This window comes from Drosophila nasuta, chromosome 3, assembly GCF_023558535.2.
Source record: "Drosophila nasuta strain 15112-1781.00 chromosome 3, ASM2355853v1, whole genome shotgun sequence".
Lineage (NCBI taxonomy): Eukaryota > Metazoa > Arthropoda > Insecta > Diptera > Drosophilidae > Drosophila > Drosophila nasuta.
Window position 1 is genome coordinate 45,846,262 of NC_083457.1, and position 63,856 is coordinate 45,910,117.

At 38.3% G+C, this 63,856-nt stretch overlaps 1 protein-coding gene across 2 annotated transcripts; it reads left to right on the plus strand.

Moving 5' to 3' along the window:
* The first annotated feature begins 4,274 nt into the window (after nucleotides 1-4,274).
* Nucleotides 4,275-27,314, plus strand: LOC132792096 (G-protein coupled receptor dmsr-1). 2 transcript variants are annotated; one of them, XM_060801324.1, is made up of 4 exons: nucleotides 4,275-4,764; nucleotides 21,537-21,791; nucleotides 25,868-26,952; nucleotides 27,017-27,314. In XM_060801324.1, exons 2-4 carry the CDS (start codon nucleotides 21,724-21,726, stop codon nucleotides 27,304-27,306), a joined length of 1,443 nt encoding a protein of 480 aa, XP_060657307.1. In that variant the 5' UTR covers nucleotides 4,275-4,764; nucleotides 21,537-21,723; the 3' UTR covers nucleotides 27,307-27,314. The 2 variants fall into 2 exon arrangements, with proteins under 2 accessions (XP_060657307.1, XP_060657308.1); XM_060801325.1 differs by lacking the exon at nucleotides 4,275-4,764 and adding an exon at nucleotides 21,257-21,330.
* Nucleotides 27,315-63,856: the final 36,542 nt, after the last annotated feature.

Consider the following 63,856-nt stretch of genomic DNA (forward strand, 5'->3'; position numbering starts at 1 on the left):
CGATGAATAGGCCATAAAGCGACATTTGGTTTCTCCTCCTTCCCCTCTTCAGCCTCGAGGGGTGCTTAAGACGTTGTTAAATTTACATTTCGTCATGACTATTGACCGAGTGTGTTGTGTATTGTTTGGGAATTGGGTCAGCCAACCGCCAGGCATATGCCTGACATATCCACATTTGCCACGCCCACATATGCACGCCTACACCAACACGTGCTCGGAGAGCTAAGGCGAAGAAGTAGCTGAATAAATATATAGCATGTAAGAAAGCTACAGTCAAGTGGATACGACTGTGAGATACCCGCTATAAATATACTACATAAATACTAAAGTATACCAAAATATTTATTTTTTTAAAAAGGTACAGCAAAGCCAAAGCCAAAATATATATATGATCTAATTTCATACTTCTGCATTAAAAATATAAAGTTAGAACATTAAAATAAAAAAATACTAAATTATACAAAAAGTTACATATGTATATGATATAACAACATACTAATTCGTTTAAAATAAAAAGGTAAAACATTAAAATAAACTGAAATAAATAAATATTCCAAAATTATACTAAAATATACCAAAAGATATATATGGTATAAGTACATACTACTGCATTTAAATATAACATAGATAACAAAATTTTCTTGTCGATATTTTGGTTAATATAAACCGAACTAACATACAAAATAATATTAAAATGAACCTGAATATTTTCATATTTGGTATTACTCCATTCTACTGCATTTAAAATATGCCATAGAGAACAAAATATACTAGATTGTAAACCGAAGCAATAAAAACCCTACAAAATTATAATACACTTCTAAGCAATTTGTTGCCAGGGTATAATAAAAATTCGCATGTGATGTTTGCTTTTATTTACCATCAAGCGAATCTATATGTTTCGCAATATCTCTGAGAAAGCCGCAGAACGTTTAGTGGCACATTGAACTGAAATTCGAATGTGAGCACGAGTTCGGTTCTTGGTCTGGGTCTGGGTGCCTGTACTATATATGTATAGTATATATATTTGAATATTATTTATTTGTTTTCACATGCTCGTTCAGCACGTTGCCTCTTCTTGTTTTCATTTGATTCTCCGAACTTTTGGGTATTTGGTTTATGCATTCTTTTTGCCCATGTGCATGTCACATTTTTATCACTTTTTAGCATTTATTATTTATTGTTATCGTTGCGAATATTCTCCAAAAATATTCAACCGTAAATTGTTGCATTTAATTGAAAATATTTTTCGTTGAAAACTTTTGATTTGCCCGCAATTTGTTGATAAATCCAAACCAATGAAAGTGTTTTAATTGGTTAGTTAAAATAACCTGCAATAAATTCAACGCAAGAGCAGCAAATTGCTTAAATTTTTATACCCGCTACCCATAGGGTAGAAGGGTATTATAACTTTGTGCCGGCAGGAAATGTATGTAACAGGTAGAAGGAGGCATCTCCGACCCTATAAAGTATATATATTCTTGATCAGCGTCAACAGCCGAGACGATATAGCCATGTCCGTCTGTCCGTCTGTCCGTCTGTGTGTCTGTCCGTCCGTCCGTATGAACACCTAGATCTCAGAGACTATAAGAGATAGAGCTATAATTTTTTTTCGACAACATTTGTTATGTTTGCACGCAGATCAAGTTTGTTTCAAATTTTTGCCACGCCCACTTCCGCCCCCGCAAAACAAAAAAATCGAATAACAAGCGTAATTTTAAAGCTAGAGTTCCGAATTTTGGTATATATAATAACTACTATAGTAGTTATGATTTCTGAAAATTTGGTTGCGATCAGATAAAAATTGTCGAAGTTATAAAAGAAATATTTTTGTATGGGCAAAAACGCCTACTTACTAGGGGTCTTAGTTGCTTTGGCTGACAATCTGGTATATTGTGCCGTCTATGGTATATTTTGAATGCGGTACTATGTCGATATACCAAATATACCATTTGGTATATTTTTAGTATTTTTGCAGTATATTCGGTATATTTTGAGAAAATACCGCAAATTATATTTATTTTATTCAAAATGGGTAGCGGGTATCTCACAGTCGAGTACACTCGACTGTAGCTTTCTTACTTGTTTAATAAATATTTTTCTGTTGTAAAACATTTAAGATTTGCACAACAATTTTTGTGGTTATTTGCTGTAAACTAATTATATTAGATATTTGCAATAATATTGGGCACACAATTAATATTATGTTGTAATAAAAATGATTTGAGAGTACATGAAAGCACCTAATTGGAATTCTAATGACTTTGACCTAAACTTTATGCTGGAATCGGTTGCATATCTTTTATTTATAGATATAGATTGCATTAATTGCTTCCTCTGTGCCAGCACTGAGCACTCGCTTGCCAGGCATGCTCGTAAATATCCATTTAAATATCAGAACTCAACTCATTTGCATTTGCCCTGCCAAAAACTGCAATTGCAGTAATTATGCATGTTTCGCGTCCATGTGCTCTTTCAACTCCTCTCCTCTCATGCCCATCATCACAAGCTGATGAGCGCAAAACTTTTGCATTTTTGCCTCGTGGCCTGTATGACACCACGCTTCCTGTATTATGCACCTCCCTCCCTTCATAAGCAGGCCAAAGAAAATATGCAAACAGCGCGCCACATTATGAGTTATTTTGTGAAAAGTGTGAGGAGAGAGGCGAGCTCTGTTGCTGAGCCGGAAACACTAACGAGAAAAGTCTGCAACATTTTTGGTGGCAATATTTTTGGCAGTGACGTTGGCCCCGGGCACATTTCTGGTTGCATTGCCAATGCGACTGCGATTAAGCCGCATTTAGTGGCCACGACGACCTCGGTGCAAGTTTTTCTCCCATTCCTCCTACTCATCTTTATCCCTTGTGATTCGCTGCCAACAACATTTAGGCTGATTAATCCTCATTTAAGTCGCATGGAGAATGCTTTAAGCTAGCCGAATTGTATTCAATTTCAATTTTGCCCACTCGAGCAGCGGACTACGTGTTGGGCGAAAGGATTAGCGGATTAACAGAGAACAACAACGAGTTCTTTGTTTTATTTTGATAGACGCATCTGTCGTGGCAACATGACAGCCAGACAACTGAACACCAAGGACCAAGGACCAGTTTCAGCTACAGCTTTATCGCTTGGTGTTGCTCTGACAGTTTCACGCTTCATTTGCATAAAGTCGCGCCATAAATTTCGTCCGCAGACGGTCCAGATACATATATCCTGTCTGTCTGTCGGTCTGTGCAAGGACAACAGCGACAATGGCAACACTTTGGTCTTTTTGGCTGACAAATCTATACGATTTGAATACAACTATGCCAAGGCGACATACACAGACACACAACAGTTGGAAAAGGGTGCATGATTGCGAAGCAGAAACCAAGCAGTAATTGCTTATAGAGAAGAAAGATGAGAAATTCAACATATGTTTCGATTATTGCCCAGTTCAGAGTTCAAGTTGTGGGTGAACGTTTGATTGATGTCCTTTGAATTTAAATTTATATTTAGCACAAAGCGAAAAGTCATTGCAATGTTTACAATATTTGACTCGCTGCCATTCTACTTCACCTAATATATTTCCCGCTACATAAATAATGACTAATTTGATGGCCTAAAACATAAGTAGAGTCTTAGTAAAATTATGTCAACTGTTTAAGGCATTATTTATGTTGTCTAGCAACAGCTTGGGGAAAACATGGACAGCTCGACACTCGCATACATATGTGGTTGTTGGATTAAGCAAATCTCTCAACCACATTGCACATACGACGTGTTGGCTGCATAAATTAGCTTAGGCCATTACCATTACCACAACTGCCTTTCATTCACAACAACTGAATGTGGCATGTTGCGTGTCGTGTGCTTAAAGCGCCATCTGTTGTCGCCTTTTGTACTGACCTTAACCTCCCCATACTCATCCTTCTACTCCTACTATTGCTGGCAGAAAACAGAAATGGAAAGAAAACAAAACTCGAGTTGAACACAGCCAGCGAAACAAAGTAATACCGAAAAAACATAAACACACTCGCAAGGAGCAACAGCTCAAAACAGCTGATAAATCAGCTGTTCGTCCTAGGCGCCTGCGCGTCAAAGAGAAAGCTAAGAGAAAGTTGTGACAACTTAAGAGAAGCCCTTTGCAGACGCTGTTTGACTTTGACTGTATTTGCAATTGACTTTGCAGGATTGTGTTTGCGTTTTGTGGATGCTAACAACGTTGTCCATCGCGTGTGGCAGCTGCGAGTGTGTGGCAAGTCACTGGCAGCAACAGTAGCCGCCAAAAGCTGCTGCGAAACGCAGCACAGTTTTGATTGCCTCTCGGCGCGTTTAGCTCGCCTCGCATCGCATCGCATCGCATCGCATCGCGCATTGTGTCGTCGTGGTCGTCGCTCGACAGTCGCAAATTCGCAAGTCGTCAGTCGCCAGTTGCCGTTCGCCATTCGTTGTTCAGTCGTCAGAGTCCGGATCCTTGTTTTGCCAATATGCTGTGCACTTTTCGCATACTTGTGTCAGTTGTATTTTGTATTTCGTGCACTGCGAATCGGCTCATTCGCTCGATCAGTTAAACCCAAAAGAAACAGTTTATCAAATTAAAAAAAGGAAACTGTGAAACAATGTTTTCGTTCGGATTGAAATTCTTTTAAAAATATTTGAATAAATTCTGCAAATACTAAAAAAAATGTGTGTGTCGCTTGAAGCAGTGTAAAACAAAAAAATAAATAACAATTTGCGCTTGGAATTTACACCGAGAAACGTAGCGCGCAATCCCCAGTTGCAGTAAGTGTCACATATGAATTATTATGGTCATTTATTTTGTGTTCAGTGCTGCAGTGCTATATAAGGGTAGATATAACGCAATTCTAGGAATACGCAACAAGGACAGTAAAAAACGGGACAGAATAAATGCGAAATGGATTTGCAAAATGAGACGATTAAATAACGTTGTGTAAACATCAATTGTTTTATTTGCAACGTTATTCCTCAGAATTGCAGACTTTATGCACAATTTCTAGGAAATTTCTCTCAGTCATTTAAATATTTATTCTTTGCTTTAAGTTTTCCTTTAAAGTTTCAGCACAATTTGATTTTAAATTTATTTTATCACTCGCACAATTCATTAAATTATTCTTTACAATATTTTATCTGATTGCTTTTAAGGTCTTTGCAGCCAAGTTTATTTCAATTTTAATCTGTTATTGTCTGTTTGTTCAATTGAACATTTCGACTGATTTGCCTTCGTTTTACGTTTCACGGTTTTATTTACATTTGCCACTTCCACAAAAGTTAATGAAGTGTTATAAATGTTGACGCATTTTATTGACAAAGATGCCTATTTATGGTAGCAAAAATGGATAAACGCATCAATGCTGCTATTAATATTAAGTGGGAAAAGTGGATTGGAGGAAACAAACAAACAAATACGAGTACTTGAGTAAAGTAAATGTTTTTGAATGTTACTTAGATAGAAATCTCGTCTTTTTGATATTTCATTTTCTCAACCCTTTTGTGTGCGCAACCAAAGTGATTGCTATCGTAAGGAATGAAGAGAATACCCAACTGAAAATGACAATTCGTTGAATAAAACAATAAAACGAACAAAAAACAAAATACAAACAATCACAAAATGGCACTAGGAAATATAAAAGAGCACGTTGTTGGCACGTGACGAAACAAAACACGAGCAAAGAGAATGGAAGATGGCGATAGATAAGAAAGTAAGAAAATGAAAATGAATTGAAAAGATGAGTGCTGAGCTGCATTGTTAGAACGGGTTATGAAAGAAACTCAAGTGTGCAAAATGAAAACAACTGGAAAAATCTTCTTCCATCTTCATTGTTGCCAACAGCCAAGTACAAATGTCTAACTCTCGAGCGCGCTGCCAGTGCAGGTAATAAAAGTTGTTGACTGCATTTCCCAATAACCGTGTGAGCTAGAATGTGTGGAGCAATGCATTGGACTGTTGACTTGTCCGTTCCGTTGCGGTGGTCGTCCTCGTTGACAATGTGTTCTGCTGTTGTGTTAATTAAAATTCGCTCTGCTGTTTAGCGAGCGAGCGCACGACTGCGACCTGGCATCAATCAAATGCCGACGAAGCTGATAGCCACGAGGAACTTAATTAAAATCTAAGCCCCCAATGGCAGCGGACGCTACGCGACAGTCGCCATTTAATGACTAGAAATCTATCAGTTTGAGCGCCGATCATCATTATTTCTCTCGTTTAGTTTCCGTTAGGTTTTTCCTTTCCAAAGTTTTACAGCCGTGTAACTTTAACTTTAACGCTCTGTCATGACACGAAGAACGGATTACATTTGCCTTGCAGCACCAGTTTACGACTATGGCAGCATCAACTTTTAATCAAAAATCAGTTGAAAGTTTTCAATTTTGGGGTAAACAGCGCCTCGCTATCCCAAACTTGGCAAAAACTTTTCTTGAGAAGCAGATGAAAAATGCTGGGAATCGAAAATTACTACGAAACTAATTTTAATCATAAATTATAAATTTATGCCTGGCTCAAATGATAGCAAAAAGTGCTGAGTGATTTGAGCAACTCATCGGCTGCTGATGCTTCTGCTATGAGTTAAGTTTAAGTAAACAAGCAATTTGCATAACGTTGCGTATACGTAATAAAGATGGATATAAAAAAAAATCAAGTCAGTGTCGGAAGGAAATTCAGCGTTGAATTGAATGGATTTATTTTCTTTGTATGCTGCTCCTGTTTCGCTCTTATTGAATTTCACTTTTTTTCGACTTTTCTCCCCCGCGTTCCCTTTCGCCTATTTGTTGTTTTTTTCCTCTGCACGCACAAATATTTCCGTTTTCTCTTATAATATTGTTGTTGTTGGCCTATTTTTGTTTTGTTTTGCTTTGTTTTTGTGATGTTTTTTTGTTGTTTCTTCTTCGGTGTTTGGCCGTGTGCACGCGTAATTTGAGCTGATGTACGATAAGCAGCGGGGACACACCCAATGAAATTCGCTGGACAGGAGAAGGAAGGTGGGAAGAAGAAAACCTATCACGTGGCTGCGATTGTTTCATATTTTATTTGTGGGTTGACCTGGCACAGCCTTCGAATTGTTGCTCATTCCTCGTTGTTATTGTTGTTGTTGCCACAGCAATTCCCGCGGGCCTCTCGCCTACTTTGGCTTTTTTTTATGTGCGTACTTAGAAGCAGATTTGTGTGCGAATGATACGTCAGGCTGGCAGCACGTAATGCCAATTATATTGAAATTACTTTCGGCAATGCAGCGAAATTATTTATGAATTCACCGAGCAAATCCAAAAATTATTCTGCAACTCATAACAAAAGTCGACAGCTCAATGATAATGCCAAACGATTGGCAACTTTTTGCCGCAGCTCACGAAACAATTGTATCTCAAATACATTTCCGAGTTATATTTAGAGTGCTCTTTCTCTTGTTGTTGGTTATATCAACTTCACGCTCAAGTTTTAATTTCTGATAAGCGAAACTTTTATGAATTATGCACTCTTACTTATAACAAACAAGTTGGCTAACAACGAAGAATGCCAAAAACTTGCACTGCAACCGACGCTTTTATCACACCCCCTCGCCCCACCCTCATAAACAGAACACTCTATAAAAACGCCTTAAGTATTTGGCCAGACACAACATAAATTCAAGTACAAAAAATGTTTAAAGAACAGAAAAAAAGAGAACGAAACTAACCCATGAAAAAGTTGCCACCGACTGCTTGTAGACTTTTTGGCCAACAATTTATTATACAAAAATAAACTTGCTGAAATTGTCACAAAAATGTTTCATGGCATTTTACAGACCCAACAACAACGAGGACGACGCAAGAAATAAGTTGTGACTGCTCTAGTCAAGGGTGCTCTCAGCTCTAAGATACTCTTTGTCGACTTTAAGCGCTCTCTGACTCTAATGGGATTCATATTTAAGCCTATTTATAAAAACGAACTCGAGCATAAGTCGATGCAAGCTGCGGAGATTCATTTATTTGTACCGTATACCCGAAGTTGCAATTGTCTGCAGGGTATGCACTGCCTGTGGCTAGCTAGCTAGCCAGAAATATTTATGTTACAAGCCAAACGCCACGCCTCAACAGAGAAAGAAGAAAGTTTCCTTCTTCCTGCCAGCAAGTGATGATGGATGTGCTATTGAAGCAATTTATATACAAGTATTTCCAAGATATATATTTAAAGTTGGAGAATACCTAAAGTGAAAGCCAAAATCATTAAAAATTTCAGTTTAAATAATAATTTTAAATAAAAGGATTTTAATAAAAAACAAGTAAGAAAGCTAAAGTCGATTGTGCTCGATTGTTATGAATTTACTTTATACATACGTTTCCTACTCGCCCTTCTATCCTATGGGTAGTGGGTATAAACATTATTCTAAATGTAAATTTTCCTTTTCATAGTTTCATAGCTTTTACAGGGTATTAAGACAGAAGCTGACTTCATGAATGCCAAAGCAAAATGCGAAGGCAAGAGCCGACAGTCGCATAATTTATAAATCCTCGAAAGAGGTAAAGGAGAAAGCAAAGAGCAAGTAAAGCAAAAGCAAAGCGCAAATTTGAGTTGCAGAAATGTAGAAAAGACATTTTTGTGAGTGACTGTAATAAAAATGATTGTTTAAGGCGGAGAACTTTAAGCTTTTACGTGACGCTGAGAAGAAGTTGTCCAACTGCCGCTAATTGTTAAATGCTGTCAGAGCGGAATGTTCGGCAACATTTTGGGCGACAGCTCAGATGCCTGTTAAAGTGCTGGCAGATGTGTGGCATGTGTGTGGCATGAATTAAATAGCAGGCTGCAGCACGTTCAGGGCGATGACGACGATGACATTACTGGCAAATTGTTTTGGGGCAAAGTTTTGCGTCACTTAATGAGGTAGCAAAAGGTTAGCTTAAAACTACTAGTACCATATATCGGGGTATATAGCAAAGCAGATGTCCTGCAGGCAATGTCATTATTTCGCCTCATCTTTTTTGATGGGCCGCAACTTGCAGCAGAAACTTGTGTCTCGTGTTTTTGTTGCGGTAATGAAATAAAGCGGAAGCAACAACAAAAACAACAACAAAACTGTCATATTAAACATGAGTCGACCTTTGGCTAACGGCTTTTAGATAACGAGCATTTGAAAACCTGCCACTTCACAGGCTGACCCCAACTGCTGCTCGCTGTGGAAGTCTATGTGGCAGGGGGCAATGCCACAACACGTGCCACAAGCGAGGCACGAACTGGTGATGCGACAGCCTGTCGAGAGAGCGAGCGAGAGAGTGAAACATGCAAGGCAAATTCCATTTAAATGACTCGCATTCGCACTCACACAGGCTGGGTGGAGTAAACAAGAGAGCACTCGAGCACGTAATTGTCAGCACACACTTCAAACGAGAAAGAGTGCGGGGGCGGTGGCAAAAAGGGTGGGGGGTACGGGTACTCGTATTACGTTTTATTCATTTATTTATTGGCAATGGCAATTGCTGCGATCAAATTGAATATGAATAGACTCAAAATGCAGCTGAATGCGAAATGAATGAATGACTAGACGAACGACGTAGCCAAAGGACAAACCATTCGCTCGGCTCTAGTCTCGTCTGTGTCCAAATGAGCACACAGATTGCTTGCAACACATGTGCGTGCCACACACATTGCAGCACAGTCAAGCGAAGGGGAAAAGGGACGAGAACTCTACTCATTGAAAGTGCACTGAAGTGTGCATAGAGCTGGGGGGTTTTAATTTCGCTTGGGTGGCGCGAAAAACGCATCGCCAATTGGCAGACACTTTGGCACAATTGGGTCATAAACTAGTTCAAGGAACTCTCAGTCTGCCAAGTCAAGTTTTTTGTTTTCGTTTCGTATAATTCAAACGGCTTTTTGATGGAGCTCTCTTTTCGTATCAATGGTGCAATCAATCCCCAATCGCTGTGTGCTAAAATATGCACATTGACTTGCCTCTATCACTCACTATGCCTTTGGCATAATTATGAGGTCATTGATATGGTCAATGAAAGAGAAAGAGAGAGAGACTCGTCGTCACCAACCACCGCCTTTCAACACTCAGTGATTTGTCCAACTACTTAAATAATTAATCGTCATGATTGATAGCCCTGAGGAAAGGCGTTTTACTAATCAGCAACTTGTTTACTTTCTGTTTTACTCTCTCTCTCTCTCTGTACGTCAAGCTAAGCCGAAACTAACTCTAAGTAATCACATTTTAATGGCTTACTCTGGCGCATAATTAGAGTCAGTATTATTGTAGTTAATGGCCAGTGGGTAAAAGTAGCTACTTTCTTGTTTACTTTCCTCTCGCCCCTTACTACGTTCTCGAATTATGAAAGTCTGTCACGTTTGTCAATTAAAGCGAATGCCAGCAAATTGGCTAACCTGTTAGAATAACACAACTCTATTTTTGTATGCCCTCGACTAAGTAAAAAGGGTATCATAAATTTACGCACACAGCTTATAATAAATGTAGATTAATATCAAGTGATGATGTCACTGATATAACAGATAACAGTTGAGTAATTTATACATATTTCATATTGCAACCAATGTGACAATAGAATTTATCATACTTCACAAATTCATGAGAAATTTACGTCTTTATATAATCGAAAGAGTTAATTAGCAGTAGCATCTAGCGTTTAAAGCTTTTCATTAAATGTTGTCATGTCGCTGATATTACAGAAACTTAATAGTTACGTAATTCACAATATTCAATATTTTAATTTATTTACGCCGAAAGTGTAATTTTTAACATCTTAATTCTTATAGTAACTAGCACTTGTAAGTAAATCTTATAATGATCAATGATATTAAAGATAATAAAAATGTAAACATATTTATTAATGTCACACTATTAGTGTGACAAACGTGATAATAAATTGTATTCCTTATATTATAAAAACTTATTTTTTAGCACTTATAATAAAACATTACTGACATTATGCATTTAAAGCTTTTCCATAAATACTAATTTAAATACCTTGGATTTTCTTCTACAACTGTAGATTAGTATTAAGTAATAAAATCACCAATCTTATAAATAGCTGTCGAATATTTACTACAGTATGGCAACAAATGTGATCATATTTGAGAACTCCAAAAGAGTTATATTTTAACGCCAACAACTAGCACTCAAAGCTTATCATTAAACATTGATCTAAATGCCTTAGGAGCTGCTCTAATTGAGCATGCTTTCATGGCAATTTATTTATTTATTTATTTACATGTTAATTATTATACAAAATAATATAATAACTAAAAGAAAGTGAGTGCTAGCAACTAAGGCCAATTAATTTATGTGTTCCTTAGAGAAAATGTTGTGTCCAGCAGATTGCTTTTCTCTGATAAATTTAAATTACCTTAGGATATCCGCTAGTCGAGCAACTTCTACTTACTTCTCTTTAATGAATTCATGCTTATTAATTTATATTTTGTTTAGTGAAAATTTCACAGCATGCTTCAGGGCGCGAATGAGTTCAGAGCGCGCTGCGTGGATTGTAATCGCAGCTCGCAACCTTTTGTCAGCTCGTATCGTAGCACTCTGACTTGTAATTCAATTAGTCTTCTTCATTGTTAATTAAAGCAAAAGACTTTGGCCAGCATGTGACATTGGACACAGTTGCTGAAACGTGGAACGTGGCCACGCCCTAAAATAATGTTAGTGTTGTGTGTTGGTGGTGTGTCAGCTGCTTGTAATTTCTCTATGTTTCTGCGTAAAATAATTAAAACAAACATTGTACGCCAGCATCCTTGTAAGGACACCAGCCGGACAACAAGCTAAGTAGATTTCAAATTATGCCATTAGTGCTGATGACATTTGGCATGGGGCAGGCAGCACATACATTTACTTGGATGATGTGTGAAGTGCTAATGTGGCGCTAGTGTCTGCAAGTAAAGCTGGCCAAGTTAATTAAATATAGACGCCGCCGGATGCCAGAAGCCCAAGACTAGTTTCAACGTGGAAATATCCCTCAATTTGTCAGCGCCAAGACAGCAAATAAATCTCAACAATTGTGACAAAATTACTAAACAAATCGCTAGCGATGATGTCCTTAAAGCGCAAAACAAAGAAAAACAAGCAAGAAAATGCAAATTGCATGCACGAAGGACTCGACTGTCGTCCTGTGAAAAAGTAAATACACATCAATCAGGGCAAAGTGAGTATGACAAAGGCAAAGTACAAGGATGATGAGAAGATGGAGGCGTGCTGTCATAATAATGCCCACTCTTAAGGACTGCCTATTTCTATTTTGTCAGAACTTCCTGAGCTGCCTGACAGCTCTGATAAGATACGCTGCTGCTGCTACTGCTGCTGCTGTTGTGCGATTGATTGAGGCTGACACAACAGATAAAAGATCAACAAACTACCAAAAAGTTGACAGCTACACTTTAAAGGCATCGGCAAATACGCACGTAAACACAGGACCCCCATCCCAAGGAGGTCCTTTGCAGCATGGGATGTATAATAAATTAGCTATGGCCAACACGTAGAGATGTCCTATAAAATATTTGCTTGCTTGCCTGTGCGACTGTTTCACTTAGACACCGAAATATTGTCAAGTGGTCAAGCAGCCTCAAACTCTCATGCAAAATTAACATTCCAAAGCGTTGCCCAGTAAATAAACAAAGCAAAAGAGAGAAGAACCCACGCACAGTCTCTCGCATACTGTCCCCATACTTGACCTTGCTGGCATTCAGTCAAATGCGAAGGCTGCCACTGCTGCTCGGCATTTTACAGCTATCTTGGCACTTTCTCCCGCAGGCTGCTGAGGGCTTTTTAATTTTTTACAGCTGCCATTCAGTAACACAAATAAAAGGGGGCGAACCTGGCATCCAGCATTGAGGCCCACTGGGGTTAGTGCCCCCTGTAAAACGACTCAACATTATTCATATTTGACAGACAGGGTCTATGGGCCCACGCAGCGTATGCGTTCTATTTGCTTTTAAGCCGAATTCTGCGCATATTTCACGTGGGCAACGCAACAAACGAGTTTTCTTCGCATTTCGTTTTCCCTATATTCCCTGTTTACTTTATTTTTCCTGTTTGCTGTTGTTGAAACGAAGAGCAGCAGCTAATGCGGGTGAAAAGCGTGAAAAACCTGCCAACCAACACGCTTGATCTTTCAATTGCCATTTCGAGATAAAGGCAGCCCGAAGCCCCATTTTTAAGCATGTTGCTGCTGCATATCATCAAAAGCGTTGCTTAACCTAATAAAGACTGTTTTGTTATTTGCCATTTTCCAACTGAAGTGAACTCATTCTCACAATCAATCAGCCAGACGGAGGTAACTGCAATAGCAGAAAGAGAAGAGTTCTGAAACACAGCCTAAAACAATTTGCATAAATAGGTCGAACCAACAAAAAAAGATGCAAAGCAAAAAACATGCCACACAAGTTGGGTATATACTTTAAAATATGCACGAAATGTTGGTCAGCATAAATGCTTAAAGTCTGCATATAAAATATTTAAACAAATGTGGAGTCGAGTAAGTCGAGCATTTAAATTGTTTGTTGCATATTTGAAAGTTTCTCTTTTGGTTCTCTCTGCTGCTGATTTATGCTGAGCAGCCATAAATTGTGATTTAAATAAACCAAGCAACGACAGCTGGAAAGTAGATGAAAATTTAAGGACACCAACTCATAAATAACTACAAGATCTGCTAACAATAGACACAGGTGTGTCTCAGGTGTATTACTTATGCTGATTTTGCATATTGTAGTAGACCTCGGCAAATGTATATTTAATGAAAATTTGTGCGCTGTGCGGTTGGCATTTATTATTGAAAAGGCTTTAAAGACACATAAATTTAAAGCAATTGATTTGGGTTGCGCCAACTGCTGTTGATTTGTGGTTAATAATAATCGTATAAGAAGCTGTGCAGGACATGGGTTCATAATTCTAATTCTAATGTTGTTTGCGGCATATTTCGCCTTTCCATTCCATTCCATTTGTCTATCATCTATTTTTGTACGCAAATCGAATTAACACAAACACTGACCCAAGGCACAGCTCATGTAAGTATGCTCGTGCCGTAGAGACCATAGAGAAAATTGCAATGGAGACACACACAGCAGGAGGCCCAAGGATGGCGCATGATGAGAAGGATATCAATGGCAATGGCACAAGGCAGCGGGAGACTGCCTCGCAAATCCAGCGAGCTGTCTTGCTGCTCATGTTAAATTTAGCATGTATTTTTTCTTCCTCGTGATGCTGTTGTTTTTTGTGTTGCTCGACTCATTCATATCCATTGTGGCAAAATGCAATCAAATTACTTTGATGTTTCCATTAATGTCGTTTACTTTAACGTTGAGAGCAGCAAGAACAGCAGCAGCAGCAACAACAACACTTGGCAGCTGACGATAATGATAACGATGATTCGACTCGTCGTAGACTACAGGACTCAGACTCAGCGTGCCTCATTTCATTTGTGTCCTTGTCGCTGAAAATCACAACACAATGTCCTGCCTGGCATTTTTATTGGACTCGCGTCGGCGTCTCCAAGGCATTTGAACAATGCAAAAGTGCCCAAAGCGCGCTCCGCAGAAGCAATTCATTTGAATTATTATCCATTGAACTACACTCACTCACTTAGTCACGCCCACAGCAGCCGCCCACAATGCAAACAGCACGCAATTTCCCTCCGACTTTTTAATGGCACGTTTTCACTTTCACTCTCAGTCAAGCAAAGAGAGCGCATTGAGTATTCGTTGTACTGAGGGGGATTATCTAACCTGTGCGTTTGTTGCATTGACACAAATAATATTTTCACTGGGCAAAGTGTCATTTCCGACGACATTTCCCGTCTCCATTATCAGCACTTTTCCGCTCATTTTCATTGTTTGTGCTTGGGGGAAATGCATTTCCTTGGCTATGGCAAAGCAAAATGGGAATTCTGCTGCTTACAAATCCTTAGCAAGGGACGAGTTAAGGTTTCCATAAAGCTCCTTGTCCTTCAGGTGATGAAATTAATTTTTTTATTTCTGTTGCTTTTTGCGTTTTTCCCAAAAACAAACTTTTCGCCTGAATGCGCTCAAAATTAATAAAAACCAAGTTTACCATTCTCTCTCCTTTATTTTTGCACTTCTCTTCGAATATTTTCATCAAGTCAAAAGTATTTTTGCCAGTTTTTAAGCCTGTTAAGGGCTTTAGCAAACTTTTTCCCTATGCATTTTACGAGCCAGCTTTAAGATTTTAAGCCGCATTTAATACCGAATTCCGACCCAAAAAATTTACTTTTTCTTTGCAAATTTCCAATTGATTGAACATCTCAGCTTTTGCATTTATCGTTGGACAAGCTTCACTTGACACAAGCTCAATTTGGTTTTGAGGTGCAGGTTCATAAACACGGCCTTTAAATTAACTCCTAAGAAATATGCAAATCAATTGCAAAATTAAATTGTAAAAGTTCTTCAAAATTAGTTACACAAATATTAATTGCAGTTAGGTAAATAAATTAATTTTAATTTATAAATAATTTTTAATTAATTTAACTTAAAACAAGTTAGAAAGTTTTTGTTAGTTACGCTCGACTTTAAGATACCCTCTACCTATTTTTAAAATAACTAAAATATTACGGTATTATTAAAAATATATACCAAATTAATATACCAAATAATACTCAGCTATACCAATGACTATTCATGGTATATTGATTTTATAAGGTTAAAAATTAACCACGAAGTTAAAAAACATACCAAATAAATATACCAAAAAATACTAAATTATACCAAAAGCTTAATTTTTCGCATAAAATATGTACAATAAAGTTTAAAATATACCAAATTATCATCCAGAGCGAATAAGACTCGGCAAACAATCTTTTGCCATATCAAATTATTTCTTAACTAACTTCTGACATCTTCTTCTATGTAATCGTCCCCATATTGCTTATAAGCATATTTAAACGGCAAAATAAAACTTTATTTTATTTTAAATGCTCACAGCTATTAATTTTGTCTTAACAGAAATCTGTAGTTAACTAACTAACATATTAAATTGTGTAGTTCTGTAAATTATTTAGTTGCCTACTTATAATCCCATTACTGTCTAAAGCATAAATTGATGGGATTGCTTGCTACTATATAATGGTTGCTGCTGTTGCATTTAGTTTTCACTCTGACCTTCTGTTTTAATTACCACGTTGAGTGCTCAGCTTGCCCAGTGGCCATTTACATAGCTTTCCGTTTCTTTTTCCGCCCCTCTTTCAACGTTCTTTTCACACCTCGACCTTGAGTGCGACAAGCTGCTTTCAATGCTTGCTGCATTGGGGCCACACGCCAGGCCAAGCCAAGTCATTCCAAGTCAAGTCAAGTCGAGACAGTCGCGCGCCAATGCGTCTACTTAATGATAGACTGACTGCCTGCCTCGTTTGACTACTTGACCACGCCCCTGAGCGAGTTGAATGTTGAACGCCAGGAGGCGACAAATTGTCAAGCTGTCCAAGTACTTGACAAACGGCCAATTGTTATAAGGCAACTTGAGGGGTTTTTCGAGGAGGAGTTGCCTACCCACTTGAGGCGTGTGAAAAAATCAAGTTCAGGTGCAATGTCAGACAAGCAAATTGATATTTTGTGTATACAAACAATACGGCGGCATGACACACATGGCGTATGCGTGCTATTAAAAGGCAGGCAATTTGTTTAACAACTGTATAATGCAACAATAGACGAGTCAATTACGCATACAAATACAAAGTAAAAACAGACTTATCACGAACAATTGATTACGCTTATTGTAATAGAGCAAGATACACTTTGAACGAAACGTGTTCGCCAAGTTTGCGGTTGGCTTTAATTCACGTCACTTACTCGCTCGGCTCTCGGTCAATTAACAGCAACTTTGTTTTGACATTGGCACTGGCTGAGTGCATTCTAAATCCCAGGGCGTGCTCTGAGATGCCCGAGAGCAAGCAAAACTTGTGGCTGTTCACTTAGCTAAGCTAAGCTAAGCCATTTGCACGCCCCGAAACGCACACACACATAGACATGTGCAACTTTTGGATGCTGTTGCAAATTGCTGCTATTCAGTTTGGCCAACTGGCAAGCGGCAACTATTTAACAGGTTTCTGTCAGCCAAGCCAGCACGTTTCAATTTGCCAAAATGTGTGTGTGTGTGTGTGATGGTAAACTCTCCCCTCTCTGTTATCTCTTTGCCTAACGTTTTGTGTTTCAGTTTTGTGCTTTTAGGAAATTCTGCCACAGACAATGCACAGATAAGTGCTGCAAATAATATGAACTCATGTGTAATTGCATTGATAACTCAAGCTGTGTTGCTGTGTTGCTGCTGTTGTCGATTCGGCTACATTTTGGTTGCAATTCTTGGCCAGCACACAATTAGTTTGATTATAATGCACAAACAGACTGAAAATTTAACTTTATGATTCAAATTACCAAGCACATGCATTGCTAATAAATAGGTCCTATATCTAATGTAGTCCATTCTCATTGTTTGTCTAAATCAGATTGCAATGCTGTTAAGTGTTTTGCTTTGAAACCCAAGACTACGAATTGCATAAGCAAGCCAAAAATATTCTTTTAGTCTTTCGCATCTTTAAGCAATTTTCTCTCTCATACGATATGCAAATACCAAAGAAGTTTTCATTGTTGTCACTGCTTTCTTCTTTGCCGTGTTATTTTTTTTTGTGAAATGTCTGCCCGCATTCCCGCAGACAACATGACGTATGCGTGACAAGCACAAAAACATTGAATAAGTATACGGCACCGAGTAAGGAAGATAGACTGCTTCTTAGTGCATGTCTTAAAAATACTTTTCTTAAGAAATCCAGCTCGGTTTCGCCATAAAAAGCAATTTCAAATGAGACACGCCCACAGCACCAGCAGCAGCAGCGGCAGCATCAACATCAGCGACATTCACATTAACTGAGTGACATTTGAGTTATTGGCAGCGACAATTACAAGGCCACGCCTTGTGCCAACGACACTCGCGACACCTGTGCGTATGAGCAATATGATTACAACAAAATAAAAGTACTTTTGTCGACACTCATTAAAGCGACATTGCCATGTCATCGTGACAGGCAATAAATGGCTTAGCGCGAAAGTCAGAAAACCACTACTAATTAACAATAGAGAATAAAATTGTTTAAACTCAATGATAAATGGAGAGTTAAGTGTGCGATCTGCAGCTGGGATTTTAATAACTCATACACTCACACCCATAAAAAGTGGAACAAAGTCGCAAGCAAGGCTTTGCTGTCATCACGATTGTGCAGAGGACAGCAAACGGAAATTTGTTAGGATGTTGGCTGACAGCAAGCCGAAGCAAAGTCGAAGCTGGTCTGGTCACAATGTTTGCGGAATGTAACAGCACGACTATTTGTATTTGTATTTGTTCTCGTACATCGTCTATTTGCTTTCCTTTCTATATTTATACGCTGTATATACAGTATACGAAGTAAAGTCCAATGGCCAGTCAAAGTTGTCGCACTCTTTTTATGGCAGCCACGCAATATGACAAGTTAAGCGCTTAGCTGCTTCCTCTAGTTAGTGAGTCGTGTCAAAAGTGCAGATTCCAGCAATTTAAATCGAGTTTTAAAGAGTGATTCAGGGAAAGGGTGATCATATGCATTATGCATGCAATTTTAAGTGTTCAACTACCAAGAGTTCCCGGTTGCTGCCCCCTAATGTGTTGTGTTACCCTTGGGCCAACTTAGCGACAACTGTTGTTATCGCAGTACTCATTGTTGTCCTTGTTGATGTTGTTGTTGTTGTTGATATTGTCGCGCGACATCATTTTTAGCAGCAGCAGCCGCGATGGGCAAAGGGGAAGTCAAAGCATGGGAAGCGACAGTTGGCTAACAAAGTCGCATAACTAATGAGAAAGTCGCTCTCGCAGCAGGAGCTAAGGAGAGCAAGGAGACCCTGATGATGATATAAGTTAATTGCAGACAGTTTAACACGCTGCAAACTTATGCGCAAACATTTTCCTCGCACAGCTGCAAAACTTTGCCAAAAGATTTTGTGCACAATTTTGTTCAGCTTAATACAAAGTAAACTTAAAAAAAAAAACCCCAAAATTGAGTCGAGCATTAAAATTCTGCCAATCAGCAGATCAATCGAAATGTCTGCTACACATTTTTTTCCGTTGGTAATAGAAAAACTCTGTTATTGTTATTGTTGTTGTTGCCCCTTTTTTTTTTGTTTTGAGCTGCGGTAGACAATTCACTTTCAGTTCTTCAGTGCTTGTTTGTTGGCCATTTAAAAAACAATTTAAAATAATGCCATTGGCAGCGCTCGAGTAAACAGAAGTGGCAAAAGCAAACTCAACTTTTTTTGTTTACACGAAAATAAGTACGAGTAATATGCAAATAGCAGACGAAACAGAAGTAGCAACAGCAAATAGAAGGGGGGAAAATGGAGAGACCAGCACTGTAAACAGAATCAAATCAATAATTGTAATCAATAGCATGAAGTGCATATTAATTTACCGGTTTCTGTGTCATTTCCTCAATCTCTCTCACTCACTTTCTCTTGGCTGGTTTAAAGCTGACCACGTGATGTGTGCTGCGTCAATGCATAAATCAAGTGTCGATGCCAGGCTAATGCAGGAGACACAAACAGACAGCCCAGACAGTCAGCGCACACGAGCTCGACTCAAAGGACACTCGGGGGCCCTTCAATATGACTTGTCGCTCATTTTTCTTTGTTCACCGTTGACACAAAGAGCAACGTTGAATGCTTCCACGCTCGTCACTTGCCACACGAACTGCCCAGCCAGCAGCTTGGCCTGCTGTCACGAAGGGCTTCTCTGGGGTTGAAAAGGCTCGCGTAAATGAAATGCTGCTGTTTGCGGCTTGCATCCACAACAACAGCATCTGCCCACACACACACACACACAAACACACACAAGTCCATCAGGCTCATCAGTCGCCTGCTTTGCTGGCAAGCGCTACAGCACGACGCTGCCATTCGGTATTGGCATTCATCCAGCCTGCTTGAAAGACGATGCCTGCAATGAGGAAATCAGTTTTCAATTTCTCATTTACCTCTACGACTGCCCGCGTGTGTGTAAGTGTCCACGTGTGTGTGTGCAGTGGAGTGTGTGTAAATGAAAATGTGCTTCAGTTTGTGTTATTAAAACGCTTTTCATGCGCTAAATTAAGTTCTTGTTGTTGCTCTCACACTGCGTAATTGATTGCATTGATGTGTGTGCCTCTGTATGTGTGTGTGTGTGGTCCGCTCATCCTTTGTCCCTGTCATCCGATGATGACCAATATGTTAGGCTCCCTGCTCACTGCGGGGAATTGAATAAAATCAGCTCCATACAAATGCCATTTGATTTGATTCTTTTCCATTGTTGCAAAAAGTGTAGCATACTTTTGTGCGCCAGCCAACAGCAGCAGCAGCTGCCCCTTCATTAATCATTTCATTTATCATTCCATTACACATACTCACTCACTCACATAGTTGGGCATACACACACACACTATTGTAATTAAAAGCAAATTAATACACGATCATAAAATTACAGAGCTATAGGAATTTTGATGATATTAATGCGTGCTGCGTTACGAATTGTACCTTGTATTTTGCTGTGCATTTAATTAACATAGCGCGCGCCATAAAAATCCAATAAATTATGGCATATTAATGGGGTTAATTAATCCAAAACGAAAACAATACAATAAACTGCCAAATAATGCAGCATAAAATTACAAACGAACATTAGACATTTGTAGTGACATTCAAGTAAATTGGTTATTTTGACAACTAAAACTAAAGCACTTTTGCCATCATTAGCATATTTAGTGTTGAAAATTAACAATTTTCAGATTTTGTTGGTGTCTGTCCGCTTGCATATTTAAAAAGTGTTTGTTTTGTTGTCACTGCGGTTAGACGCGTCATGAGACGTGTTAATTGCAGAGCAGTCCAGCCTCAGCCTCTGGCTGAGTACTCTAAACTATGAACTGCCAAGAGCAGATGACTCACAAATGCAATTAAAATCTCTGGGTAACAGAATTTGTTGCCAGCTAGCCACAAGGAATAAGAGTAGCAGTAAAACACATGACAGATAACAAATACAGAGCTGTTGCTGCTGCTGCTGAGCTGGACAATGCTGACGAATGGCGGGTGGCGGGTGGAGTGAGGAAATGAAGACGAATAACGCTAGAGAGTAGAAGAGATGGATGTGAGTGAGATTTGTGCTTATGCCTGTGCCTTTGGCCAGGCGAAATGCATTTATCTGCTTTGTGCGTGTTGCAAAACAAATCTAATTTAACGCTACTGTGTACACAGGATATGCCCAGGATATGCTCAACTAATGTGAACTAGTAAACTCGGTTCAGCTGCACGTTTTTGCTGCTTATGACGGCTCGTCTCTCGTGGTAGCCAATTAAATTGTGAGTTGCCTCAGCTGTATACAATATTTTTGCAGCATTTTTATTAATCGCCTTAAAGCTGCCACTTAAGTAACTGCCAGCTGCAGCATATGGGGCGTATGCGCAATGAATTGCAACTGGCATTAAGTATACGCCCACTTGGTTTCATAGCTAGCCCACATTCTCATTCCCCCTTTTTGTTTTGTCTTCTTTTATTCTATTTGCAGCACTTGGCTAATATATTTTCACAATATTTAATTATTAATGCGTCTGCGGGCAGCGGACATTCTATGCAGCTGCTGTCGGCCTTGGCGGCTGCGTTGCGCTGACGAGCAGCAGCAACAATAGACTGTCAACAACAACTAGAGCTCGAAGAGAGAAGGACAACGACAACGGCAACGACAACGACAAACAATGGCCAGTGGCAATAATGATACAACGCCGCTCTACTGCGGCAGCGGCATGGATAATTTTCATACGAGGTAAGTTGGCAATGTCAATGTCAGTGTCATCGTTGGGGGTGTTCCCCAAGGACAAACACAATCACACACACAACAGCACAACAAACCAACGACAACAGTCTGTGGGGATATTCAAGTCTTAGCTTTGCTTTTGTCTGACATCAAAAATCGATTAAAGTACGTGCCACACATTTTTGGCTGCTTTTTGCTTCGCCCCCTTCCGAATGATTGGCGTCTACCACAATTTACGATTAATCCGCATTCTCCAAGGCCAATTGATTGTTAAAGTAATTCCCAGCTAAACACCATCACATTTTCACCCACATGTGAGTGTGTGTAAGCAAAAAAATGTTATACGAACTGAGCAACAACAAATATTTATTGTTCTTGCATGCGAAAACCTCATAAAATGAAAGCAAATGGTGAAAACAAGAAATACAAACCAATCGAGCTGAAGTAACTCATCGCGAATACATAATTTAAATTAGAAATTCGTTGATTATATGTTGTGTAGGTAAATTACAAAATTTGCATTTGCGTTTTTCATTTAAAATCTACAACAAAATTGAAATTTATGGCAAAGCCAAAGTTACGCAAAAAATTTGTTTATGCAATAAAATGGAAATTATAATAATAGCTTTTTTAGTTTAGTTTTATTTGCAAATATTTTAACAAATCATAATAAATAATGAATATTAATTTTCAGGAATTACGCGCAATTGGTTTTAGCATATGGTCAAAATATAATGTTAAGTTTATAAATATTAATGGTATGCATTTTATTTCTCTTTATTGCAATGTAAATCATTTTCATTTGATATTTTTAAACATTTTTGTTTGATTTGCAAACGATTAAAGTTTTTTTTAAGCATAACAAACATGCTTCATCATACATTAATATGAATTTTGAATGGAGTTTTTATTTATTTATGGTTTAATAATTTGTAAATCTATTTTATTTATGTTACTCTTTTCACTTTTTCCTATTTAATGATTCACCTCGTGTTCGTGTAATATTTTTTAAGTTCCCACAAAACAGATTAAAATCAGGAATGCATAATTCTGATCACAATCTATTGAAATAAATGGGCAAACATTTAATTTAAATGTGAATTAAGAAAAGTTTAATATATTTAGTAGATTTATTTTCATTGCATTCACTTTGTTTGTTCCCGGCGTTTTCAGTAAATAGATAAAATTTTAATTTACAATTTGTTTAATTGAATTTAAATTTGCAAGTTTCAAAAACTAGTTTTAGTATTTGGTTTTGTCATAAACTGCAAATATTGAGAAGATCATTCTAAATGACATTAATTTCATTTGACTTGTGTGCTACCTACGCCATTTTTATTCGAGCTTAAAAAAAGCTGTTCGATAAGACCACTTGTATGGAAAACGCGTAAAGATGCGTTTATTATGGTCATTAAATAACTATAAAAGGCTTTATGGCGCACATAAATTTGTGCCTAATATTGCACTAAGTATTTGCATTTGCTTTGCATATTGAACGCAATGTGATCCTAGGGATACGCGTATGGTAATACCATTCCACTGGTTGCATTCCGACTGAATATTGGATAACAATTTGGATTTGAATTTAAGAGTCTCGGGAAGGCAGGCGCATATATGGACAGCAACATGTCTGGCAATAAAAATCGTCCGATGGCTGTCGCCGTGTACAGTGCAAACAGCGAGAAAAAAGAACGGGGAGGGAAATGGGAATAAGGAGCAAAAGTGTGTGGGAGTTTCCTGCAATGCCAATAAAGACTGTAAGCCTGCAGCATTTGCCTACTTACTACAACAGCGGACAAACAGCAGCAGCAACAACAATCGCGTTTTATGGCCCTTTGTTTAGTTTGCAGCATTCAAAAATTTTGTCGAGTTTTTATTGCCAACTTCTAAGGCAAAAACTTGGCGCCCGCCGCTAAAACCAACTTTCATTTAGGCTTTGGCTTTAGCTTTGACTTTGGCATTAGCCTTAGCTTTAGCTTTGGCCCGAAGCTGTCATTTGTTCAGCGCGTAGGTGTGTGTGTAAATATTTGGGGTGTTCGTGAGTGTGTGTGTTTGCTCCTGCTGCTCGTTTGCTGTGCAGCAAATTAGACTCATTGGCTGAAATAAATGCGCAGCCAGCGGCAAGTTTAAAGACAACAATAATGCCAACTTTAACTTGCCCATCTTTATTTTTCTTTTGCAAAAGAATTCCAATTGCAATTGTTGAAAAGTTCGAGTGGAATTTCCAACTGGAATTTCTGTGCACAAATTATAATTTCACCAGGCACACGTTTCTTTCCAAGAATTGTATTTATGTAGTTTGCTCGGTGAACTGCTCCCTCGAGTTCGCATGCTGTTTTAATGAACTCAATGTTTATACACGCCTCACTTGAGCTCTTGTTTTTCGGCTTGCAACAGCTGTAAAAACAGAAAACACTAACAACTACTACTACAACTACATGGAACATGGAATGTGCCCCATGTGGGGATCATAAACTTTAAGATTTGTTTAACACATCGTACGACAAACACATGCCCTGAACTAGGCCCAAGAGAAGGGGAGAGAACCAAAGTAGCAAGTTGTTGTGAACCCTTCGGATTCTCAGCAAAACAATGTGCTGTTGTTGTCGTAGTAGCTGTCGTTGTTTCTCTTTCTGCTTCTGTCTACCTTGGCCATTCATCAACGTGGATTATCAAGGGCAATAAATAAAACTAAGCACGGCATGCCGATAGACACAACCCTGCTGCGTAGGAGTCAAAAGGAATGCTCAGTGCATTCAGACATTTGCGTTAGTCCCACAAATGAATTTGATGAATGGAGCTGTAAAATGGCAGCCCACTGTGTGGGTGTTTCTCTCTCAAGAAGCAAAACTGTCCATTGCCTGTCCAAAACAATGACAAACACACTGCCAGCCAAACAGCGAGCCAACAAAAACCGCTTCAATTTCGCACTCAATTTCGAGTCTGGGACACACGCACATCGAAACTAGTTAAAAGCCATTACAAAAAGTGCCACTGCGACAAGCTGTCCATCAACAACGCGCTTTTTTTCTAATATTTTATGTTGTTTGCCTTCCAATAGAGAGTCAGTCATGCATGTAGCAACCATTTATTATTTTTACATTTCGTTACACTTATTTCGATATTTTTTGCCGAAAAGGCTTGATAACATTTCGTATTATGCGTGTTAATTGCTTGTTTTGTGCGTGGCTTCATGTTCATGTATGTATATTGCGCATACGTCGCGTTGCCATGACGCTCGTCAGTTACACCTTAAAGGGTTGCACTTGACTGACTGTCTGACAATATCTGTCTCTGCGTTTGTTGACACATTGGCGTTACAATTTGTGTTGCGCTTTGTCCAACCGAATTTCAGACCATGTCTGTCTGAGGCGTGACAGCGTCGAGAGTCGAGAGTCTAGTGTCGGCCGTCGGGCGTCGGGCGTCGCCTTGGCGCTGTCTCTGGCAATTTAGCACGTCTTTAGCACACTCACATACACAAAGTAAATGGCCAAGTGTTAGATACACATCTAATTGCGTAACCAGACAGAGACACGCACTCATTCGCTTTCGCTCGCTATTTCTTTATGGCCAACTGGCACACATTAATGAGACCTTGGTTAATTAAACGGCAAACCAAGTGCAATTCCAATTCCAATTTCAGTTCAGGTGACACTAAAGACAACTTTAATACGCACACAGAGAGAAAAAAATGTGCTAAAGTCAAGAAAAAAATCTTGAATCTAGATTATACGATGTCAAAACCAAGATGTGAGAACAAAATTTGGTTTTAATCTTTTTTCGACCTAAAAATTTTGTTTAAAGATTTTTTTGAAAAAAGGTTTTATATCAACAATTGTAATCTTCTCTACAACGTAGAACAAACCCTTATTGGAGCAAGATTTTAATTTAAAAATAAGATGGTTTTAATCTTAAAATGCAAATTAGGCATACAAATTTAGATTTAAGATGTTTTCAACCTAAAAGTCTTATTATTGTTTTAAGCTTTTAAAAATCATTAATCAAGATTTGCACTCTACTTTTCAATCTAGGTATGTTTTTTTCTGTATATACATGAATATTTCTTTTCTCTCTTCTCCTTTCAGCTATAAGAACATGCATGGTTATGTCTCGCTCGTCGTCTGCATTCTGGGAACCATTGCGAATACGTTGAACATCATTGTGCTGACACGCAAGGAGATGCGTTCACCCACAAATGCCATACTCACGGGCTTGGCAGTTGCTGATCTGGCCGTGATGCTGGAATATATGCCGTACACAGTGCATGACTATATCTTAACAGACAGTTTGCCGCGCGAGGAGAAGCTCAGCTATAGCTGGGCCTGCTTCATCAAGTTCCACTCGATCTTCGCCCAGGTACTGCACACCATCTCCATTTGGCTAACAGTCACCTTGGCCGTGTGGCGCTACATTGCCGTTGGTTATCCCCAGAAGAATCGCTTGTGGTGCGGCATGCGCACCACCATCATAACCATAACCACGGCGTATGTGGTGTGTGTGCTTGTAGTGTCGCCTTCACTCTATCTGATCACAGCCATCACGGAGTGGATGGATCAGCTGGATGCGCAGGGCAAGCTGATCAACAATATACCGATGACCCAGTATGTCATCAACTACAACAACGAAATGCAGTCCATGGTGGCCGCCTTGAATGCCACGCCCAGCAGTCTACTGCAGTCAAATGAGACACAGTGGTTCAATGTGACCACGCCGCTGCCACAAGTGGTGCCCACTTCGCTGGTGGCACGCAATGTGACCGTATATCGATTGTATCACAGCGATCTAGCGCTGCACAATGTCTCGCTGCGGAATACAACGTTCCTCATCTACAGCGTGCTCATCAAGCTGATACCGTGCATAGCACTGACCATACTCTCGGTGCGTTTGATACTCGCACTGCTCGAGGCGAAGCGACGACGCAAGAAACTGACCAACAAACCGGCAGCAGCCAGCAATGTCAATGGCAAGTCTGTAGTCAATGGGAAGGCAGTGGAGCGGCCGCGCAAGAACAGCAAAACGCTAGAGAAGGAGAAGCAAACAGATCGCACCACGCGCATGTTGCTGGCTGTGTTGCTGCTCTTCTTGATCACAGAGTTTCCGCAGGGCATCATGGGACTGCTGAATGTGCTGCTGGGCGATGCCTTTCTCATGGAATGCTATCTAAGACTGAGTGAGTAAAGAGACTCTACTTCTAATCACAGGCAATCTCTTTACCTTTCACTCCCACTCGCTAGGTGACCTTATGGATGTGCTGGCATTGATTAACTCCAGCATCAACTTCATACTCTATTGCTCGATGAGCAAACAGTTTCGCAGCACTTTCACTTTATTGTTTCGCCCCAAGTTCCTCGACAAGTGGCTGCCAGTGGCCCAGGATGAGCTGGCTGCCACGCGTGCCGATGGACTACGTTCGGTTGTGGCTGCCGCGCCGGACAACTGTCATACGATGGCGTTGCACAAGCAGCCGCAAGTGGTGACACTTGCTGCCACTACCACAACCACCACCCAAGTGACGAATCTGTAGCAGCAGTCATCGTCGCAGCAACCCAAAGTGGCTGTCGATGGTGCTGCTGCTGCTAGTGCAATGGGACTGCGCGCACGGCTGCTCAGTGTCCTGAGGCGACGTCAAGCGGAGCGCGGTGCAGCAGCGAGTGAAAGAGATGCCACCAATGCTGCCACGCTGCAGTTCCAAACGATTGTTGTGGTTGTGGATAAGAGCAGCGGTGCCATAGACCATCAGATATGTCAGAGTCCCACTCCCAAGCATGTAACGTGATGAGCTGAGAGCGTGAGTTTAGCATAGCTTATGTAAGATATGATAACTAGTCGAGACAGAAATCTACTCGTATATTTGGTCCAACACACATTTTACGGTTGATGAATTATTTAGTGGTGCACACAATAAACTACATTGCATACATTAAGGCGTTTTGCATATTACAAATGAAAAAATGAGAAAAAAACCAAAGTGAAGCGCGCGGAAAAAACAAAATTCCACATCATTCATACGCACCGTTGGCTTTCGAAATGTGAAAGACAAAACACTGCGTTTCACAGCTCATTGCCAAATATAGATGTATAGGAAAATATGTACATATTTTTTGTTATTTTTTGCACACACATCATGCAAGGACACGCCCCTCTTCCCCCTTTCCCCTGCTGCTGCCCTTTTCGATCCGTGGGTGAAATCAAACGGAATGACTAAGCAGATAGAAAAGCGTCCTATGACGTGTTTCCTTGCCCCTTTTCCTCACACTATGCAAAACTCCGCAAATAACTACGAATTTTTTATCGCAACTATTAATGTATATAACAAATGGATAAACGAAAAAATATAAATCATATACACAAATATGTACAGATAACAATAAAGTTGTTACACTTGAGTTATGCGCTGCAATCCTAATGGAATTCAACTTAAATAGGCTCGCAGGAGTGTTAAAAAAATATATATATAAATATTTATGAAAATAAATTATTCAATAAGAAAAATAGCGTACAGCTTTTTGTACTTCAAGCTTAAGGCCAATCGAAATAAATAATTGAAATAATAAATAATTGTTGTTGAATCGCAAGCGTCGACTGTTTAATTTTAGATATTTAAGTGATACGTGAGAGAAGGCTTCATGAAAAATCTATTAAATATGCATAGAATATTTATACTCGAATCACACTCGTGAACAAATTTCGCATTGATTGATTGAAGTGTTTGCAATTGAGCCCCGGCAAATATTTTCAATCGGAGACTTTGAAGTAAAGTTGTGAACATTAACCACGAAATTGTTTTTGTGTTGCGCTTGTTGACAAATTAACAATTAATAATACAGAACAACAAAAAATCAAATACAAATGTTTCACATGATAAAATCGTAGATAATGTAATGTAAAGTATACTCAATAAATTAATGATTTAAATTGTAATTGTAATTGTAATTGATTTCAAAAATGGTTGCCATTATGTTTGTATTAAACAAATAAGAATAATAATAATAATATAATAATCAATAAAGTTGTTTGTCGATCGAATTAAATTAAGTTTACTCTAGTCAGTAAGTTCTTTATATACTTAATAATACAATTAATTTTTGGCAACGCTTAAAATTTATGATGTATTTAATAAAGTGAACTAAATATGAAGTGCTTTTCTTACTCTCCCTCAACTCGACGGTAAGTTGTAAATTCAAAGGCATTCTTGGCATGTTCAACATGTCGTATACATAATTTGCATTAGCAATTTAACAAGTTTTTCAATAATTTTAAATTAAGCCCAAGTCGAGGAATGCCAAACCACAAACAGCGACAAAAGCCCCACAAAATACAAAAAGTGATGCAGAACCTAGCAACTCGCCTGGCTACAAACAATTTAATAAAGTTTCATTTACATCTATCATACAGAAAAGGGACACCAGAAAGTTAAAAAATGAGAGAGCGTAAAGAAAAAACAATAAGAAAAAACTTTAGAAACGAGACAACAAGCCAGAAGCCTCGGTTCCAGGAAATTAAGTGCAGGCGCCCGAGTGTTGTAAGCCAACAACGTCTTTGAGAGTTTTAAAGTAGTTGGGCCTCTGAAAGCAAAGTTGAGCGAAAGCGAAAGCGAAAGCAGCTTATGGGCCTTAAGCTCATAATACGTTTTCTAATAACCTTAACTGAAATTTGCCGAAAAGCTGCTTCATTAATTAACCCAATTTAATGTTGCTAACTTCCTAATTTCAGTTAATTTCCCGCCCCAAACTCCGGCCATAATTCAAGAAATTGTGTAATAAATGATTTTCTTTTGACAGTTCAAATTGCCAAATACGAACCACACAAAAGCCAATAAATTTACCATTCCCAATTAATAATGCGAAAGTCTCGCTTTAAATTGCAATTGTAGAACGGACAAGTCAGGTCATAAAACTGAGTTGAAATGAAATCTCGTTTCATGACTGCGCATCGCCTCAAGCCATTTGGTCATTTATGAAAACGTGCTGTGACTGCCGAAGACGATGAGCAAATCGAAGAATTATTGCATAGATCGAAATGGAGTTTAAACTCTTTCAAGCATTGCTAATTTTAGCACACTTCAGAGCAAAAAGTAGTTTTGCCATTTGCCGTTGGTGGCATGTCTATGCATAATTACTATTGCAGCTCGTTTATCTTTTTATTAAGCATACGCACTGTCAGCCTTTGTGGTGTGGCTCAAAACTTTTCATATGAAATTGATTGAAAAACTTTTACCCCTTGGCACAGAGACAAAGTGAATCTGTGTGCGAGTGTGTGGCAAAGGGCTGCTGCATCTCATGCGTCGTTAAGTGCAGCTCAGCCAAACAGCTGCCAGCCAAATGCTGCAAAAAGGGGAGGCGCAACAATGTCATGGCAACGTGTAACGGCGCCTACAGCAACATGTATTGAATTCGGCCTAAAAGTCTGCTGAGTTTAAGCCAAGGTTCATGTTGTTGCAAGTAGCTCCTAAAAGTATGCAAGTTAAATTTCAACCAAGGGCGCAGCTTTAAGTGCATCAGCTGCGCTGTAAAGCCGAGCTTTAAGTAGTGCATCAGCTGCGCTGAAAAGCTCATTGGACGTTTAGCGAGTTGCACTGGAAAGCTCAGCTTTGACGTTTGTGTCACCACGCGCATGCGCAGCTAGCTTAAGCTAGGCTGGTTCCGGTCAAAGCACTTTTCTGGTGACCGGCAGCGTGCATAGACGCATATTGGTTGGTGTAAAAATTTATACCACAAGACACTAGAGGTTAGAATTCTCTTAGTGCATTTGATACTTGGTAAGAATAAATAGTAATAGATTCTGGTAGGTGTTCTTTACTTATTGTTGTCGTTTACACAGGTCGTTTCCGAATTTTCTGCTGTTGGTTTGGCTCTTTTTGAGCGTGACAGTGCCTAAGCTAGCAGCCGGCGGAGCGCTACTAAGCGCCATCTTTGTCGCCGCCCTAGCGGCCAGTAAAGCGCGCCAAAGTGCTCTCATTGCGGCACATAGCAGCTAGCTAAGCGTCCTTAGCGCCACCTTTGCGCGCATAGTGGCCAGCGGAGCACCCTTAGCGCCGCCGTTGCGTGCATAGCGGCCAGCGGAGCGCCCGTTGCGCAACCTTTGCCGCCGCATAACGGCCAGCGGAGCGCCCTTAGCGCCACCTTTGCCGCCGCATAGCGGCCAGCGGAGCGCCCTTAGCGCCACCTTTGCCGCCGCATAGCGGCCAGCGGAGCGCCAGTGCGCGTCTTCTTGGCTACCGCGTCAGCGGCCAGCGGAGCGCCACTGAGCGCCATCTTGGCTGCCGCAGTAGCGGCCAGCAAAGCACCAGCGAGCGCATCTCTGCTCGAGCCGCCAGCGCAGCACCCCTGCGACTTCTTGGCCTGCATCTGCGTCGTCAACCTCAACTTTAATCATCACCAGTATCTTTTTCATCATCTCATCTCATCTTTATCATCTCATCTCATCTTTACTCCTGATCATCAGCGACCAGATCGCTTACATATATAGTGTGTGTGTGTGTTAAAGTGAATTTATGAGAAATTAAAACCAAATCTGAAAAGTTTAAAATGATGCGCTACATTGTATAAAACAAAAAAAGTGAAACAATATGATAGAGTAAAAGCTCAACAGTGTAGCGCCGCTCAGCACAAGTTAAAATGAAACATGTTGAGAAAAATTTAGTATTGCAAAAATCGCAGAAATTGCACAGAAATATTAAAAATAAAAATAATTAAATTTAATTTAATTTAGTTAAAATTGTTTAAAAAAATGAATACGATAAAAAGTTAAAAGTTGAGAAATTATTTAAAAATTGAAAGTGCATTTGTTCACAAAAATAGTTAAAATTTCAAATTAATAGTAAAGCGCTACTGCAATCGCAGAATTTCAAAATTGCACAAAAAAGAAAATAAAAGTTAAAAGTTAAGTTCAAAGTTAAAAGATAAAATGATTTAAAATCAAAAGGAATTAGCGCAGCTGTTTTGTTGATAAAAAAAATAAAAATAAAAAGTTAAAATTAGAACATGTATTGTGCCACATTCAATTAAAAATAAAAGCGCTAAAATATTGTAAAACAACAAATTAAAAAAATTGAAGCGCTACAAGAATTAAACAAAACAAATGTACAAATATAAATGAAATAGTTGAAATTAAATAAGAAATTGTATAGCCATGAGAATTTAGAATTTAAAACAATTGTTGAATGTGAAGTGCACAAGTTACAAAAAAATTTAAAATATAAAACAAAACAGCTAAAAGCTTAGAAGGCAAAATGCCTAAACGAAAATTATTATATTAAATTAAATTAAACAAATAAGTTATGAAAATCAGTGCAAGTTAAGAAATAGTAAAAATAAAACAAAACAAAACGTATGCAAATTATATTGAATAACTAGTACCAGTTTCGCGTAGGTACAATATGAAGTGTTTTGGTGAAAGTTGTATTTTTTTGTTTAATTTAGCACTGTTCCAGCACACCTTCGTCGGAGATCGATCGCCGCCGCAGGAGTTCTGTTGGTGAGTTTTTTATTGCGAAACACACACTTTATACTTTCACCTCGATTTACATTGTACAAACACGAAATATAAATTTATAGAAAAGCATACGAAAAAAAATTAAAAACTATTAAATATTATAAAAAAAATGTTTGAAGATAAATTACAAAATTAAATCAAAGTTTAAAATTTGGTACATGAAATAATACAAAGCACTGAAATTAAAATACATTATATATTTAAAAGAAACTTTAAAAGAAATATTGCAACTATCCTCTTGTAGTATTATTGATCATTTTGTACTATTTTTATTTATAATGCCATATTGTTTAATATCTATCACTAATTAAATATTGTATACCATGAAATAATTTACTTTTCATTTAGCCGAAACAAGCCAGCGACACCACTGTCGCAGGGTTAAAAGGATCACCAGAGCCATGCTCTGATGCTGTGATCATAGGTTGGGAGGGACTTCATCACTTAACAGCTGTGATGGCCTGCCTCAATTCTCGCTCTCTCTTTCTCTCTCTGTCTGTCTCTCTCTCTCTCTTGTTCTCTCTTTGTTTTTTTTTCTATTTTTTGAGACATTTTTGGATCTTCCTTCTCTTTCCGGCTAGTTTTCTAGCAATCCCTTCTTCGTCGCAGCACGCTCAATTTCTGATCTTAAATTAATAATAATGAGCAGCGAAGGAAGGGTTATTGGCATAAGCAAGACCACCACCCCCAAAGCCGACGAGCTAGAGCCGGACTCTAAAGCGTGCCCCGCAAATGCCGATAGCCCTGTCGCCTTGTGCTTCTTCTCGTTGCACGTTACAGTTATAATTAATTATTAATAATTAAGAAAAGTGGCGCCCAACGTGGGGCCTTAGTGAGTACAGTAAATACTCATTAAGACTCTCGGTTAAATTCAAATATCGTACTCTAAAATCTTTTTATCTTCTTTTCATTCATTTTCTTTTTCATTCATTTCTTTTCAAAAATTCGACTTTATCTCAAATTTGTTATGGATTACAAGAAGGAATACACAATCAGTTCCTTTTTGGCCAAAAAGAAAAAGTTGGATTGGAATTTTCCCCTTTTTATTTTTTGTATTTGCCAATGATGAAGTTATATTTTTATGAGGAATACAAATAAATTCAACCACGGTTGGTTATTTGGCCCATTTAAATTGGTTTTCATCATTGGTGAAGCAGGCCGAAAAGGAAAAGTTGTGTAGGAATTTTCCCTTGTAATTCTTGTACTTGCCAATAATGGAGTATTTATTTTTATGAGGAAATACAAAATAATTCAACTACGGTAGATTATTTTGGCCCATTTAAATTAATTTTCAGTATTGGTGAAACAGCACAAATTTTGATGTTCTTCATGTCAGTCGAATGGAATGTGTAAATATTTTGTTTAGAAAATTTTGCAACCTCGAATGACTGAAGAATATCCAAAATTGAATTCTTCTTCTTTCGAATTTTCGTTTCTAATTATTGAATTTGCCAATAATGCGGAATTTATTTGTATGAGGAAATACAAATAAATTCAACTACGGTTGGTTATTTGGCCCGTTTAATTTATTCCTCATTATTGGTGAAACGGTTCAAATTTTAATGTTCTTTATGTCAGACGGCTTGGAATATGTAGACATTTTAATTGGAAAATGCTACAACCACGAATGACTGAGGAATACCTAAATTTGAAATTCTTCTTCTTAGGAATTAGGCTTCTCTGATTTGCTGGAATACAACAAAAGTATTGTAAACTGCTTTGTTGTCCGTAAATCAGGTCTAATTTTGATGGAAAATACATTTAATACACTATTTCTATTTCTTTCTTTTTTTTTTTTTTTTTTTGAGAATTTTGGTAGTGAATGAAATTACCCTACGATATGTGGTTGTCAGGCTTTGTTATCGGCTAAAAATATTTATGAATTATTTCTTTATATCTCTACGTTATTTTTGGTTCCTTTGAATAGTACCATTTTTGTATTTTTTTTAATTTTTATTATTTATTTATTTATTATTTTTTTGTTTATATACATTGTTCGTTGGTTAGTAAATTTTTGGTTTTTTCTTCTGTTCATAATTTTCGATTAAGATCGACTCTGGAAACATTTATTAGCTCTATAGGTTGTTTCGTTCCCTTTGAAAAATGAGTGTTGCTCGATCGCCGAACAAGGGAGCAATGGGCTTGCCTATCGCTTCATGTCCTTTATGCAAAAAGGAAATTAAGTCCGTTGCAGAGGCGTATAGAACCGCATGCAACCACGAGTTTCACAAAAAGTGCATAGAATTGCATTTTAAAACGAAGGACAAATGCCCAGTTTGTCAAGTGCAATCCAGGCCAGTTGAGCCATCGAATACTCAAGGGTTGCAAACTCGCTCACAGTCTAAAAGCCGTCAGGCAGAAGAGCGGAGTAGCGATTCAGTGACGGATGACGTTGCTAGCACATCGCAAATGAGATCGAACATACGCGTAAGTGATTCAGAGAATCCTGAATCCGTGAATGCTCTTTCCTTGCTCGCTATGGAGAGAAGATTGCTCACTACTCTCTCCGAGAGGATGGCCGAACTAATTCAGAGTTCGGTCGTAGATAGTGTGCAAAGGTTGATCGCGACTCCAGCAAATAGCGATGCTAGAACCAGCACACCTCCAACAGGGCAGAGAATGGAAAGTAGGCCTGAGTATGTCAGAGAGCAAAACTTCAATGCTGACTCTGCAAGGATCAATTCTGGCACTCCAATGTCGCATGTATCCGACCTATTAAATAGGCCAGACAAGGTAGTGCAAGTATTAAATGGTTGGAAAATGAAATTCTCTGGAACAGGAGTATCCGTTGACAATTTTATATATAGAGCAGAGGCACTCACACATCAGACCTTAGGCGGGAATTTTGTTGTTCTATGTAAGCATGCTAGCGTACTTTTCGAAGGCAAGGCCCTCGAATTCTATTGGCGTTACCACAAAAGCGTCTATGATGTGAAATGGGAAGAATTGTGCGCAGCCTTGCGATCACAGTTCAAAATCGCACGAGACGATTGTGACATAGAGGAGCTTATTAGGAACAGAAAACAGAAACCGAATGAGTCGTTTGACAGTTTTTACGAAGGCTTATCTGTGTTAATAGATCAGTTAGAAGTGCCGTGGTCTACTCTGAAGGTCGTTCGCGTCCTTAAAAACAATTTAAGGCCTGAAATACGGCATGAGCTGTTAAATGTAGACGTAAAACTGTGTCAGATTTGAGGGAGATATGCCGTCGACGCGAAACCTTTTGGACGATGTCCAAAAGTCTCACGGCTACGTTAAAAGGACACCATTTAGACGTGAAGTCGCAGAGTTTGTAGATTGTCAAACTCAGAGTATGGAGTCAGAATGCGAAAGCGAGTTAGACATAGAAGCTCTATCCTTGGTATGTTGGAATTGCCGTAAGGAAGGACACCGATACCAGGATTGCGTATCAGACCGAAGAGTCTTTTGTTATGGCTGTGGAGCAGCTAACACGTACAAACCGAGTTGTGGCAAGTGCTCAAAACTCCAAGCCCGGCACGTCGAAGTCAGCGTGCAAACCGAAGACTCCGAGTGCCTCACGAAGCCAAGCGACAATGACGGACGAGTGACGGAAGTCTCACAACTTCCACCATACACTTTACCAAATGTGAAAATTTTACCGGACTTACAAAGCGATGGCAGCTTATTGCTACATCAAAAAATACCAATATTGAAAGAGAAACCGTTCTTACAAATGATTTTTCACCAGATTTTACGAAATCCAAAACTCGAAGCACAAAGCGCATTAAATCGTTTTGGCAGCAGGTCAAAAGTGTGTGCTAGGGTTAGAACACATAGGCACACTCTCACCTGGATCTAGTGATCCTCGACCATTTTTGTCCGTTCGAATTCTCAATCGCACTGTGTACGGTCTGCTGGATTCAGGGGCTTCAATAAGTTGTTGCGGAGGAGCGCTAGCAAAAGAAATTATTGAGAATAAAATCGCATTTAAAGAAATTAAGAAAAGCGCAACCACTGCCGATGGAAGACTTCAGCAAGTTGTAGGGCGGATGAAAGTTAAGGTAGAGTACGCTAATCTTGAAAAACTCTTAGAAGTTTATATTGTTCCATCCCTGAAACAAGACCTGTATTTGGGTATTGATTTCTGGAAGCTTTACGATCTTCTTCCGAAAAATCTCGAAGTAGCCAGTGTCGAAGATTTTAACACCAAAGTTGAAGATGAGGACCAACATGAATTATCGAACAGTGACAGGGCCAAGCTAGCTCTTGTGATAGAGTGTTTTCCTTCATTTGCTCGAAAGGGATTAGGGAAGACGAAGTTAATTTCGCATTCTATAGATGTGGGCAGCGCTAAGCCTATTAAGCAGCGACATTTCCCAGTCTCGCCTGCTGTAGAAAAGGCGATGTATGCTGAAATAGACAGGATGCTGGAACTGGGAGTGATAGAAGAGTCAGAAAGCGCCTGGTCTTCTCCAATCGTTATGGTAACAAAACCAGGCAAAGTGCGAATCTGTTTAGACTGCCGTAAAGTTAACAGCTTCACGGAGAAAGATGCGTATCCACTTCCTCAAATTAACGGCATTTTGAGTAGACTACCTAAAGCTGAGTTCATCACCAGCTTAGATTTAAAGGATGCGTATTGGCAAGTGCCTCTCGAGGTGCAAGCCCGAGATAAAACGGCTTTCACTGTCCCTGGTAGGCCGTTATATCAATTTAAGGTTATGCCTTTTGGATTATGTAACGCGACTAGCACTATGTCGCGATTGATGGACAAGGTAGTACCGGCCCATCTTAGAAATGAAGTATTTGTATATTTAGACGATTTGCTTATAGTCTCATCTAGCTTCAATGGCCATTTGGAGGTGTTGAGAGAGATAGCTCTCCACATTGAGCGTGCAGGTCTGACAATCAACATTGGCAAAAGTCATTTCTGCATGCGCCGTGTGCGCTATTTGGGCCACATAATCGGAGACGGTGGAATTAAGACTGACCCAGAGAAAGTCAGAGCCATAAAAGATTTTCCACTTCCGAAAACATTACGAGGTTTGCGAAGCTTCATGGGTTTGTGCGGTTGGTATCGCAAGTTCGTTCCGAATTTTGCCTCGTTAGCTTCACCTTTAACTGATTTAATGACCACTAAACGAAGATTTAGTATGACACCGGAAGCATGCACAGCATTCGACGTGTTGAAATCACGCCTTAGCGAAGCTCCCGTGTTATGCAGCCCTGATTTTACTAAGCCATTCGCAATACATTGCGATGCTAGTAAATCTGGCGTTGGGGCAGTGTTAGTTCAATTGAATGAGAACGGAGATGAACGTCCAGTGGCTTTCATTTCGAAAAAACTCAACAAAGCTCAACGCAATTACACTGTCACCGAGCAAGAGTGTTTAGCAGCGATTGTAGCACTGAAGAATTTTCGTGCTTACGTGGAAGGACACGAGTTCACCATTGTGACTGATCATGCTTCATTAAAATGGCTGATGTCCAACCATGATTTAAATTCACGTCTAGCTCGTTGGGCATTATTGTTACAAAGGTATCGTTTTAAGATAGAACATCGGAAAGGCACAATGAATGTGGTACCAGATTCTCTGTCGAGAGTGAATGAAGATGGCGTGGCTGCCATAGACTTACGACAGGGTTTAATTGTGGATTTAGACTCGCCACATTTCAAGTCTCAAGAGTACTTGGAGTTGCTCGATAGCGTAAAGCTAATAGTACAAATTTTCCGGATTTAAAAGTTGATAGTGGCTACGTGTATCGTAAGGCCGAGCATTTGACAGGAGAGCAGATTCACGATGAGTATGCCTGGAAACTCTGGATACCAAAAGAATTGGTCCCTGAAATTCTTTTCCAGTCGCATGACAGTCCTTTGTGCTCACATGGTGGTATCCACAAAACCATCGAAAGAGTGAGGAGATATTATTTCTGGCCTGGTCTCGTTTCTGATGTTAAAGCTTACATCAACGCTTGTGAAGTTTGTAAAACTACGAAAGCACCAAATCATGCTCTGAGACCTCCTTTGGGTAAAGCTCCTGAAAGTCAGCGGTTTTTCCAACGCCTTTTATTGACTTTCTTGGACCGTATCCCCGATCAAGGAGTGGAAATATTGGAATATTTATAGTACTAGATCATTTCTCAAAATATGTTTTCCTTAAGCCAGTAAAAAAAATAAACGCGGCTCTCGTAATTAAATATCTGGAAGGAGAACTATTCATGACTTTCGGCGTTCCAGAAACTATTGTCTCTGACAATGGATCGCAGTTTCGCTCTGAGGCGTTTGAAAAGCTCTTGAAACAGTATGGAGTAAAACAAATGTTCACCGCTGTTCATTCCCCTCAAGCGAATGCATCTAAACGAGTTAATCGCTCGGTAATTTCGGGAATAAGAGCTTACTTGCGTCCAGATCAGAAGGATTGGGACGAAAGCTTAAGCAAAATATGCTGTGCTTTGAGATCGTCCGTGCATTCGAGCATCGGTACTTCTCCATATTACATGGCTTTCGGCCAGCACATGATTACGTCGGGGTCGACATATGCATTACTTAGTAAGCTAAACATGTTGGATGATCGATCATTAGTATTTAATCGACAGGACTCTTTTGATTTGATCCGTAAGAATGCATGTAAGCTGATGCAACTGAAGCATGATGTGAACGAGAAGCGTTACAATTTGCGGTCAAGAATAATAACTTTCGCGCCTGGACAAGAAGTGTTCCGTCGAAATTTCAAGCAAAGTTGTTTCCAGACTGGCTATAATGCAAAGTTTGGTCCTGCATTTGTAAAGTCGCGAGTTCGTAGAAAACTCGGCAACTCGAATTACGAGCTCGAGGATTTGCAAGGCCGTTTGCTAGGCAATTATCATGTCAAGGACATTCGACAATGATGTTGCTTCCGGCGGTATCAGTCTAGGGTATCTATTGAAAAGGAATACCCTAGTCTGATTGTAGCGGGGGGGTTTTGTAACGGCGCCTACAGCAACATGTATTGAATTCGGCCTAAAAGTCTGCTGAGTTTAAGCCAAGGTTCATGTTGTTGCAAGTAGCTCCTAAAAGTATGCAAGTTAAATTTCAACCAAGGGCGCAGCTTTAAGTGCATCAGCTGCGCTGTAAAGCCGAGCTTTAAGTAGTGCATCAGCTGCGCTGAAAAGCTCATTGGACGTTTAGCGAGTTGCACTGGAAAGCTCAGCTTTGACGTTTGTGTCACCACGCGCATGCGCAGCTAGCTTAAGCTAGGCTGGTTCCGGTCAAAGCACTTTTCTGGTGACCGGCAGCGTGCATAGACGCATATTGGTTGGTGTAAAAATTTATACCACAAGACACTAGAGGTTAGAATTCTCTTAGTGCATTTGATACTTGGTAAGAATAAATAGTAATAGATTCTGGTAGGTGTTCTTTACTTATTGTTGTCGTTTACACAGGTCGTTTCCGAATTTTCTGCTGTTGGTTTGGCTCTTTTTGAGCGTGACAGTGCCTAAGCTAGCAGCCGGCGGAGCGCTACTAAGCGCCATCTTTGTCGCCGCCCTAGCGGCCAGTAAAGCGCGCCAAAGTGCTCTCATTGCGGCACATAGCAGCTAGCTAAGCGTCCTTAGCGCCACCTTTGCGCGCATAGTGGCCAGCGGAGCACCCTTAGCGCCGCCGTTGCGTGCATAGCGGCCAGCGGAGCGCCCGTTGCGCAACCTTTGCCGCCGCATAACGGCCAGCGGAGCGCCCTTAGCGCCACCTTTGCCGCCGCATAGCGGCCAGCGGAGCGCCCTTAGCGCCACCTTTGCCGCCGCATAGCGGCCAGCGGAGCGCCAGTGCGCGTCTTCTTGGCTACCGCGTCAGCGGCCAGCGGAGCGCCACTGAGCGCCATCTTGGCTGCCGCAGTAGCGGCCAGCAAAGCACCAGCGAGCGCATCTCTGCTCGAGCCGCCAGCGCAGCACCCCTGCGACTTCTTGGCCTGCATCTGCGTCGTCAACCTCAACTTTAATCATCACCAGTATCTTTTCATCATCTCATCTCATCTTTATCATCTCATCTCATCTTTACTCCTGATCATCAGCGACCAGATCGCTTACATATATAGTGTGTGTGTGTGTTAAAGTGAATTTATGAGAAATTAAAACCAAATCTGAAAAGTTTAAAATGATGCGCTACATTGTATAAAACAAAAAAAGTGAAACAATATGATAGAGTAAAAGCTCAACAGTGTAGCGCCGCTCAGCACAAGTTAAAATGAAACATGTTGAGAAAAATTTAGTATTGCAAAAATCGCAGAAATTGCACAGAAATATTAAAAATAAAAATAATTAAATTTAATTTAATTTAGTTAAAATTGTTTAAAAAAAATGAATACGATAAAAAGTTAAAAGTTGAGAAATTATTTAAAAATTGAAAGTGCATTTGTTCACAAAAATAGTTAAAATTTCAAATTAATAGTAAAGCGCTACTGCAATCGCAGAATTTCAAAATTGCACAAAAAAGAAAATAAAAGTTAAAAGTTAAGTTCAAAGTTAAAAGATAAAATGATTTAAAATCAAAAGGAATTAGCGCAGCTGTTTTGTTGATAAAAAAAATAAAAATAAAAAGTTAAAATTAGAACATGTATTGTGCCACATTCAATTAAAAATAAAAGCGCTAAAATATTGTAAAACAACAAATTAAAAAAAAATTGAAGCGCTACAAGAATTAAACAAAACAAATGTACAAATATAAATGAAATAGTTGAAATTAAATAAGAAATTGTATAGCCATGAGAATTTAGAATTTAAAACAATTGTTGAATGTGAAGTGCACAAGTTACAAAAAAATTTAAAATATAAAACAAAACAGCTAAAAGCTTAGAAGGCAAAATGCCTAAACGAAAATTATTATATTAAATTAAATTAAACAAATAAGTTATGAAAATCAGTGCAAGTTAAGAAATAGTAAAAATAAAACAAAACAAAACGTATGCAAATTATATTGAATAACTAGTACCAGTTTCGCGTAGGTACAATATGAAGTGTTTTGGTGAAAGTTGTATTTTTTTGTTTAATTTAGCACTGTTCAGCACACCTTCGTCGGAGATCGATCGCCGCCGCAGGAGTTCTGTTGGTGAGTTTTTTATTGCGAAACACACACTTTATACTTTCACCTCGATTTACATTGTACAAACACGAAATATAAATTTATAGAAAAGCATACGAAAAAAAATTAAAAACTATTAAATATTATAAAAAAATGTTTGAAGATAAATTACAAAATTAAATCAAAGTTTAAAATTTGGTACATGAAATAATACAAAGCACTGAAATTAAAATACATTATATATTTAAAAGAAACTTTAAAAGAAATATTGCAACTATCCTCTTGTAGTATTATTGATCATTTTGTACTATTTTTATTTATAATGCCATATTGTTTAATATCTATCACTAATTAAATATTGTATACCATGAAATAATTTACTTTTCATTTAGCCGAAACAAGCCAGCGACACCACTGTCGCAGGGTTAAAAGGGATCACCAGAGCCATGCTCTGATGCTGTGATCATAGGTTGGGAGGGGACTTCATCACTTAACAGCTGTGATGGCCTGCCTCAATTCTCGCTCTCTCTTTCTCTCTCTGTCTGTCTCTCTCTCTCTCTTGTTCTCTCTTTGTTTTTTTTTCTATTTTTTGAGACATTTTTGGATCTTCCTTCTCTTTCCGGCTAGTTTTCTAGCAATCCCTTCTTCGTCGCAGCACGCTCAATTTCTGATCTTAAATTAATAATAATGAGCAGCGAAGGAAGGGTTATTGGCATAAGCAAGACCACCACCCCCAAAGCCGACGAGCTAGAGCCGGACTCTAAAGCGTGCCCCGCAAATGCCGATAGCCCTGTCGCCTTGTGCTTCTTCTCGTTGCACGTTACAAACGAGCCGCATGAGAGCATTTCAAGAGCACGTGCAACTTGGCGCCTAAATCGTAATTTGCCGCTCGTCTCTTGCATATTACATTTACCAGCGACTGCTACAATTAGCAGTCTGCTCCTGTTGCTGACACGCAGCTCAGAGCTCAGAGGAGCAGCTGACATCATCAACTGCTTTGTAGATTTCGTCTGCGGTCAAATGTGTGTGAGGCATTAATACTGTATCATCCTTTGCTTAATTGCCGCTTACAGCCTTAAAGCACCGTCAACTTAACATCCCTTTGACCCTGCTCTTCAGCCCTTTGCCTGATTCATCCACTTTGCCTTCCGATTCCAGTTTTGTCTGCAGCTGACGTAGCTGTTGCAGTTACTGCTGCCGTTGCATCTAATGAGCATCATTACCGTAATTACGTGATGTCTGTAATAACTGGCAAAAACCTCGCCACTTGATTATGATTACTGTGTGCGTGTACACACGTGTGTGTGCTCTCTGGTTGCTACACTGCAATTCAGAAGCTAACTTCAGCTAAATATCCCAAAACGCAACTCAAGCGGCAAAGTGCATCTACATAGTTAGCAAAAAGGTTAACAAGCTTCGCTGATTGCTGCATACAAAGCGTATTATAATTAAAATAGTTCTATATGAGAATGTACAGAATATTAGATGCATATTATTTAAATAAAACACTGAAGAGCAGAAGAGCAACAAAGTGATTTTGTTAGCAGCTTTGCTTTTATTCCATATTTTCTATATTCTCTTCTTATTGAAAAGTTGGAATTGGAATTGTTAAATACTCAGAAATAAAGTGAACTTATACAGCGTTCAACTATCTATCTTAAGTCTTTATTGCAATTAAAAAGTATCGAAGGTATTGCCAATTTTGTTGTAGGGATTATCAATAATATTTTCAGTAAAAGTATTGCAAAAAGTTGCAGGATTATAAAAAATAGTTTTCAGTAGAAATTTGCTAAGCCTATTACGAAAGAAATGTTGAATTCACCTTCATTTTTCTTGTTTGAAAAATACTTAATATCTATACCTGAATTTCCATGTAAATATCTTTGAAGCATAACTCTGCATTCTGAATGTCGTGCTGGTATAAAATTAATAATCTATAACAGTGAATTGCAGAAGGGCAAATAAGTAATTTTGTTAGCAACCTTACTTCTAAATTTTCTATACTCCATTCATATTAGAAATGTGAAATTGAAATTGAAAAAAACATTTTTATTTATGCTATAAATTCTGTCTAAATATTTGCAACATATTTATGTATTTATTCTGTACACTCTACACTCTCAATGTCGGGCAAGTATAAAATTAATGGTCTAAAGAACTCGAAGAAATATATAATTTAATTTCAGTCAACTCCCATCTCTATATATAGAAATAAGCCATTTACTTGTCGCTGACTTTTGTAGAGTATAGACGCTTGCTCTCTCATGATAGATTACACTTGACTCGAGCATTTCAGCTGGTTGCTTCTTTAGTTGCCGCTTTGTGCAATCAGCTTACAGTTCTGTGCAACCTGCGCCCACATGCCCCCGCCCCCGCTTGCAACCTCTGCTGCACCCTTGAGTCTTGAGTAGACTATGTAACTTGCTACTTATGGCACCCGCAGAGCTCCAACTACACGTATTCCAACTGAGTTTTGTGTTAAAACATGAATGCTTATTATGCCGTTGAGTTGTTTATTGAGCATCCCGCAGCGCTTTATGTGAGGATATGTGAAATGGTTTTGGCAATTAGCAATGGAAATGGAATTTTGAATTCTGTTAATCAAGCAGGAATGCCAAAAGCCTATTGAGGGAAATCCAATCCAACGAATTCAATTCAATTCGAGGCCAATTAAACTAATGGCTAATGGAGTGCAATGTTTTTCATGTGAAGCAACTTAATTCATGGGCTACTTCGGCGAAACTCTACTCAGCGATAACTCAACCCACATAGCAGCTGCTTGTCTACAAATAATTGCTTTTACTGAACAGCACACACCCTTCCACACACACACACACACTAAAGCAAAACGGCTCGTTAGCTGCTTTTCTGTGTAACTGTCAATTGTCAGACTAGTTGCCTGGTTGCCCACCGAAAACAGCATGAGCAGCTGCTGCTACTACTTGGAACCAGGATCAAGAGCCTTAAAGTGCTGTTGGCCGGTCTTTAAGCTCCAAGCATTAGTACCGCCTTTGAACCAACATAATCTGCAATACGAAAGCACTTTGGCATTAAGCAAAAGTGTGAAAGGAAAAGGAAAGGTCCACCACAAGCATTTAGTCTTTGACAATTGTAAAACCGAAAGTATTTTAGAGTTCAATCCACATATAGAGTAGAGTATTCAACTCTCGTCTAGCCAACAAGTATATATACTATATTAATCTTAAGCTCAAGCGGCTTGAGTAGTCACGGCTTTAAGTTCTACGCTTGGTTAAACTCGACTCGGATTCCATTACCTGAAAAAGCTACAAAAAATAATGTCGAAATATAGTCGAAAATTGTTTGATGTTAATAATTTACGAAAAAAGAAGGGCGTAACCACCCGCGGCACCCGCCTGTTTTATGAGCCATATCCTTGGCAGCCCCAAAAGGCAAAAGCCAACAACAACGAAAAAATGGATAACAAAAAAAATGGCATTAAACATGTTAATTGAGTGAAGTGGCCACAAATGGCGGCCCAACATTTTAGTTGTCGTTGTTGTTATCGCAGATGTTGTTGTTGTTGCTGTTGCTTGTCGACAACTAGCCGGATGTGTACGAACATAAATTAGTCAAGAGTATATAGAGCATAGAACCTTCGAAAGGTGCAGTCTAATTTCAGGGCAGTTGTTTCCATGCTTTAGGCGTAGTTTGAAGGCTTATTAAAGTGTCCATCCCTGGTCTTGCTTTCAATGCGCATTCACACTTAACACGTGGAGTTAATATACCCTATACGGAAATTAAAACAAATGGGATTAAGGCAATAATATCAAAAGACAGAGGGCATATATGGCAGTACAAATTGTAAATAGCTTGACCTAAGTCGCTCTGAATCATCTCATTGCAATAAGGAATTGTATTTGTTTCGATTTCGATTTAATAATAATAACTAATTGTAAATAAACCTGTACAATACATATGCGTATTCCAGTTTTAAATAAAATACTAAATAAAAATTCTTAATTCTTAAATTTCTGAATTTCCAAATTTTATTTTATATTGATTGTAAAAATTAGTTATAAATAGAAGTTTTTATAAATTTTATTTTTTATCGTCTATTTTTCGATTTATATTTAAGCTAGTTTTTTTTTTAATAAAAATTACATTAACAAATGTTGAGCTCAATCAATAATTATGAGCTTAATCCAATATGAACATTACATTAAAACAGAAATGAAAACTGCTAAACAAATTCACACTTACATTAAGTTAGAAGCATATAACTAAAATCACTTTAATAATAGGGTATTTCGGAGTCAGTCAATACACTCACACAACTTGTGCTTCAGTTTTTTTCCTTTTGTTGTGATAAATGTTTGTGGCCGTCGCAGGATAATCACGGTGCATTTAATGCATGGCATGTCGAATTAATTATTTATTAATGCAATTTGCCAGCAATTATTTGAGGCCATTTATTAAACTTTCAGCACTTGTCTCAGCAGATCACAATCGATCCAATGAATGCATGATTTTGCACAAGGTCCCGCGGCCAAATAAAGGAATAACAATTGCCAAATACAATACAAAACAGAAACTAAGAAGGAAAAGAAAACCGAAATCGAAATCGAAACAGGTGGAAACAAAAGAAAACTGAAGTGAAAAAGGAACAGGAAAAGGAGCACAAAAGAGAAAATGGTCAAATTTAATTAAATCGCATCAAAAGTCATTAAAGTTTTCCATTGTGGTCCGCATGACAAACATTGCAGCAACAAATTAGATCAGCCACAACCGATATAGTATGTGTCGTCTCCCATTGCAACAGTTTGGATAAAAGTGTGTGTGAGCGCTATGATGACAGTAATATATTTGAAATTGGTAACAGACGTGCAGACAAACCAATACTCAAGCGCCATCTTCCGGCGAAACGTGACTGAATGTCACTCTATTTCCGCTTTCCCCCTTCCACCTGCTATTCGTATCACTATCTGAGTATCCTCTATCTCACATTTTTCAAAAACAGCTCTTTCTCGTGCTGAACGCTAGACATAACTTGCCATTTTTCTTAGATTTTCCTTTTCAAATGTTTTCCCCATTTTTCCAATAGCATTACATGCTTGCCGCAACTGTTGTTGTGGCGTCTGTGTGTATTTATACCCGCTTCACATGGGGAAAAGTGGTTTACTAAGATTGTGCCTTAGCAAATATATGTAGCAGGCAGAAGAAATTATGGCATGCCATATCCGTCTGTCTTTCTGTCGGTATGAAATACTGGATAAGCGATACAGCTATAATTATTTTTTGCAAGCTAGTTTAGTTAATTATTTGTTACTCTGGGGTATATTTTAAATGTTTGGTACATCGATATACCAAATTTAAGGTTTGGTATACTTTAGTATTTTTCAGTAAATTAACTTGGTAAATTTGATTAACAATAATATTTAAGGATTAGTAACAGATACAGATTGAAGAATATATTTTAGGACACTATGGTATATTTTGAATATAATAGTATAAAGTATATCTACCAAATATAAATTGACATATCTTTATAGTTTGCAATATATAATATTAACTTGGTAGATTTTAAAAATAATACCGTTATTTTTTGCTTTTATTGAAAATATGTGACTGGTATCGCGCAGTCGAGCACACTCTTCTATAGCTTGCTTACTTACTTTGTTTGTGTGTGTGAGTGTATGCATTGCCATGGTTGCCAATTGAAACTAACTAACTTTTGGCAAACAAGCTTGACAGCAATTATTTTACTGTGGTTGCCACAAAACTGTAACTTGAACTTGGCGCTTGATAGGCTTAGAACCCAAACGTTAGGATGAAGAATACATTGCGAAAACCCTTTGATGTTTATGCCATTGCCATGAGAGAAACCAGATAGTATTAAGGGCAAGTTATCGCAATGTAAATGGCACAGTTGGGCACAGATTTCATATACATACTTGTATTTCGAAATAAATTGTCACATAAACCGCTTAAGTTTGTGCACTAAAATACAAAATGAATATTAGAATTTATTGTTCAATTGCTTGAAGCGCACGAATCGAATTGTATAAAACGAAAACATTTTTTTTATATAACGCCATAAAGCTGGTATTCATAAAAAATGATTAAGCGATTAAGCCAAATTGCGAGCTATTGTCGGAATCAAGCAGAAAAGCGATTAAGCAGACGAAAAAATATTATTATTGAACATTGAAAATAATTTGAAATAAATTTAAATTGAGGTAAATTATAAAAAATAACTAAACTGAAAATAACATAAAATCAAAAAAAAATTAAAAAAAAATAGTGTATAATAGAAAAATTAAAATTAAATAAAATAAAATGACTTCAGAAGAAAAGCTTTAAAGTCGACGCAGCGAAAAAATAGAATTATTAAACATTGCAAATAAATTAAAATAAAGTTAGATTAAATAAAAAATTAAATTAAAAAAATAAAGTAACATAAAAACAAATAAAATAAAATAAATAAATGAAAGAAATATAATACAAAATGATAAAAATAAAAAAAACGTAGAATCAAGAATTGCTATTGCTAAATACTCTAACAAAAATAAGATATTTAAAAATATCATTCTACATTAGTAATTTCTGAAAGTATTATTAAATGTTGTGAAAGTATTATTAAACAACATTTTCAGATTAAATTAGATGGACCATTAAAAAAAAGAAACCAATTTTATTTAACTTAATAAAGTTGAAAATCATGAAAAACATTAAACTGAATGAGAATAGCTTTAAAATCTACGAAGCGAACAAAAAATAGTCTTATTAAACTCTGAAATATGTTGCGTCAAATAAAATAAATGAAATGAAAATGAAAATGAAATTGAAAGCAATCATTACTCAAATAAATTAAAACACATTTATTATTGTGGTTTGAATGTTTTGATAAAGTGCTTGAAGCATAAATCTGCTCAAATACTATATGTTAACCTCTACTCTATCTGCTAAGCAACAACGGTGTCTGACAGCAACAAACAAGTTGGCGCCATTCTTAACACCTGTCAAAGAGCTATAGCAACTTCGCATATAGACGAATACACACACACATAAGTACATACTCACACATATGCACATAAGTGCTTGTTGCTCTTTAAGTGACTGCTGCTGTTGCTGTTTTTGTTGTTGCCATGCGTCGAGTGCACAACCCGGCGGCAAATCGAGTTTAAACCGTAATGCAGGGAAAGAGAAATTCGAAGGTAGAGGGAGAAAGAGAAAGAGGAGGAGAGGATTTCAATGTGCGATCAGGCTTAAAGTCAGGCCAACAGCTTCAGCAGCTGCCCACTCGCAACTCGAGCAAATTGTACAGCACTTTGGTAAATATTCTGAAGCCATTCAGGCGGCAGTTTGCTCGAAAACTTTTGCCCCTTCCGAAAAAACAGCAGTTAATTAATCTCTTCGTACTTTCGGCCATTGGCAACTGGTAAATGGCAGGAAAGCAAGGGAGAGACTGAGAGAGAAGAGCGAGCACAACAGTTAAAGCACAGTTTTTACGTTTCCGTTAAGGCTGGCCATTGACAAGCTCGGAGGAAACTTTTAGCCAGCCAGCAGAAAACAAAAGGCGAATGAGAAAAAGACAAGGAGTTTTTAAGTCAATTGTCCAGTGTGCAACGGTGCGTATGTGTAACAACTAACTGGCTTAATTAAGAGCCAACGACATTGACAGCGAGTGAGCGAGAGAGCGAGCGGGCAACACACTTCGCTTAGAGCCAAAAATGTTATTAGAAACTTGAAACTATGCAGCATGCGGCAGCAGCATCAGCACACCACATGCATGCATATTACGCATACGATGCGTGTGCCACACATAGCAAAATAACTGGCGCAAAAAAATGCTCACAGCAATATGTGAATTTTTTAAAAGCAAAAAAAAAACGATGCTAGGCAGTGTAGTTGTGGATGGATTAGTTTTTTTAGGCAGCTTAACAGCAACTGCAATTGAGCAGCGAACATTGAGATTATAAAAAATAAAAGAAAAATATCCAAAACCATTAAATTGGATTAGTTTATCGAGTATAGAACTGAAAAAGGTATCGCCATAGAAAATTCAATAAAAAACATATTCTCTAAAACATCAACACAATTACTGAAAATTGACTGGCTTTATTCCATAATTTCCCGAGCATTTTTCTCGCTGAAATATCCAGAATGCTGGTTAGCTTTAGGGTTATTGTTTTATATTTTATGTAAATTGTAAAATCTCACAAATAAATAGTGCATATTGGCAGCCTTCATTCTATAATTTCCTGCACATTTTCCACAATTCTCGCTGCCTTGGGGTTATATCAACTATTGGTTGCAACAAACCAAAAAACAAGAGTGGTGTTTGTGCATTTGGAAGTGTGTTCTCGCTACGAGATGTTGCCTCAGGTGCAGCTGGGGAATCTGTTTACTTGCGTATCGCTTTACAACAGTCCGCTGCCATTTAAGCGGCATACGGTAAAAAGCGACTGGGATTACAAGCTGGAAGCTGCAACTTTACTTTGGTTTGCGTGGTGTCCACGATATTGTCTGGCTTTAAGGGCTTAACACTGGGATACACACGTGACGCATACACACACAAACACATATGAGCATTAATCGAACAATCACAACAACAACTGCGCAAAAAATAATGAAAATGCGTGAAGCAGAGCAAATTTGATAGAAAATTTGCATAACAACTTCCGCCATTTTGGGCGCACGCTTATTTGTTGCTGTCATGGCGGTGTTGACATTATGCCATTGTCCCGTCGTCGTTGTTGTCGCTCTGCCTGTTTGTGGTCGTTGTGGTTGCTGTTGTTGTGCCAGTTAAGCCCCGTTATTGTCTATATGTTGTTGCTCTGCTGTTGCGTTGCGCTGCGTTGTGCTGTTGCCGACCCAAATGTAATTTGCACTTGAACTGCGAACGTGTTTTAGCGCGTGAACAACACATACTAACATACCAATACATGCACAGCAATTTGTTGCCGAATTACACACACATATGTGTACACTGAAAAAAATAAAATCAAGAGCATTCATCTAAAAATATTTGTTCTTAACATTAAATCACTTTAAGTTCAAATTATTACAACTAAGAACATTAATCTGAAAAATACTAAATTTTTAAAATAACTTTTGAAATACTAGATTTATCGAAATACTGTAATCCATCGAAATTCCTGTAAATATTTTTTTATTTTAGCTCATAGCTCATTTCTTTGAGCTGGCAAGAGCTTATCTTCAATTTGTCATAAGTGTAGTATATTGAAGATAGACAACTGGATAGCTAAATGCTAATAAAATAGTAAAAGGCACATAATTCACATCATAAGGATCAAATCCATAAAATATAATATAATATTTTTTAATTCGTAAAGTCAGAGAAAAATACAATATTTTTTATTCCTGTAATAAGATTTGTGGTCTTAAAATCATAAGATTTATTGCTCCTCTTAACCTTGTACCAAAAATTTTATTAAGATATGTTTCTTAACTTCAAGACTTTTGTGTTTGTGACACACTTTTTAGATGCAAATTCTTAGTACTAAGACCAACATGTTGATTTTTCGAACATTTTTGTTTTACAGTGTACAGTGTGCTACTTCCTCATGTTGAAGTCGCTGCTTAATTTGTTAGCTTTATGGCCAAACCGCGCTGAATTCATTTAGCATAAAAGTGTTTTCAACCTTTTGGCCTCTAATATTTGCCAACACATTTGAAGCATATTCTTGGAGAGCACAAACAACAACAGCAACAAGAGCAACAACAACCAACAGCTGTTGCAGTTGAAAGTCAAAGTTGAGGTCGCCCTTGAAAGGATTTCAATGCTCATTGCTGTTCAGCTGTCAGAAATGTGAATGAGGATATGATTGATGCGTGTTTCGGGTTACGAGCTACGACTTAACACACGATACACACGCTACACAGCTGCTCTGATTTTTCTTTAAATGTGAGCATTTCCACTGTTCTCCGATATTCGTGTATTTCCATTTTATCCCAAATCAAATCTAAGATTTGTCACATGCCATTTTGTGTTTTGACAAACTCCAAGCGAAATCCAAAATCTCTTTCTCTTCAGCTTCTCCATCTTCACTTCATATAATTTCAGATTTCTGCATAAATTTTCGATTTCGTTGCCGCTTTAAGCTGAAGTGAATCCCGTAAATAATACGAACCTGATTACACACAGATTTCACTTGCAAATCCCACACAACTTATTAACATAAGCCATGAGGCAGTTAATTCCAACCCTAAGCCCCTGGAAAAAGCGAGAGTCCTTGAACCTGCACTACAAAAGGGATCCAAGAACTGTGTCCTTTCTTTTTGCAGATCTCATCTGCCATGTCCAGCGGCCATCTGCAATAGATTTTCAGCACTTTTCGCGTAAGGTGAGAAGTGCAAGAACTGCTAAGACAACGGCCAGCGTAATGGGAAAAAACTTCAACACGAGCTCAAATGGCAAAATCCAAGGTAAGGGCAAACTTCTGTTCAGGTAGTCCACAAATGGAAAATGGCGAGACGAGAAAGAGAAATGGAGAAACACATAAAAGGGGAGTGAGTAATTAAAGTTAACAACTCGACGTTTCGATTTCAACGAGCATCGTATCGTTAGCAATTATTACAACCAGTTGACCTTTACGACTTTCGCTTGGCGCATAACTATTGCCCAACAACAACGATAACAACGAGGCGTATACTTGATTTTAATTAAAATTACACAATTTCGCGCATTTTGTATTGATCAGGCATGGAACAATGTACTTCCAAATTACAAATTACATGAACTTGTTGTAAAAGTTATGAACATGCAATTCCATTATTCTCAAATGCTGCAGTTTTGTTGCGTTGCCCCCAGCAGCAGCTGCAATAGCAGCATTGGCATGTTGCAACTTCGGGTGGCAGTCAAAAAGCGTTGCTGCCTGCGGCGCGTGTCTAAAATCAATTGCAAATTTAATCAAGTAGCTGGAGCAACTTCCCAGCTGTCCACATTCTACATCAATTATGCAAAATGCTGCAGCAGCTGCCAAGAAAATTGCAACTTCAAACTAAAATTTAACTCTTTACTCTCGAAATTGACAGAGCTTAATAATATTTCTATTCCATATAAATAAATTGGCCAGCATCATCTCAATCTAAGCTATTGGATTTTATCCTCCATTTAAATTGAAATATATTTACATGAAAATCGCATAAAATAGTTCTCAAAGGCAGAGAAAAGATTACAATGTTAACAAGTTGTCGAGAGCCAAATTGAATTATCATTAAGCGTTAAACGACTCTGGAGAGTGGTTGAGTTTTCGATTTCAGAATTTCTGAATTTAAACGATTTACACAATTAAATTTAAATTAAGACTTTATAGACTTTAAGTCAAGCAAACTAAATCTCTGAATGTGAAGTTCAAAGCAATGTAAAATTGCCATAAAATTTCAATTAAAATACCAATGCATAAATTGAGCTGCCACATGACAATTGGAATTGCAAAATTTGCATGGCAAGTCACAGGGACAGTGCAGGAAACAACTTCAACAGATTGTGCAAGCAACCTCGAGGCATATGGAAAATGAATAGTGCAAGAAAATAAAAGCCATAAGCTGAGAAAACTTTGCACCACTCGACAAACACATTTTTCCCTTTTGCATTCAAACTTTGTCACAACAAATTTAACACAATTTTTTCCTTTGTCAGAGTATTCACAAGTCAATGCAAGGCCCTTCTGACTTCATAGATTGTGTCGAGTTTACACATCATGCAATCAGTAATCAGGCGCCTTTTAAACTGCAACAGGGGACACACGTTGGGTGGCAATTAATTTTAAAAATATGCTAATTGGCAATCAAGCGGTCCGTCCTCATTTAGCATTAATTCTTATTTCACTCCACTCTTCTTTTTTTTTGCCCTCTTCTTCTTTTCCCACTCTCGGATGGGACGACCCAAACAGCTTATCATTATTTACACAACAAAACGATCGAAATGAAGCCCCGTGGAAGCCTATTAAAATATAAATAAAATGCTTTTATTTGCCATTGACTTTGCCTGGTCAATGGCCATAAATTTAATGACTTGCCTTTTGGCTGAGATTGCGTTATTTATGATGGGCAACGGGATGATGATGATAATGGCGGTGGTGATAGTATATTTTTCCCCCCTTTTTTAATTAGATTATATATGCTCACTGCCATTAGATTGATGTCCATTCGCCGCAGTTTGATGATTAAGCCAAAGCATTACATTTAATGGGCTTAAAGCCACAGCAAATCTCACACCTAGAAACAGTTCTCTCACTCTTCCCTTTGTGGCTGAAACAGTCCTCAATCTCTCCTCTTTATGACTGTCCCAGTTTCGGCCACACAACCTCTTTCACAGTGCTCGTCTCGAGACAGGCAAATAAATGTCATTGTCATTGCTGAATGTGGGCTTATCATCATCCCATTTACTGACCAAAACCCCAATCATTATTGCGCTTTAAGCGTATCAATGCGATCTGAACTCATTCAAGTGCTAATAATCACATTCATCGCGCCATTATAAATCAAATGAAGATGATGCGGATATTTTTGGCCAATCAAAGTGGTTCGAATTATAATTATTACCGAAATTTAATACGGAAATCTAATATCAGTTTATATTAGGATTAACAATAGATTCTCATTCATACTTTCCATCCATTAATTTAATGACTTTTTTCAGCTGTATTGTATAACAATCATTCAACAAAGTATTCCATAATATGTTTTTGCTGTGGGTGTTTTGTTTCTGGCTTCATTGACACGCAAACAAATTTGTGTGTTTTGTCATCGATCAATTTCGTCGAGTTGACGAAACAAAAGAAAATAAAACAAGGCAAAATTTGCAATTAATTAGCGCAAGTAATTTCGACAGGAAAATCCCACTAAACGCGACAGAAAAACCCGAAAAAAAAACGAAAACAAAAACAACATTTTTTGGCTAGACTAGAAACGTGGTCTGCTTTAATGATGGCCCAAGAAGAGCAAAAGGTCCAACAAAAAACTGTCGCCTAATATTTATTTTGTACCCTCGCTCTATCTAGGACGGAAAAAAGGCATAAAACAAACAAAGGAACGCAAAAAAAGAAAAACTGCAGACCCAAATGAAGCTTCAAGTGGCTTAGTCATTTAAGCAGTAAAATTTACGATTTAACCGCTTGCAAATAGACAAAGTGGACAAAGGACACAATGCTAGATTGTTTTTAATTCCTGCAGCGAAATGTAAATATTGCCTTAAGATAATTTTTTGTAATTTAGCGCAAAGTAATTAAAACCGAAATTCCATTTATCGCTGATGCTGCAAAATTTGCTAAACAATAGCATTATAATTAGCAATGCATAATCATTGTTTGACTAATTTTGTGCATTTATTTTAAACCATAATTGTGATTATTATCGAAAGTGCAACAGTTTCGAAGGAAATTGCAAATGGCCAAAAATTAGAGCGAAGACCAAAAAATTAAATGCACAGCACTCGACGGCGGCGGTGCATTTAATGAGCTGCTTTTAATTTTCATCATTTTCGCAACGAATCGAATTAACTTTGTACAAATATGTGTGAGAGAGCCGAGCGTCGAACGAGATCCCACACGGCGTATGATAAATGTTTAATTGCATATTAAATGCGCCGTCTGCCAAATAACGTATACGTGTGCACTACAGCTGTCTGTGTGTATGAGTGCAAGTGTGTGTGCGTGTGTGCATGTGTGTGTTTGCAGTCATTGAAAATTTAATTACAAAAGTAAATGTTAAAATGTGTACTCTCTTTACTCTCTACTCTTTAGTATAATTAAGTTTTCACACGGCAACAGAAAATCGTTTGCTTTTGCACTCTCTTTTTCCCTCTTCCTCTTCCTCTCGCTCTCGCTCACTCTCTCACTCTCTCCCTCTTATTCCACTTTCTAATGTGGCCATAATCTGAGCTAGCCATGTGTAGAGATGGCACACAAAAGCGGCTCAAGCTGCCCCGCCTGCTAATGCCTTTAATGCCAGCAAACACTTCAAGTACTTAAGAAGGACAGCAAGGACGAGCTGACAGTGCTGACAAAGCTGCACATGTCCTTACACAATCACCCACACTCCTTTCCCACATACTCCCCAGCAACCGCAATGTATTATTTTTCAATTAATGACGCTCGTCTCCTGTCGCGATGTTGTATGTGTGTGTGTGTGTGTGTGCGTTATGTATTATTTTCCATTTATATTTTAAATATCAATTATGTAAATAACAATGCTCATCTTTTGTAATCCACATTTGCGGGCTGTGCATAAAAAGTAATAACTACAAGCATTTAAAGGACATTAATTTGCATTCATGAGCACATCGACGTGTCCTTTTTGCCCCATAGCCACTGGTCCTTATGATGTCAGACACTTGTCTTGCAGGGTATTAACTCTGAGAGGAGCATCACAACTTATTCAATCATAACTTAACTTTATTTCGACACTGTTAAACTTTTGATTTATGTTTATTAAATTTTGTATCACAGAAAAAAGTATTTCCATAAATTATAGATGTTAAAAAATGGATTAAAAAGGGTATGCAACATTTAAGATAGGGTAACTGAGAAGCAAAATTAAAGCAAATAATATAGGCAGAAATTATATAAATCAATCAAAATATTTAGTACTCAGTATTTTAAAATACTGAATACCTAATTTGACAGCAGTTATAAAAATCAAACATAATATTTAGTATTTTAAAATACTGAATACTTAATACTAAGTGTGAAACCCAAGAACATATTTAATACTAAATATGTAACCCTAAACTTTTGGGTATTAGGCACTCAGCATTTTAAAATACTTATTTTAATGTTTGGGTTTTATTTTTAGTAATAAGTCCTCAGTATTTTAACATACCAAATATTATTTTACTAACAACTCAACTACAGGGTATTTTCCACGCATCAACAGCAGGTCAAACCTTTGTTTTTTGTTCTAGTGTCAAGGATGTTCATTGCGAAAAACTTTTGTACTTTCCGCTCCAAACACAAAAAAAGAAACCAAACGAGAAAAAATGATTTTTTATATTTGTTTTTCAATTGAAAGCCTTCTGCTTGGCCGTTTCTCTCTGGTTGCGCAGTTGTTTGTTGCTCTTGTTCTTTTGTCTGCCTGAAGATTGTTTGATTGAAATTCTTTGCTATTGAACAAGTTTTTAATTAGCAGCGATGCCACCAGGCGTGGGCATTTCGGAGTCTGCCTCTAAGCAGGTGAAGTGCCAACCACGCCTTTTGTGTAAAGCGCTGGGCTCGAGCATTTGTCTGGCTCCGATTGCGCGGCCCTTAAGCTTTTTGCCATGTGCCACGCCTCCACCCGCTTCTATACCGCCCCTGACTCCGGTTCGACAGTTCCCAGAGCCGCCAGCTACCGTTGCTAAGCACTTTCAAATGATTAAACACGCCCACGCGGCGCCGTCGTCTGATATGAAATGAATGCGTAAATGTATTAAGTATATAAGTAGCTGGGTGTAAATGTATGTGTGTGTGTATGTGTGTAAGTAATGTGTGTAGAAGTTAACTTTTACTTTCAAAGTTGCTAGCGCGAAATGAAGTCGAGTAAATTATTGTTTTTGATTGGTTTAATGAGGCAATTGGCTCATGTGGCAGCCACACACACAAACACACACAGTCCCTATACAGTTTTGTGTGTGTGTGAGTGTGCTTGACAGCGTTAACAATAACAAACAATAAATTTAAATAAGCTGAGTGCGTGGCAAAGTATTTTGCAGCTGACGTTCACTCCGCCACAAATCCTGGCGACGACTTCAAAGTAGCACAAAGCAAGAGCAAAAGCAAGAGCAGAGGCAGCAGCAGCTGTGCTCTGGCATTTAATTATGGCCTTCGACGGAATAAATACATGACTCAAAGTACACCCACACACATACTCAAGCACACACACATATTTCTGTTTGCTCTTGTATTAGTGCAAAGGGACACTTTGTGGGCGCACTTGGGCGTGACCCTTGCCATAGGGCAGATGAAGCAAGCAGCTCGTCTTTCGCTCGCCTTTGTGTTATTTCGTATATTGCGTGTGGAGCAGCTGTTGACATTTGACTGGGACTCGAGACAGGACGACTACAACATGTCTATGCTGAGCCGTGCCGTGCTCTGCTGTGCTATGCTGTGCTAATTAAGCAGCAACAACAGCCACAAATGGGTAGCATCAACAAGCATCTTAACTATGCCAGGCACAAAAACCCGAAACGAAACACACAAAAAAAACTCATCTCAACTCAACTTAAATTTGCAAAGACCCAAAAAAGCAAAAACACAACCCAAATTGACCACAAAATTGAGTTAAAGAGTTGCAGCCAGATATATACGCAGAGAGAGCACTAAGCACAGAGCAACTAAAGGCCCAAAAATAGCCGAAAAGAGTGCTCCAAAATTCAACTAAAACTACAAAATTGCCGAATGCCAAATGTTAACAACAACAACAACAATATATCTAAACTAAGTTTGAGTTTAGATTTTGTTTTCTGATCTTACTTTTATTATACGCATTCCGACCGCAAATGGCACAACTTTTCCAACTTTTTGCAAAATCTCTTGAACTCTGAACTCTGAACTGTGGCACCACAAATCATGTGAATGACAGTCAGTGGGGGATAAAAGTGCATTTAATTGGCTAGGTAATCAGCTGGACAGCATATCACACACATAGACGACATGCTGTCGCACTTAACCTGCAATTAAACTGAATGCCAAATTAGGTTTGCAATTCCTTCGACCAACTGACGACACTTTTATTCCACAAATAGTTACATTTCTACTTTCAACACTCAGGCACGTGGCACTGTGTCCAAGTGTTCGAGTTTCCGAGTGTCCGAGTGTCGAGTGGTAAATCACAGCTAGATTTATGATGCCAGCAACTGTTGAGCTTATTCTCTACACAAGATAAAAACAAGGAAAGAATGCAGCAGCAGTTAAGTGTGCTCGACAGTGAAATACCCATTTTGAATAAAAGCAACAAGCTAGTATTGGTAAAATATACCAGATTAAAATAGCGCAAAAATACTAAAAATATTCCGTAATATTATACTTAAGATTCTACAATAAGCCAAAGGCTATATATCAATATATTATAACGTTAAAAATATACCGTAGTGCATGAATTATACATAAATATACTAACTTCTAACGCAAATCAAGAATATACATAGCTGTGAACATAGAAATAGCAGTGCTTAAGACTTACACGATCAAAATTGAAATATATTATAATAAATGCAATGAAAACAATGGGCAACCGATCAACTAACAAAAAGGAATATTCAAATTAAAGCGTTCTGAAGTTTTTTTCTGTCATACTGCTATTTCAAAGTTCACATTTGAATGTTTACTTTTTGGGGTCATATATTTCCTGTATTCACACTACCCTTTTACCCCATGTGTGTATCGGGTATAAAAAGTAAGAATGCACCAGCATGAGTGTGCTAGACTTCTTAATTACCCTGTTTACAATTTCAGAAAAGTGCTTCAAAATTGCATTTTTTGCTTTCGTAATAGCAAGTTTTAAGAGAAGTTTAAGTCAATTTTACAAAAAGGAAAAACTATAACTAAAGGTTGCTTAACTCTCAAAATACCCAACATTAGTTTGACTCAGGGTATAGCTAACAGGATTTGGAATTAAGCCAGAGAGAACTCATTGTGCCATTTGATTAGTTGCAGGCTGTTAGTTGCTGCTGCTCCAACCTCTGTTGGCATCTACTCTCCACATGCGTCTCGAAATCACTGCAAACTCGATTCAATTACATTGCAGATACATTTCTATACATTGCCCCCCATCGATATAAAGAGCGAGAGAGAGAAAGAAGCAATAAGAAATTTCCAAATTCGTCATGCAGCGTATTTATTTTTCTTTCCTCTCGAATTTTCATATGGCTCGATACAAATATGAAAAAAGATATATAGTACTCATGCTTTTATATATATATGGATATGTGTTTCGCTTATTGGTATTGCTTACGCCTTCTGTATTCTGTGCTGCGTTCTATCCAACGTCTGATGTGTCTGTTGGCGAGTTAACAATGTGCATATAAAGTTGTTTGTTGTTTGTTGTTGCTGATGCCGCTGCTGCTGCTGTTTTCCCATTATGCTGGGCAAGGGCTTTATTAAAAAGTTTACAATGCGCAACCGTAACAAATTTGTTGGACAGCACAACAGCTCGGTATCGCTCCCCTTTTTTGCCTGACATATGATGAGCAGAGTACATTTTAGTTGGTCCAAGGGGAGTGTGTGCTCTCCATGCATAACTCATACGCCACGTTGCCTCAACAAAGCTTATTTTGGCCTACTTAGCATGTATGCTTCTCATACTCAGTTTCGGTTTTTTTTTGTTGGTTTTTCAGTCGCATTACTGAGCAGCATGTGCTGTCCAAAATGCCACTCAGCCAACATATCAGCATATCATATGACCGCCTGCTGAGTGGCCATTTTAGCTGTCCAAGCTGTCAGAATCTCCAGCCAGTTGAGTGCCGTCCGTTGGCCAAAAAAAAAATGGCTCGTCTATGCCCCTCTAATGAAGCCCGCGGGGCTTGGCCGCCTTCGCAAATCTAATTATGCGCAAATTACGCAGCTAACTGTGCGGCGGCTGTAAATTAGTTTAATTTTAATTGCAGGCAGCGCTCAGAGCATTAAAGAGAAGATGGATGTTAGTAGGAGATCTACGAGAGTTTGTCAGAATCATAGAGTGAACTTTCAACATAATGTGTTTGTCATTAGCGGTAAATGTAACTCTAGTTTCAACTTCTTTTAAGCTCAAAATGTTGCGCATCAATTTCGTGGCATGTCATTTGCAGCCCAAGCCGATGAACACGTGAACGTCAAACTTTTGCCACGCGTACTCGCAAATTATATAGAGAAACAGGGGGGAATAAGCGATGTCTCAATTGTCAGTCATTCAGTTGTTGTTAGGGAGAGTGTTGTGGGTGAAAGTCGTCACTTCGTTTCACTATTAAGATTCAATTGTATAATGTGTTGCCTACTTTTCAGAGCTCTCAAAAATCCCACCCACACAAAGTTTGTTCAAGCAAATGAATGCTGCCCTTCCTGTCTTTGCTGCTGCTTCTTAATTCCCTCCACTGTCCGCTTCCCGTTGCTCATTCTATGCCCCAAAGTGGCGAGGCTTTGCGTTGCCCCGCACTTGAGCACGCGCGCGCTCGAAATGTGTCAACTTTCAACTTTCGCCTAATACAAATTATATGATTGCGACTTATTTCATTATTTGCTTGTTTTATGCGCTGTCTGCCTGTCTGCCTGTCAGTGTGTTTATTTGCTGCCAAGTCTCGCTTGCCACACACATTTTAATAGTCCCGGCACATAAGCCACTTTAGATTGGTCGAGATACTTAGCACCGCCGGGAGCCACGCGCAGCTCGCAACTCGCAGTCAGTGTCATGTTAAACCACAAAACAATTTAAGTTAGCAACACTGAAAAACTTTTCTATTTGTCATGAGCGGATTGGCGACAACAAAAATGAACTGCCAAACTTGTCGCAAAATATAAAAATAAAAGCCAAAACAATAAACGAAAACAACAAATACACAAATATAAAGCAACAGTGCTGAAAATTGCGAATTGAGCTTTGGACCGCAGGCAAGGAGCAAATGGAAACTCCACTTGTCACTTGCCATTTGCCATTTGCCATTGTGTGAATTGGCTGTGCAGCACTTGGTTGCTATGCACTGTTGTCACACAGTGCGTATGATTGACGTAATCATAAGATGACCCTCACCACATTCTCAATTATTGAACTGCCTCATTCGATATGCCCTGGACATTGATTAATTGTCAGCTACATCTGTTTGCATTCAGCGCATGCGAACGCTGCTTACGGCTAATTGCCAAAACAATCAAACATTTCTGACAATTCATGTGTTTGCCAAAACGAGCTGACAGCAAATCAGTTCTAATTCGACCGCGCTTGACATATTTCCCCAAAATATTGATGCAAATCCATATGTGAATGCTTTTGCGTATTTCTTAATTAGATTCTTCTTCAAGCTGAACATTGCTCTGAATTCGTGGCAATTCATTGCTTCCTTCATAAATAAGCGAGTACAAGTTCCTGGCTCGCATTATTCAAAAATGTGTGGCATTCTCTTGAAATATGTACATACTGCCGGAAGGCCAGCAATGCAGCATGCATGCACAATGTACTTTAATTACGTATACGACGCGTGTCACATGCTAAAGTCTCATCCTTGTATATAAGTACATATATCTGGGTGAATTTATCACTTGTTTGCAATAAGCGGATTTGGGGGCTTTAAGTTTTACAGCTTATGGCGCATCTTTCGGGTCCGTGTTTGGCTCGACTCAAAAGCCAGTGAGGCGAAATAATTGTTGTTGTTATTTGCATTGAAACGAAAAAGCCACAAAGCCACACAGAACTAAATATCCTGACAGACGGCAGACGGCAGCGCCATGTGGGTTAGTTAGCTGATGTGAGTCGGGGGTATGGATTTTTCATTCGCAAAGCAAATACTAAAATTCACTCTCAATGGCGGCGACTCGACAGAATGACAAAATGACAGAATGACAAGAGCCTACTGTGCAGATTTATTTGAAATTTGAACCAAAAATTCATTTAAATAATTAAACTGTCAACGGGCTGAAAATTCAGGCACTCGGCATTTGAAATGTTGCTTTGGTCATTTAAATTATGCAGCGCATATTTAATTAGCTACATTAAACTTATCAGTGGCGAGAGGGAATGAAATGAGGAAAGTACAATGAGTCAAATCCAATTTGCAAATTCTTACATAAAACAGCATTACTAAATCTCTCACTCCCCTACTTCCTGTTGCCCCCGTCTCCAGTTGGTGAAGTTAATCCAAAGTTTTGTACAGCATTACGCAAATGATACGACAAAAGTCTCGACATCACAAAACCCAAACACCAAGTGTTTCTTTCCTTCCTCCGTCCTCCTTCCTTCCACACATGTCAGCAACTCAACGCAGAGTTTTTTCTTATATCTGCTACTCCTTCGTGTGGGTGAAATTTACAACTTCATATGTTGGAGCTGATAACTTCTTAGCCCACATTTTGTGTGCTCTTATCGTTTGCCACACATCAAGCAAAGGCAGATACGGCGTATGCGGCGTATGCGTGATATGAATATGCGACAAGCGGCCTTAACCGTCGCTCATTTGCATGAATTATTTGCCGTTCTTGCTGTTGTTGTTGTTGTTGTCGTTTTTGTTGCTACTCATACTTTTACAGCAACTGCTGTTTATGTTTTTGTTATTGCTTTTGTGTTGATGTTGGCTGCAGGCGCACTTTGAAGCTCTTATCAAGCGTAGCCAACACTTCATTAATTGTCTAAAATTAGCTATAAAACAAAAGCAGGCAAATTGTTCCTGTTGACTTTGTAAGGGAATACGGGAATACGGGAAAACTCTCGCACGTTAGCAGCTTACACCCTCCAGCAAATGCTGCCATTATATCCCTTGCCCCATCTCAAATATCTTGCCCTTTCCTTGTTGTCTAAAAATGCGCGTTGCCATGGCAAAAAGTGTAAGTTAATCTTTTTGCTGCTTTCCGCTTGCTGTTTACGTTCAACTTTTGTTATTATTTTTGTTTGTTTCGGTGCTCATTGAAGTGGCCTTTGATTTGCGTTTTGCCATATTTCATTATTCTCTCCGAGTGAAAGTGAAATAAAATCAAAATAATTTGTGTAAAAGCTTTAGTAAATGGCTGCGTGGCAAGTGGTGGAGAGACGAAGTAGTGGAGAGTGAGAAGAGAGGAAATGCGTGCTACATAATACCGAAATAGTTAACCACAGCGAAAACAAAACAACAACAAAACAAAAGGTTGATGGCAACGCAGATACAAATACAAATGATAAATATCCCACTTTAGTATACCCTCACTTTATGTATTTCACACAACAACAATTCAATCATTTAATACATGAATCCACCAATTATTTATACAAATTAATGTGAATGAAATTTATTTTCTTTTCTTAAATAAATCTTTTAGATTATCCATAAATAAATTCGAAAGATAAATATGCCACTTTGAATATTCGACATAATTAAAAAAGCAATTAATTAATTCATTTAAAATGTAAGTTATATGAAAAGAATATAAATTATGATGATTAAAAACAAAAACTAACCATTTAATGTATCTGCTAACTGTAACATAATGCTTTATTTAAAATATGTTTATTGACAAATTTTTAAAAGAATCGAGAATCAAATATATATACTACTTTAAGCATAAATAAATTCAAATGATAAATATGCTTCTTTAAATAATCAAAGTGATGATAACAAAATTCTTTATTTAACATGTGTATTATATAAATGAAGAGCTTTATAATGAAGACTTAAAATAAACGATCATTCAATTTATTTGCTAATTACAGCTGAATTCTTTATTTGAAATTCTTGTTCTTAATACAACAAGAGATGCATAATTATTTGAAATTATTGAGAATAAAATTTATTTGCTATTATAACCATAAATTAATTGAAATGATATACGAGTATGTCTTTTAAAATATACGATAAATAAATATATGATAACTCATTTCATTATTTAAAATGTGTCCCATATAAAAAAAGAGATAAATTTGGTGTTAACTAAACGAGAATCAAATGTATGTT

Excerpts from the sequence above, each read along its gene's own strand:
- LOC132792096 (XM_060801324.1), top strand. The coding sequence starts at position 21,724 with ATGGCCAGTGGCAATAATGATACAACGCCGCTCTACTGCGGCAGCGGC. Across the intron at positions 21,792-25,867 it reads ATGGATAATTTTCATACGAG|CTATAAGAACATGCATGGTT; the intron begins GTAAGTTGGCAA and ends TTCTCCTTTCAG. Across the intron at positions 26,953-27,016 it reads GGAATGCTATCTAAGACTGA|GTGACCTTATGGATGTGCTG; the intron begins GTGAGTAAAGAG and ends CCCACTCGCTAG.